Source organism: Nicotiana tomentosiformis, chromosome 3 (genome assembly GCF_000390325.3).
Source record: "Nicotiana tomentosiformis chromosome 3, ASM39032v3, whole genome shotgun sequence".
NCBI lineage: Eukaryota > Viridiplantae > Streptophyta > Magnoliopsida > Solanales > Solanaceae > Nicotiana > Nicotiana tomentosiformis.
In genome coordinates, this window is record NC_090814.1 from 96,246,200 (window position 1) to 96,304,372 (window position 58,173).

The 58,173-nt window shown below is 36.2% G+C and overlaps 6 protein-coding genes and 1 non-coding gene across 9 annotated transcripts; 3 read left to right on the forward strand and 4 right to left on the reverse strand.

Moving 5' to 3' along the window:
• The first annotated feature begins 8,084 nt into the window (after nucleotides 1-8,084).
• Nucleotides 8,085-12,021, forward strand: LOC104102942 (uncharacterized). The gene is made up of 6 exons (XM_009610794.4): nucleotides 8,085-8,261; nucleotides 9,112-9,682; nucleotides 9,777-9,986; nucleotides 10,246-10,371; nucleotides 10,479-11,665; nucleotides 11,773-12,021. Exons 1-6 carry the CDS (start codon nucleotides 8,148-8,150, stop codon nucleotides 11,818-11,820), a joined length of 2,256 nt encoding a protein of 751 aa, XP_009609089.1. The 5' UTR covers nucleotides 8,085-8,147; the 3' UTR covers nucleotides 11,821-12,021.
• Nucleotides 12,022-29,793: 17,772 nt separating this feature from the next.
• Nucleotides 29,794-30,515, forward strand: LOC138908201 (uncharacterized). The gene is made up of 2 exons (XM_070198849.1): nucleotides 29,794-30,200; nucleotides 30,290-30,515. Exons 1-2 carry the CDS (start codon nucleotides 29,794-29,796, stop codon nucleotides 30,513-30,515), a joined length of 633 nt encoding a protein of 210 aa, XP_070054950.1.
• Nucleotides 30,516-31,656: 1,141 nt separating this feature from the next.
• Nucleotides 31,657-33,002, reverse strand: LOC138908786 (uncharacterized). Its single transcript, XM_070199429.1, has 2 exons — nucleotides 32,260-33,002; nucleotides 31,657-32,175 (listed from the first exon to the last, which is right to left on the reverse strand). The coding sequence occupies exons 1-2, from the start codon at nucleotides 32,569-32,571 to the stop codon at nucleotides 31,717-31,719; spliced, it is 771 nt and encodes a 256-aa protein (XP_070055530.1). The 5' UTR covers nucleotides 32,572-33,002; the 3' UTR covers nucleotides 31,657-31,716.
• A 1,008-nt stretch (nucleotides 33,003-34,010) lies between these two features.
• On the reverse strand, nucleotides 34,011-38,125 carry LOC104119570 (uncharacterized). The gene is made up of 4 exons (XM_070197292.1): nucleotides 37,148-38,125; nucleotides 36,652-36,787; nucleotides 36,224-36,391; nucleotides 34,011-35,184 (listed from the first exon to the last, which is right to left on the reverse strand). The coding sequence occupies exon 4, from the start codon at nucleotides 35,181-35,183 to the stop codon at nucleotides 34,017-34,019; it is 1,167 nt and encodes a 388-aa protein (XP_070053393.1). The 5' UTR covers nucleotide 35,184; nucleotides 36,224-36,391; nucleotides 36,652-36,787; nucleotides 37,148-38,125; the 3' UTR covers nucleotides 34,011-34,016.
• LOC117273263 (CASP-like protein 4D1) lies at nucleotides 36,616-37,299 on the reverse strand. The gene is made up of 2 exons (XM_033652368.2): nucleotides 37,148-37,299; nucleotides 36,616-36,787 (listed from the first exon to the last, which is right to left on the reverse strand). Exons 1-2 carry the CDS (start codon nucleotides 37,297-37,299, stop codon nucleotides 36,616-36,618), a joined length of 324 nt encoding a protein of 107 aa, XP_033508259.2.
• Nucleotides 38,126-38,219: 94 nt separating the features above from the next.
• LOC104113997 (uncharacterized) lies at nucleotides 38,220-45,530 on the reverse strand. 3 transcript variants are annotated; one of them, XM_070197293.1, is made up of 12 exons: nucleotides 45,048-45,528; nucleotides 44,894-44,978; nucleotides 44,701-44,803; nucleotides 44,461-44,590; nucleotides 43,627-43,758; nucleotides 42,818-42,944; nucleotides 42,698-42,736; nucleotides 42,528-42,602; nucleotides 41,632-41,691; nucleotides 41,123-41,187; nucleotides 39,582-39,672; nucleotides 38,220-38,627 (listed from the first exon to the last, which is right to left on the reverse strand). In XM_070197293.1, exons 4-12 carry the CDS (start codon nucleotides 44,511-44,513, stop codon nucleotides 38,586-38,588), a joined length of 684 nt encoding a protein of 227 aa, XP_070053394.1. In that variant the 5' UTR covers nucleotides 44,514-44,590; nucleotides 44,701-44,803; nucleotides 44,894-44,978; nucleotides 45,048-45,528; the 3' UTR covers nucleotides 38,220-38,585. The 3 variants fall into 3 exon arrangements, with proteins under 3 accessions (XP_070053394.1, XP_070053395.1, XP_070053396.1); XM_070197294.1 differs by having other exon boundaries at nucleotides 44,687-44,803; XM_070197295.1 differs by lacking the exon at nucleotides 41,632-41,691 and having other exon boundaries at nucleotides 45,048-45,530.
• A 10,508-nt stretch (nucleotides 45,531-56,038) lies between these two features.
• On the forward strand, nucleotides 56,039-56,189 carry LOC117280962 (U4 spliceosomal RNA). Its single transcript, XR_004511551.1, has one exon. It is a non-coding gene; the product is annotated as a U4 spliceosomal RNA (small nuclear RNA).
• The last annotated feature ends 1,984 nt before the right edge of the window (nucleotides 56,190-58,173 follow it).

Here is a 58,173-nt window from a genome sequence, read left to right on the forward strand (position 1 = left end):
TAGAATATTTTTATTACAAGTCTTTTGTTTTAATATTTTATAATTCTTTATTTAGTTTCCTAATTTTCATTTAATTTTTAAATTTATTAAATAAGTCAAAAAACTAGATGTTGCAAACCTTAAAAACTTAGTCATTGTCAAAAGAATATCCGTTGCCAAACTCAATGCTTAAATAATTTTTTTTTAAAAACGGCACTTAAGGCCCGCGAACCCGCCCCGTCCCGTCCCATCCTGTTTGTTAGCGGGAAGGGATGGGCCTACCGTCCGTCCCGTCCTGTCCCATCCCGTTTATTAGCGGGACGGGATGGGCCTACCGTTTCATCCCATTTGTCCCGGCCTGTTTCGTCCCGTCCCGCCATCGTCCTGGCTAAATGTCGTCCCGTTAATTTTGTCCCGTCCCGTTGGACAGCCATAGACCGAACTGGGAAGGACCATATCAGGTTCTCGAAAACGTCGAAAAGGGATCATACAAGCTCGGCATTATAAACGGCAAACAATTATCAAGCAATTGGAATGCGTCGCATCTAAAACGATACTACTGCTAAGGTACGACCCTCCCATGTTCGTTTACATTTCAAAACTAACCCCTGCAGAAGTCCGATCAGGAGCTAAGATGGATCCTTCAATACGAAGCCTTAGGTCTGAAAGCATGCGTTGCACTCTTTTTTTCTTAGACCGGTTTTATCCCAAATGGGTTTTTCGGCAAGGTTTTTAATGAGGCAACCATTGATCATGCTAACTTAGAACAATTCAACAATATCCGAGGCCTCTTTACAATCGACCTCGAATACTGGGGGGGGGGGGGGGGGTTACCCCTCAAACATGTCGAGCTCGATGCAAGAAAGTTACTTCATAAAAATAGGGTTCCGATAGGAAAACTTATAAGAGCCAAATGGTCAAAACAAACCATGCTCATGTAGATGGCCCGAGCCCTAACACAAAACACGAACACATGTATAATGACTTACAAAGAAAACTTTCTTTACCCACATTTTATATCCAAGAAAGATTTCCTCAATTTCGAGATTTATTATGCAAATAGGCTTAAGGGCCAACCGCTACCCCTTAAATCGAGGGTTGCCAACCGAAAATCAACGAAGCCTACGGGCTACTTTTATTTAGAGTTTGAGAAAGCACTCACTCGACCATTACGCCTACAGACAACATTATTTCGAGTTCGAATCATTCACTCGACTACTAAACCTACAGGCTACTTTTATTTCGAGTTCGAGCAAGCATTCACTCGTCCATTACGCCTACGGGTTACATTATTTAGAGATCAAATCATTCACTCGACTACTAAGCCTACGGGCTACTCTTATTTCGAGTTCGAGCAAGCACTCACTCGACCATTACGCCTACAGGCTACATTATTTCGAGTTCGAAACATTCACTCGACTACTACGCCTACGGGCTACATTACTTCGAGTTCGAAACGTTTACTTGACTACTACGCCTACGGGCTACATTACTTCGAGTTCGAAACATTCACTCGACCACTACGCCTACGGGCTACATTGCTTCGAGTTCTAAACATTCACTCGACCACTACGCCTACGGACTACATTACTTTGAGTTCAAAACATTCACTCGACTACTATGCCTACGGGCTACATAACTTCGAGTTCAAAACATACACTCGAATACTAAGCCTACGAGCTACTTTTATTTCGAGTTCGAGAAAATACTCACTCTGTCATAAAGGCTACGAAGTCCGAATTCGATGAAATTGCCTAAATCCTTATGAAAGCATTCTCAAGACATGAACGAAATCTTCACAAGGCGAGAAAGCGGAAGCAAGTCAATAAAAGAAAAAAGAAATTTGTATATATATATACAAAAATTGTTTACATGACTAATTGCAACATAGAAACTAAAGGCTAAGCTTCTGGGTTATCACCGGGAGCGGTCTCTTCTCCACTAGGATCCCCCCTCCCCATTCTCAGACCTGCTCTTACGGCCATCATCATCGTCATCGTCATCGTCACCATCAGAAGCTAAGGCTTCAGCATCAACTTCAAGTTCTTTGGCCCTTTTTATCTCTTCAGTGAGGCCTTGAGCATGGATCTCCTCGAGGGTCTCCCTCCGAGATCGGCACTTAGCAAGTTCAGCGACCCAATGTGCTCGAGTATCGGCGGTCTCGGTTGCCTCTCTTGCTTGGACCTGGGCAGCTTCAGCATCGGCCCGATAGACGGCCACGAGTGTATCCGCATCGGCCTTTGCCTTTTCGGCGTCAGATTCGGCCTTGGCAAGAACAGAGGCCAACCAAGCCTCGAGCTCCTCTATTCCTCTTACTTGGACCGAGATTTTCTCCTTCATTTTTTGAAGTTGGTTTTTGGCCGATGACAATTGGGCTCGAGCAGTTTCTTTCTCTGCAGCAAAGCGGTCCATTCCTTCTTTCCACTTCAAAGACTCCGCTCTTATCACATCAACTTCTTCACGGAGTTTTCCAATCATCTCGATTTTCTGCTGTAGCTGTGAGACCGAAAGATTAGCCATCATTCTGGTATCAAGCCCATAGGCTTTTAAAAGCATTATTACCTGCTCGGATAGATCGATCTAATCTTGGTGAGCCCTGTCCAACTCAGCTTGGAGGTCTTTTATTTCCTCTCTCATTTGGCCCAAAAGGAGCTTTATGGAGTTCCTCTCCTCCGTAACCCGCTAAAGCTCGGCCTCGTATCGACGCAGCTTGGTTCGGGACCAAGAACATGATTCTCGATGAACTGCCATGGCCTGCAAAGAAAGAAGAAACGAAGTCAGAAAAAAAAAGGCAAACTTAAAGGTAATGCCATATGATTTAAGGCCTACCTGATTCAAAGCTTGCTGCACTCTGTAAAAAAGATCTAATGGATCACTTGAACGGACAGTATCTTCGATGCTGATAAACAGTTCACGAAAAGTATCCTCTCCATCATGAGGCCTATCTAGTTCGAGAGACCCCAAATCTTGGGATTCCCGAATCGCCCCTGCGGAAAAGGCAGGGAAGGTGGGCGAGCCTTCGATTGCTACTGCCCCAAATGAGTTATCTGGGGCATTCTCTTCGGTTCGAAAAGATTCTGGAAGAACCCCTTCAGATATATCCCCCATCCATCAGCTTCGATGGGAAACATCTCTGATCTCCAGCAACTCGGGGACTCTACCCGAATCTCTCTGATATATCCTCAGTTCGAGGCGGAGCCTTATGAACCACCATTGATCCAGCTGCCTGTGGAACGTCGGTGATCTTCTTTGTTCAGGCCACCAGAGCAGACCCATCGTTCTCTTCATCATCCCTCAGACGCAGAACTGATTCTACGGTCAAAGGAATGGCATTCTTGTTCGGCTTACGAGCCGTCCTCTTCATCGGTTTTGGATCTTCGGGAACATATGCCCTTTTCCTTTTATTTTCCTTCATCGTCTTTGGGACAGAGGCCAAATTTTCTTCCTCGATGGACAAGGGCCTCAAAATCGCATCTTTCCCCAAACCTGCATATGGAAAATTTTATTAATATTTGGAAGGCATCTCGTTCGAATTATCAAAGAGTACGAGAAAGGGGCTTACCGTGGTTTTTGGCCTCCCACCGACCCTTTGACAAATCACGCCATGAGCACTCGGCATATGTGGAGGTCGAAACAAGAGCTCGTACCCAGTTTTTAAGATCGGGAACTGCTCCGGGCATCTAGGGAACAACTGCATCACAAAAAGAAGAGTATCGATAAGAAAAGAGATGAAAGAACAAAATAGAAGGAAGTAACAGTAGGATCACACTTACGTTTCATATTCCACTCCTCGGGAAAGGGCATCTTTTCGGTCGGAATCATGTCTGAAGTCCTCACTCGAACGAACCTGCCCATCCAGCCCTGATCCATGTCCTCGTCAATGCTCGAGAACAGAGCCTTGGTAGCCCGACGCTGAAGTTTTATTAACCCTCCTCGAAAAAGTCGAGGATGGTACAATCGGATAAGATGGTCGAGGGTGAACGGCATCCCCTCGATTTTGTTCACAAAGTATCGAATCAAGATAACGTTCTGCCAAAAAGAAGGATGGACCTGGACTAGGGTTATTTGGTATTGATGATAGAAATCAATAATAATAGAATCGAGGGAATCTAACGTGAAAGGGTAAGTATACACATTCAAAAACCCTTTCACATAAGTGATGATATCTTCGTCAGAAGTAGGAATTATTACTTCTTTTTTTATCCCAATTGCCATCTTTCTTTAGTTGTTTGAGGTGCTTCTCGGTTATCGAACACATGTACCTCAATATTAGCTCACATCGGCCAGGGACTGATGAGACTTTATCGACCTTAAAATCATAAGTGAGAACACATGCCCCGGGAACGCACTCCTCAGGCCGTGGTTCTGCCGGTGTCTCATCGGCGGCACACTATGAAGATGAAGCCTTCTCTTTCTGAGGAATGGTTTGTGATGTTTTCTCCATTTTCGAATTCAAAGGTGAGGAATAGAAGAAAGTGACAAAGATTTGGTAAAATTGAAGAGGGGCTTTTTGCAAAGAGAAATCACAGATTTGCGGGTAAGCCAGAGAATACGAAAAGGGACTTGAGAAATTTGGAAGATTGAAGATGTAAAGGTGGTAAATGATAAAAGGAAGGGTTATTTATAGGTTTAAGCAATGGCGGTTCAGTATCAACGGTAGCCGACCACCGTCTAGCATGCATTAAATGCCTTGAAAGACTAAATCGACGGGACATCTATCACGTGCGTCATGATCGAGCCCGATGAAAACGTCAGTTTATAATCCGATCGAGCCGTTGAAAAATCATATCGTTTCTCACCACATTCTTCCTGAGAAACGAGGGGATTATCTGTATACGGTCGAAATAGATTTCGGCCTTCATGCGTCTGATCGAGTTCGAAAGATAATCGATCAAAGTAAGACCTCGAGATGGGTTCCGAAGATGGTACAAACAAGTTTCGAACCCGAAGGGCCGATCAATGTCGAGTTCGATATCATTATCAAGCTCGGATCCAAATCGAACTATAATGCAAAGTAAAGCTATCAAGCTTATGATCCAGAGACCGACCAATATTGACCCCGAATCAATTCGAGAGCTCGAGTCAGAATTAAGCTCAAGCCAAGATCGAGAGCTCGAGTCAAGATCGAAGCTCACAGACAAAAACCGTTACAATCCCACTAGAGGAGAGAATCTTGGCAGAAATTGTGGAAAAGCTGGTTTATCATGGGTCTTCCACTGAGTATTTTTAATTATATTTAAAGCAAGATACCTCTACTATAAAGGGCATGGTTATCATTTCTGTAAAGGCAAGTTTTTTCATGCTTACATTGTAATCAAAACACTATATTCTTCCATAGTAAAGAGTAGTTCTTTCAAGCTTGTTAAATTGATTCCACTTGTTTAGTCTTAAAATTCATCTTCTTTACAACCTAATCTATTTTGCATTTTTTGCAATCCATACTTATATTTCTATTTATCCTCACAATTTGTATTAAGTTGCGCCACATATCCTTATAACTACGTACAAATTCAACTTCATCCGTTTTTCGGGTGAACAATATGCTTTCTTATAAGATCTACTTAGTTTTCTTTTCTTCCGGTGCCAAAGTGGAAGTATGTCCTATCAATTGCAGCTTCAGCTTTTGTATTTGTTGGACCACCAACAGGAACACGATTAATCTAATTGTTTTGTTCTTTGTCATTGGAAGCATTCCTAAGAATGTAATTGTAGACTTTATTCCGCAAATGAATGTATATTGTACGATGTGTTTTATGCTAATATTTAGTCAGGTTGATGGTTTTTCTTTCCTTTTTTTTGGGTTATCCTAATAAATAATATAAACAATCATGAAATTATCTTCGGCAAATGGCCAAATATATCCCTGTACTTTCGAAAATGATCTAAGAATACCCTTCGTTATACTATTAAGTTATATATACCTTTCTCGTCATACTTTGGAACAAATATACCCTTATTTTGGATGGAGTGCCACGTGGCAGCACCAGATGAAAACGACCAATTTTTTTAACCGAACCATTTTAAAAAATCCACCACCCGACCCGTTTTAAAATTCAGTTTTTTTAATTTTTTTAAAGCATATATTTTGTAAAAACTGGAAAAAAAATTTGTAAAAATTGGAAAAAAAGGAATTTGCAAAATATATATTTTTAAGTCTTTTCAGTTTTTTAAAGTATTATTTTTGTAAAAACTGAAAAAAGAATATTTTTTTGTAAAAACTGGAAAAAAAAAAAAGACTCTCCTAAAGCAGTGGACAACATATGCATTAATTTAAAAAAAAAGAAAATATTTTGCAAAGTCTTTTTATTTTTTCAGTTTTTACAAAAAAAAAAAAAAAATTAAAAATGAAAAAACTGGAAAATATATATTTTGAAAATTCCTTTTTTTTCAGTTTTACAAAAAAAAAATTAAAATTCTTTAAAAACTGAAATATATATATATATTTTGTAAAAACTGAAAAAAAAAAATTTGCAAAATATATATTTTTCAGTTTTTTTAGTTATTTAAAGTATTTTTTTTGTAAAAACTGAGAAAAAAAAAATTGTCAACCATTAGACCTCTTTTCTAAAATGATATCAACCATATGCCCGTGCAAAGTACGGGCACGGACTACCTAGTACTCGCATAAGCAAAAGTTGCTAGAAATTGTGGTAGTTGTTTGGGGACTGGGAAAATAGTAGACTCGATCAGGCTCGACGACCGGGATAAGCAAAACGAAATCAGGATTTGGCCGAAAAAGAAGCAAGTCTATCGATACCATGATCGATCAATATGGATAAAGAAGAATCTTTCTAAATCATTTCATATCAATGGGGCCTTCAAGCATCCGAAATACGTCGGGATTGAAAATAACATAGTGTTTCTCCTTTAGAAAAACAAACTTTTCTTTTTCAAGTTCTTTTTCACAAAAAAGTCCCGCTCCGACCTTCTGACGAGTCATCTACTTAAAAGGATTATCCCCATTTAACAATTCTTAAAACAGATTTAGCATCCAAATACTACAAGCTCATAGGGTGTAAAAATAAAAAAGAAAGTATTGTATATTATGAAAGAGAAAAAGATGTCACGTCCAAAAAATGTTATGGACGAATTAACGGGTTTAAGAGCGAAATTCTCTTGTTCATTTTCTTAGACAAAGAAGTGTTCTTGTCGTACGTACGTGTACATAAACAAAAGCACTCCGATAAATAACTATAAATAACGTATCAACATGAAAGTAATGAATAAAGTTCCTTCAACAGATCGTCGAAATTCTCACAAAACCATGTAGCTGAATATGAGTAATCCCATCCAATGTGTAGGAAGTTAAACATTCTCAAATTCAGTTCAAAGAGATTGTGAAATAGAGAAGCGAATTTTAATCCAATTAACTATTGGTAGGACTAAATTAGGGCGCTTCGTTAGGTGAATGTTTAATTTCCAAACAAATACATCTTTATGAGTTTCATTTACTTTCCTTTAATTCTGAGTGTGATCTTAATTATCTAATTGTATTATTTGCCACTGAGACCAACTTTAGGTGGTTAAGTTCCAAATACATTTGTTTAGGATGTTATAACACATTTGTAAAAAAGTTTATACTATGTGTTATAAAATGCCAAAAATGCAAAACCTGACCAAATGGAAATCATTTCTTCTTCCTAATCCAAACATTATGTTTCTTTTTAAGGATGATCTCAATCACTACTTTTATTATTATCATTATCATCTCAACTTGTAATCTAAATTAAAATAGAAAGGACAATAACGGGCAAATTGCACATTTGACCGGTCGGTCAAAAATAATTATATTTGTTAGTTAAATACATAAAAAAAAAAAATATATATATATATATATATATATTACCAACTATATTGTGTAGTTTTCCCTAATAACAAAGCTAAGTCAATGAAAACTTTAGCACGGCCTCTTTTCTTCAGTAGACGGGCTTATTGGACACAAAAACATCTGGGCCCATTTATTCGGTGGTTTGGGCTCCGAAATCTCTAAGTAAGGCCCATATGGTATGGAATTAACTAAAAAGAAAAAGTTCAAAATTTGAATCTCCGCTCCAACGGTCACCTTTTCAAGTATATATATGCCCCTCACCTTTCTCATCCCTCTCATTCAGAAAACGCCCAAAAGTAGTACCTAGGCCAATCTTCAATCATTTCCAGTGACAATTCCAATGGATTTCCTCAGCCTCACAAGGAGAGAGCTTCAAGTTCTTTGTAAGAAGAACAAAATCCCAGCTAACATCACGAATGTCGCCATGGCTGATGCGCTCGCTTCTCTCGACACTGTAAGTATTTTAATCGAACATCGAAAATTAACATCACATCTGCGCTTGTGCTTAGTGGATTTTGATGAGTTCGTCTAAAATTAGTGAAAATGAAGATAATTAGGGTTGCAAATTGCTTTTCGCATTGACAGCGAAAATAATGTTGTTTATTTTCAATTTAATTATTGAGCTTTAATATTTAAGATGTATTGAGCAGAACCGACGCAGACGATTCATATAGCTGACAAATAAAATTAGGATTGAGGACCTTAGTTAGATCCATTGATATTTGACCTATATAAATTAAACCTGTTGCCAGCGGGTATTTCGTGTGCATTGATCTTTGATATTTTTGTTGGAAACTCTGTATATAGATTCTGCTTTTTACGATTAATCATGCATGAAGGTTAAAAGTTCTTTTTTCCATTCCATTTATTGACTTGTCATCTCTGATTTAATGTAGAAACTGTTTTCTATAGCTGTTATTGCAGAGATTAAGTACACCTGCAGTGTTTTTTTTACACTATCAATGATTTTTAAACGTGTAATAGCCAATTTTACGAGACTACCAATTGGAGTAGTACTTATCAAGAGATTTAACTATAATTACCTTATAAATAACCTGGTTATGTAAATATTTTTTTACACTGTCTGTTCATAAAAATTAAACTCATATTGCATATATGTCATTTTGATATAGTCTGTTAAGGATTATTTGCCAACTGCATTAGCGTCAAAACTACTTTTACTAAAATTTGCAAGATTTTCTTCTTCAAACATCAGTTATCCTACATCTGCTTATAACTATTTGCACAATTTTATATTAATGTTTTGCTTCCGGAGGAGAATTGAGCTTCATGCTTATGTGCAGGTCGATGGTATTGAGGAGTTCCTGAGTCCATGTGAATCCGAAACTGCAAACTCTTCATCCATGGCGTCTCCTGAAAAGTCGGAAAAAGTATCAGCGAGTGTACCTCGTACCTTGACTATGACACGCGGGAGAGCAAGAGGAACGACGGCCAAAGCCGTCAATGAAGCAAAGATTGAGATGGTTGAGACTCCTGCCTTGCCAACTACCAGAAGAAGAAGGGCTGCAGCAACTTCAGTTCGTTCAAAATTGGAAAGCTCGATGAAAGAATGTGAATCAGATGAGCACATTGGTGATCAGATTATGATGGAAAAGAAAGAGGTTTCGAAGACACCAGCAGCTGTGCATTCTAGCCGAAGAAGGGAAGTGAAGGCAAAGAGTTCAGTCAGCCAAGTGTATAGCACCCGTCGATCAACTAGGTTAGCTGGGAAAACTAGCTCTGAATCAATCACACAAGAGAACGAAAAATCGGGAACCATTACATATGATGCGTATTCGGAAGACGATGATGAAAATTCGGAGGTGGACTCTAAGCAGCATTCTAGTCATGAGAACGAAGATTTAGACAGAAATGGTAATATCTGAAACAATAAATTTCTTTTTCCCTTTTGTGATATACTTTGTTAAGATGCTGTTTTCTCTGAGTTCTGACTGCAGCCTTTCCACAGGTATTGATTTGAAAGAGGCAGAAGAGAGTTTGGATGTCAATAAAGATTCGGAGATTTTATCAGTTCAAGATTCAAATGTCTTGGTAGAAAATGTAATGGAAGTGGAAGTTGGTGTTCAAGAAGTAAGTGCCGGTAGCCTTGCAGTTGATGTCTTGAACGAAGAAGCAGAAAAGGACTTGGAGGTAGAAGTATCTTATCACAGCAACAACGGTATGTGTTATTCTCAGGGTATTACCATGACTTTCCATGCTTAAAATAGTTTTGGTTCTCTGGGGATATTGATATGTGATAAGTTCAGTTGCCTTCTTAGTACAAAAGAATGATGAGAATCAGTTTATCTGTTCATCCATGTATTCCTTTATAACAATTACTCGATTCACTTCACTGTTGTATATACTTCTCATACTTCCGTTAGTCCCAACCAAGTACTCCTTGCTTTGCTGCCATTAAGGGAAATTAATTGTTGTAGGGCTTGAAGAAGTATATGCAAAAGAAGATAATGTACTTGAAAACGGGATACAAATGGTTTCTGTCGAAGAGGAATCTGGGGGTCTGCATTCTAAAATGACGGACGTTGAGCTCCTTGAAGATAGCGGTAGGGCTAAAGTAGTTATTTGTACTTCTCTTGTGACCTATTACATTTTTGTTAGACAGTTATCATCTTCATTTAGCACTTTATGACCCGATATCTCAATTTTGCAGTTGTTGATGCATTCAACTCTGAGAATGAGAATCAAATTGAGGCCATGAACGAAGTGAACGGAAACAAACAAATAGAAGGATCTGCTGCAAAGGAAGTGAATGATGGAGAGGCAGAAACAAAAGATGAAGATATTCAGAACAAAATCCAGGACTTGGGTCATGATGCAAAGACTAGGCTAGATTTCCCTGACGTGGCCTTGTCCAAGCAGTTGACCCAAGAAAATCAGCCCCACTGGGACGAAATCTTTGATTTTGAGGAGGATAATGTTGCAGAGGAAAACCATGATGATGAGATATATGAATGTGAAGTGGATAACGGAACAGAATCTAATTCTGATGATTCAGGAGAAGGAGAATTGATGGGACAGAAGAAAGAGAAGGGGGAGACAAATGTTAGTGGAAGTCTTCAGTGTTCGAAAGATGTTTCAGAAGCTAATGTAGAACTTCCTGGAGACGAACTGATGGACAAATCTGAAGTTGACGATGATGAGGCTAATGTGGATAATACTGCTGTTGCTCCTCTTTTCCCCTTGGTTTCTCTTGTTCTCAATGCCAAATCAACGGGAGAAGTTGAAAGTTTTAATGCAGAAACTAACTTGAATTCTCTTGATATTGATTTGTCCGGGCAGTTAAACCGTGAGATGGAGGCTAAGGCGAGTGAAGGTCTTCATCTTCTGCAAGATGTTTCAGAAGCTAACATAGAATTTGCTGGAGAAGAACCCATAAAAGAATTTGAAGTTGATGATGCACAGACTGATGTGGATCCTGCTGCTCATCCCCCAGTGGCTTCACCTATACCTAATACTGCCTCAAAATCTGTCTCCACTTTGATACTGGAACCAGTGTATAATCTGTCTGCCTCGTCAACAATGAACGCGGTTCTCATCACTGAGACAAGCTGTTTGACACCAGTTAAGATATCTTCAAGTAAGACACCTATGAAGAAATCCATGAGCAAAGCATCAGCAGCGGCAAAAGTGGCTCAGATCCATGATGACAAGGAGAATATAGATAACAGTGGCAGAAAAGTCGTTCAGACAAAAGAGAAGTCGAAGAAAAACAAAAGCAATGCTGGCAATAACAGTAAGCAATCTTTGCAAGATTTAAGCTTGAGGCAGCTTACAAAAATGTTGAAGGAGATGCATATTTCAAAAGATCCTAAAATAATGGATAGCACTAACACTAAGGTGAGAGAAATCCCTGCTTCATTCTTTTATTTTCTTGAATCAGTCATACTTTTTCAGGTAGCCATTAAATGTTAAGAGAGTTATTCTAAAGTGTTTTTCATTCGCAGGTAGCAAGTTCAAGACCAGCTTTGCAGACACTTCCAGAAAACCGCTGAAACTGAGAAATGAGGCTTACAAGGCAAACCATTTTGCCATAGATTACATGAACTTGAGAGTGGAATGATATAATAGCCTTGCAAAACCTTCTTGGTTTGCCCATCAGAGATGTATCAAAATTGTGATCGCTCTTATTTATGCTTCCTTTTAGTTTATGAAAACTTATGAAGTTTCTTCTATAATGATCCACTTGATAGTAATTCTCTCTAGTTTGTCAATTAAGCTAGGTCTATTTCTGGAATAGTTGTGATCAACTTGCCTCACCAACAGCTTCTTGTTGGACATAGTAAATTGATGAAACTGAATAACCTAAATGTACTAACTGAACAGAAACATCAAACATGATCCCCACGAGAGGGATCTTTCATCTAGCATATTCCATATATTGGTAAAGGTGCTACAATTTTCTCAACTTGCCTCACCAACAGCTTCTTGTTGGACATAGTAAATTGGTGAAACTGAATAACCTAAATGTACCAACTGAACAGAAACATCAAACATGATCCCCACGAGAGGGATCTTTTGGGAAGAAAGGAAGAGGAAAAGCCAAAGGTTGTTTGGATCAATTTTTATGGTTTTATAGTCTTCGTTCGTGGGAGATCACTATTCATTCATTCTTCTAAGTATTGCAATGACATCTTAAGATTCTTCTTTTGTTGGTTTAGATTTTGTTGCACTTGATTGTTTGATGTGCTCCAGAGTGTCAAATAAACAATATGAAATTTGGAAAATTAGTCATTCCATCGGCAAAATTCGTGGTGAGTACAAGTTCTTTTTTTCCATGAAATTTAGGAGTTTCAATCTCTCTATATTTTAGAGGGCTTATCAAATCATATCTTGGCCGTGTTAGTTGTTTCAACTTATCTATCTTCATTGTGTAATTCCCTGAAATCATTCTCATCATCTTCAAAATATTACTCCTAAAGGGGATAGAATGGGTAGAGGTTATGTTTGGGAAGAAAGGAAGAGGAAAAACCAAAGGTTGTTTGGATCAATTTTCATGGTTTTGTAGTCTTCATTCGTGGGAGATCACTATTCATTCCTCTTAGTATTTGTCACGACCTAAAATCACATCCGTCGTGATGGCGCCTATCTCAATACTAGGCAAGCCGACAATCTCAATAAACTCCCATATCTTTTATGTTTAAAAACAAAATAATTAAATTCAGCGGAAGAAAATTCTCAAATACATATATAAACACTCCCAAAACCCGGTGTCACTAAGTACATGAACATCTATTATGAATACAAGTCTGGAAAAATACGGTCTATAATGGTCGGAGACCCATTACAGTAAACAAAGAGATAGGGAAGGAGAGACAAGATCTGCGAAACACGGCAGCTACCTCAGAATCTCCGGAAAACCAACTGCGTGCAAGAATCAACACCTGTTATGTCCGGGAACACCTGGATATGCACATGAAGTGCAGGGTGTAGTATGAGTACAACCAACTCAGCAAGTAACAATAATAAATGAGGAACTGAAGATAGTGATGAGGTACACAGTTATAGTTCACTTTCAGTAATTCCAGCAAAGAATAGACATGCTTTCAATTCCAGCAGTTTAAGTCAAATCAATTCTATACAGTTCAAGTTCATGTATTCCGGATATAAAATCTTTTAGAAAATTTCACAACAATGACAAATAGCAACTAAGTGCAACAACAAATGAAAAACAAGTACAGTCTCTCTAGACAACCATCACTCACTGGGCTCCCAACCCTCAGCACTCACACGCAATGGGTACCCACGCTCACTGGGGGTGTACAAACTCCGGAGGGGCTCCTACAGCCCAAGCGTTGTAATCCGCACGGACAACTCACGTGCTATAATATCCTGCACGGACAGCTCACGTGCTATAATATCCATACCTCACCGACAGGCCCTTGGCCTCACTCAGTCATCAACCTCTCTAGTCTCTCGGGCTCTCGGAAATCACAAAGATTAGCCCAAACAAAGATAACATAGTGTACCAACAAAAATCAAGAAAGACTGAGGTATGATACGCAAGTAAAATCATGACTGAGTACAAGACAATAATTAGCAAATAATTCAACAAGTACGCGACCTCTGCGGGTCCCAACAGTACTATCACATAGCCTAAGCAAGATTTCTAACATGATCTACAGTCAAATTTCTTCAACACATAGAGAGCATATAGCTAACAACAAGTTAATCAACTTTCCAGTTTCACGGGACGGACCAAGTCACAATCCCCTCGGTGCACGCCCACACGCCTGTCACCTAGCATGTGCGTCACCTCCAAAACAATCACATGATACAAAATCTGGGGTTTCATACCCTCAGGACCAGATTTATAACTGTTACTTACCTCAAACCGTGAAATTCTTATTCCGCTAAGCCTTTGCCTCGTGAAATGGCCTCCAAACACCTCGAATCTAGCCACAAATAATTCGATTCAGTCAATAAAATTTATTGAAATTAATTCCATAAGAAAATGCTAATTTTTCATAAAAATCCGAAATTTAGCTAAAAAATTGCCCTTGGTGCCCACGTCTCAGAACCCGACAAAAGTTATAAAATCAGGAAGCCCATTCAACCACGAGTCTAACCATACTAATTTTACCGAAATCCGACCTCAACTCGACCTCCAAATCTTCAAATCTTATTTTCAAATCCCTAAGTTCAAATCCCCGATTTATACCTCAAAAACATGTAATCTAGTCGAATTATTCGATGATAATTCAATATTATGAAGTAGAAATGATCACAAGTGACTTACCTCAAGATTTCCCGTGAAAACCTCGCTCAAAATCGCCCAACCCGAGCTTGAAATGCCCAAAAATGGCAAAAGCTCGGAACCCCTATGTGTTTTGTACTGCCCAGGGGTTTCCGCTTCTGCGGGATTTTGTGCGCATTTGCGGACACGCTTCTACGAGGAGTTGTCCGCTTCTGCGAAGCTGCCTCACCAAGCGCCCTTGCGTTTCTGCGATCAAACGCCCGCAGGTGCGGGGACGCTTCTGCGGCTACCTGCCGCTTCTGCGATTGAAGCCCCAGTCACGCCTGGACGCATCTGCGATAGAAGGCTCGCTTCTGCGAGCTCGCACCTGCGATGGAAGTTCCGCAGGTGCGATTACATCAGATGGCAGAAACCTTCAGATTTTCTTCCAAGTCCAAATTCTATCTTTTAACCCTACGAAACTCACCCAAGTTCCCCTAGGACCTCAACCAAACATATCATTAAGTCCCAAAATATCATACGAACTTAGTCGAACCTTCAAATTACCTCAAACAACGCTAAAACCATGAATCATACCCCAATTCAAGTCTAATGAACTTTGAAATTTCAAGTTTCCACAAACGACGCCGAAACTTATCAAATCACGTCCGATTGACCTCAAATTTTGCACACAAGTCATAAATTATATAACGGACTTATTAAAATTTTCAGAATCGGATTTCGACCCCGATATCAAAAAGTCAATCCCCCCCCCGGGTAAAACTTTCCAAAAATTCGACTTTCGCCATTTTAAGTCTAATTCCACTATGGACCTCCAAATAATTTTTCGGATACGCTCCTAAGTCCAAAATCACCATACGAAGCTATTAAAATTATCAGAATTCGAATCCGATGTCGTTTATATATAAGTCCACATCCGGTCAACTTTTCTAACTTAAGTTTTAAATTATAAGATTAAGTGTCTCATTTCACTCCGAATTCCTTCCGGACCCGAACCAACTAATCCGGTAAGTCATAAAACAACTGTAAAGTATAAATTGAGGAGTAAATGGGAGAACGGGATTATAATACTCAAAACGACCGGCTGGGTCGTTACAGTATTGCAATGACATCTTGAGATTCTTCTTTTGTTGGTTTAGATTTTGTTGCACTTGATTGTTTGATGTGCTCCAGAGTGTCAAATAAACAATATGGAATTTGAAAAATTTGTCATTCCATCGGCAAAATTCGTGGTGAGTACAAGTTCTTTTTTTCCATGAAATTTAGGAGTTTCAATCTCTCTATATTTTAGTGGGCTTATCAAATCATATCTTGGCCATGTTAGTTGTTTCGACTTATCTATCTTCATCGTGTAATTCCCTGAAATCATTCTTATCATTTTCAAAATATTACTCCTAAAGGGGATAGAATGGATAGAGGTTACGTTTGGGAAGAAAGGAAGAGGAAAAGCCAAAGGTTGTTTGGATCAATTTTCATAGTTTTGTAGTCTTCGTTCGTGGGATATCACTATTCATTCCTCTTAGTATTGCAATGACATCTTGAGATTCTTCTTTTGTTGGTTTAGATTTTGTTGCACTTGATTGATTGATGTGCTCCAGAGTGTCGAATAAACAATATGAAAATTGAAAAATTAGTCATTCCATCGGCAAAATTCGTGGTGAGTACAAGTTCTTTTTTCCATGAAATTTAGGAGTTTCAATCTCTCTATATTTTATAGGGCTTATCAAATCATATCTTGGCTGTATTAGTTGTTTCAACTTATCTATCTTCATCGTGTAATTTTTTGAAATCATTCTCATCATCTTCAAAATATTACTCCTAAAGAGGATAGAATGGGTAGAGGTTACGTTTGGGAAGAAAGGAAGAGGAAAAAACAAAAGTTGTTTGGATCAATTTTCATGGTTTTGTAGTCTTCGTTCGTGAGAGATCACTATTCATTCCTCTTAGTATTGCAATGACATCTTGAGATTCTTCTTTTGTTGGTTTAGATTTTGTTGCACTTGATTGTTTAATGTGCTCCAGAGTGTCAAATAAACAATATGGAATTTGGAAAATTAGTCATTCCATCGGCAAAATTCGTGGTGAGTACAAGTTCTTTTTTTCCATGAAATTTAGGAGTTTCAATCTCTCTATATTTTAGAGGGCTTATCAAATCATATCTTGGCCGTGTTAGTTGTTTCAACTTATCTATCTTCATTGTGTAATTTCCTAAAATCATTCTCATCATCTTCAAAATATTACTCCTAAAGGGGATAGAATGGGTAGAGGTTACGTTTGGGAAGAAAGGAAGAGGAAAAACCAAAGGTTGTTTGGATCAATTTTTATGGTTTTGTAGTCTTCGTTCGTGAGATATCACTATTCATTCTTCTTAGTATTGCAATGACATCTTGAGATTCTTCTTTTGTTGGTTTAGATTTTGTTGCACTTAATTGTTTGATGTGCTCCAGAGTGTCAAATAAACAATATGGAATTTGGAAAATTAGTCATTCCATCGGCAAAATTCGTGGTGTGTACAAGTTCTTTTTTTCCATGAAATTTAGCAGTTTCAATCTCTCTATATTTTAGAGGGCTTATAAAATCATATCTTGGCCGTGTTAGTTGTTTTAACTTATTTATCTTCATCGTGTAATTCCCTGAAATCATTCTCATCATCTTCAAAATATTACTCCTAAAGGGGATAGAATGGGTAGAGGTTACGTTTGGGAAGAAAGGAAGAGGAAAAGCCAAAGGTTGTTTGGATCAATTTTCGTGGTTTTGTAGTCTTCGTTCGTGGGAGCTCACTATTCATTCCTCTTAGTATTGCAATGACATCTTGAGATTCTTCTTTTGTTGGTTTAGATTTTATTGCACTTGATTGTTTGATGTGCTCGAGAGTGTCAAATAAACAATACGGAATTTGAAAAATTAGTCATTTCATCGGCAAAATTTGTGGTGAGTACAAGTTCTTTTTTTCCATGAAATTTAGGAGTTTCAATAGCTCTATATTTTAGAAGGCTTATCAAATCATATCTTGGCCGTGTTAGTTATTTCAACTCATCTATCTTCATTGTGTAATTCCCTGAAATCATTCTCATCATCTTCAATTAATCTAAACTTTTGAGGTAATGACTTAGACCGTTAAATCTTCTTGCCGGTTAACAAGTCTTCTCAGGGGATACTTTCAAATTCGAAGCTCTTAAGCCTTTCTTTCTCAATATCGTCGAAGTAACTATCAAAGTTAAGGTTATTTTAACAGGTTCTTAGAATCTAGCTGGGTTCATCAATGAATTTATCTTCTACGTGCAATAGAGCATTAATTTGTTGTGCTGAAGAAGATGTTCATAGCATATTTTCTATTCTTCCTGTTAGAACTCAAGTCCCATTAGTTTTCAACGCAAAGAATCTTTGTATATCACTACTAATATTGTTTAACATTAACGTGATCATTCAAGCTAGGGGTGTCGATAGATATTTAAAAACCGACTAAACCGACCGAACCGTACCGTACCGTACCAAACCGATTTTTAGGTTTTTTTAATAAAATTGTAGGTTTTTACATAAATCTACAACGGTACCGATAATTAGGGTAGTTTTTTTATTTTACAAAAATAAACCGAAAACTTACCGAACCTACCATATCGAATAAATTTACATGTGAAAAATATATCTATACATTAAATTTTAAAATAATAAATTATTAAATTTTTCCTTGGGTGTTGGAATTATGAAAACAGTTACAAGCCACAAATAATTAAACTCAAAATTCTAATTCCCAAACCTATTATGCTACTCCTAATTTCCAACATATTCACTAGTAAGATACAAGATATTCTAGCGATTATGAGTAGCAAACTATAATATGTTGAGTAAGTTCCTTTCATATGATTTAGATTAATCTTTTTGAATATTAATCTTCTATAAACTTTATTCTTGAGTCCCAACTTGGTTAATATATATATATATATATATATATAGAGAGAGAGAGAGAGAGAGAGAGTATTTGCTTAATTTCTTTTACGTTGTTGTAGAATAGTTGATGGATCTGGATTTATAATCTGGTCACCTTTCATGTTTTCTTAATTTATCACTCTTTAAACAGTAAAAATGTTTAGAGAGTTTGGCTAAGTCATATACAAGTACGTATTTTATTGTATTCTACTTCTAATAGTCAGTGGTGTATGCAGGATTTTTCATAAGTGGTGTCCTAATTGAAGAAATGAACAAATAAATAACTTATTTTAGTTGTAAGCGGTGTCATTTTCTATATTTATCCCTAATATTTTTATTTTTATTATACATAACTAGTAAAAAATTTCGACGAAGCGTGTCCCGTGACACCGCATAGGACAAGGTGTATATGCTCATCCTAATAGTGACTTTTATATGGCATTAAAAAAATACCGAAAATTAACTGAACCGTACCGATCCCGAAGAGTAACCGACATGATTGGGACGGTTTCGAAAAGTCTAAGTTTGGTTATACATAATAAAATAACCGAAGAATTGATATGGTACAAAATTTATAAAATAACCGATCGAACCGAACCATTAACACCCCTAATTGAAGCACATAATATTTCAGTTCTCTTTCAAATAAATAATGGATTGTTCTTCAATCAATTGTTTCTCTTTATTTAAGAAAACATTGACATACTGTTCATTTCTATTCGTGGGGAAGGTATTTGTTATTTCTCAAATATCTAATTCCGTAGTTTTCTGTAATTGGTACTTTCTATCACCCAAAAAAAAAAAAAAATAGCAAACATGAAATGGTTAATTTCATAAGCAGTTTTCCATCAAGATTTTTGAGAAGATAAACAATCTTCCTATCAATAATTTATTGGATAAAAGATTTTAAAAATAATTCAGATTTTAACATAGTTAATTACAAAAGTGCAAGATTTTGAAAATAAAAGTTTAATTAAAAGGTGCAGCGTACCCTTTTCTTTAAGATCTATTTGCAGTCCTCTTTCACTAAAATGACAAATTAGTAAACAAACTCAATTTTCCAAGAATGCCAACAAAACATTTCTCCAAATTTTGATAAATAAAGTATGACTTCATAGTTTCAATTTGATTTTTATTAAGGTTGACATCTTTGGTTTCATGTACTTTTATGATGAGTATTGTTTGTTATGAAAAATTAAAATATTAATATATATTTTTACGAGTATGTGATGACTATGCAAGTGAAAGATAAACCAATATCAGCAAAATAAATTGCTTAAAAGGGGAATTAAATCATTACGGATTTGCTAATAACACAATAAAAAAATAAAAAAAAGAGATTAAGAAAGAGGAGAACTGACAATTACAAAGTTAATAGGTTAATTAACTTTTTGAAACTCGAAAAATATTTTACGTAATAGTTGAATTGCTCCTAAATATTAATAAAAATTTAAAGCGAAAAGCTTACATAAGTAGGAAAAACTGATGGATAACATCACACACTAGCTGATGGGGGGATTTGATTCCTTTTTCCTTTTTTTTTTTCTTCACACAAATGACAAATACAATGTACAAATACGGATACTTTCGATCATGTGCATTCATAGTGTTGGCTTGTACTTATATAACATGTTCTCTCACATAGATAACTGTATATTATATTTTCAAAAGCAATATCAATAGTCACAATAAGAATTTCATTCATGACTTGTATTTGTATAATGTATTTTTTCGTGCCGATAATTATATGTTATATTTTCAAAAGCGATATAAATGTCCACAACAAGACAGTTGATCATGACAAATTAATTGAAACGTTGTGATAGAACATACACTAAGAACATTCTTTATAATCATACCAACTACAAAGTCAAAGTTAATTTTATTTACATTATACCTACCAAAGTGAATGTGCTGAACAACTAATCATTATATATTCAATTATCAAAAAAGTTTTTCTCGAATTTTTTACACGCTTGATCCTTTTTTAACTATTATTTAAAAAAATAATATTATTTATTGTTTATTCCATAAAGAGCACTTTTTTTTTCACTATTAGCATATTATAAAAATTAAGCTCGATATTTAATAAGTTAACTAACTCACTAATTACATGAAATACTTTTTTTGTCCATCTCTATTCTCCCTTTCCAACATTCATCTTCTTCACTCCATTTTGGACAATCTGATGCATATGTGAATGCCACCTAAATTCAAGATATATTGATTTATACGTCTTTTATACTTTATATATCAAGTATCACTTTAATTCAAAATGTATTTTTATGTATATAATTTTTGTATATTTATTTGTAAAGTGTCATCTTATTTTAAGATGTATTTTTAATGTATATTTTAAATATATTTTATTTGTCAAGTGCCATTTTAATTCAGGATGTATTTTTTTATATATATTTTTTTTGTATATTTATATGCCATCTTAATTAAATTTAAGATATATATGTGTATGTATATTTCACATGTCTAAGTGTCATCTTAATTGAAGATATATTTTTATGTATATTTTTTATATATTTTATATGGGTTAATTCAATATATTTTTTTTATATATACGTTTTGTATATATTAACATATATTATTATCGAAGTAAAATTTTTATATTAAGAAAGGAAGAAAGAAGGAAGAGAAAAACTTAAGAAAGATAATTAAAAAGAAACGAATTGAACAAATTTAGAAAATATATTGGTTTCGGCAGAAAACAAAAGTAAGAAGATGAAGAAAAAGAAGGAAAGCTAATAGATAAAGAGAAAAAAATGCATGATTTTTTTACAAAGAATTATTGACTTTCCATTCAAATTAATTATGTTTACAGATTAATAATTAGTATTCCTATTTTAATGGAACTGTGTGCTACAAATATAAATATTTTTCTGCCACAATTGTAATATTAAGTTTTATACTAAGAATTTGTTATATTTCTTTTAAACTATAACAGTTATGTAAAGTTTCCTTTTTCTAAGTCTAATTTTACGAGCATTAATTATTATTTAAGCATTTATCCGGTTCATATTCTTGAAGTCAGCAGGTCTCAGTCTTTAATAGTAAAAATTATTGTACTATATTAACTTTTTGGAAGTACGTAGCGGTCTAATTTCTTTAGCAATAATTATGGAGATAATTTTGTAATTGGTGTTGTAAAGACCGATTGGTCTGAATTGGCCCACGTACATGCATTTGCACCTGACAATACCAGCAAAAATTTAACAAAATGAATAGTAGATTTTCATCATATCGTAGTTCTAGAATCAAAGTAGAGAGTATTAGTGTATTACATTTACACCTCAAAATGAAATGACTACAGAAAAAGATGGCAATTGAATTTTTATTTTTTATTTTCCATCTAGTCAGAGCTAGAAGCCTCTTCCATTGCGATTGGCAGAAGTAAAAATGGTGAGTATAGCCATGGGAGTAAATCCTACGCCAACTCCACTTGCCAAGAAGAACGCTATCACATGCCAATTTCGTTCGAAAATACATGTAACTAAAATATGGAGAATGAATGCAATGGGAATGTGTGTATGATCTCTGATTTTTATGCAATTTTTAAAAACAGATTGCAAGTTCTGCTTTTGCCCTATGATGTTTACACGTTTTACAAAATAAGGGAGACTATTTAGTGAAATAGATTGGTCCAACATTTGCTATTTTTTTCTAGGATTATTGGATCTTATTATCCTAGTTCTAAGCAATTAAAGTGACCCACTAATAGTATACTGTATTTTATAAGTAAAACAGAGATTTTTTACCCAGCAGTCAAACTTAATGTTTCTTATATCTTTAGCTTTACAACCAACTATATTATTCGAAAGCTGATCAGATTTATTCTCTTAGGGTCGTATGGTACGCAGGATAAGATGGAATTGAGTATATTATATTTGGTTGGCGGTATAAATTTATTCCGGAATAAATTTATACCGTCAATCAAACATAATATAAACTTTATCCCAAAATTTATCCCACCTTATCCCGCATAGCAAATGATTCCTAAGACTGTAACTTCCGTAAAATGAAAGCATAGTAGAAATAGGCGTCTGTGTGTATAAAGTTAATGTGAAAGTCTTTAAATCGTTTTATACATTTTGGTGTTTACATAATTACTACACTAGTAAAATTTGTAATTAATATTTGGGCAAGTTATATTTGGCCGGTCGGTCAAAAGTAACTATATTTGCTGGTCAAATATACAAAAAATATATATTTTTCCGACTATTATTTTGGGAGCGGATATTTTTTTTATATCTTACAAGTGAAGGAAAACTTTGGAGCAACGGTAAAGTTGTTTTCGTGTGACTATAGATTACGAGTTCGAGCCTTAGAAGCACATCACACCCCTTGAGGTGTGGCCCTTCCACAGACGTTGCGTGAATACTGGTAAAAACGGCGTGTGGTAGCCACTAAATAAGGTGGTGTTTATTTTTTATCCACCAATTCTAATGTTGAGCAAAAATAGCTACTACTCTATTAAAATTAATATGAAAAGATATTTTTACCCTTTCTTCTATTTCTTTTATTCCCAAACCCTTCCTTTATACGCTTCTCTCATTTAAGTTCAGAGCCAAAATTCATAGGCAAAATTTTGCTCCCTCAATATCGTTCATGCATGCAACTCTCTTCTCTCAATTGAAGTTCAGAGCCAAAATTTCGTTCCCTCAATATCGTTCCTGCCCAGCCCACAACAATTCTCTGCGTATACTTTGTCCAACTTAATCTCTTCTCCTTTGTCATCTTCTCTGCAGCGAACCAGCGTACTGGTACATTTTCGATTTTGCTTTTATGCATTTTTCTTTTTGTATATCTCTAATCGTGATCAATGCTGTATTTGTCATCAAGTATGTGTGACATGTCCAAAATAATGATTATAACTTGATTCGCTGAGGAATAAGGTGCAGATTTTTGTGAGAAAGTTATTGAGAACCTTTTGGTATTGAAATATGTTTGTGGTTCAATCAATATACTGATTATGTAAGGACATTTCAGAAAAATAGTCCTAAGAATTTGTAAACTAACTGTGTTTAGAAATTTTAGTTAACTGTGCTTCTATTAAAGATGCATCTAATTAGATCCTGGATTTTAGCTTTTTAGTTTAAATATTAAGGACATTTCAGAAAAATAGTCCTACGAATTTGTAAGCTAATTTTAGTTAATTGTGCTTCTATTAAAGATGCATCTAATTAAGTCCTGGATTTTAGTTTTTTAGTTTAAATATTAAGGACATTTTAGAAAAATAGTCCTAAGAATTTGTAAGCTAATTTTAGTTAATTGTGCTTCTATTAAAGATGCATCTAATTAGGTCCTGGATTTTAGTTTTTTAGTTTAAATATTAAGGACATTTCAGAAAAATAGTCCTAAGAATTTGTAAGCTAAGTTTAATTAATTGTGCTTCTATTAAAGATGCATCTAATTAGGTCCTGGATTTTAGTTTTTTAGTTTAAATATTAAGGACATTTCAAAAAAATAGTCCTAAGAATTTGTAAGCTAATTTTAGTTAATTGTTCTTCTATTAAAGATGCATCTAATTAGGTCCTGGATTTTAGTTTTTTAGTTTAAATATTAAGGACATTTTAGAAAAATAGTCCTAATGTTTACGTTCTATTTCCTTCTTTGTAGTGTACTAATGGAAGGAGATCGTATTTTCGAGTTTGATGATTGGCGTAATTCGATAAGCTATTGGAAAGGAGATTTTCAGTATAAGGAAACAATAAAAAGTTTCTTGTCGAACATGCAATGGAAGAAGTTGAGGGATAGTGTTTTCGAAAACTTTTTTCGATTACAAGATGTAAAGTTCTGTGGTAGACTTATTCATTGTGTGTTGCTTTCAGAAATTATAAACAATGACTCGCATTCAATGACATTCAAGGTTTTTGATCATGAAGTGAAGTTTACACGTGAAGCGTTCCAGATAATTACTGGGTTGAAATGTTCTTCTTCAGTGGACTTCAAAGTTTTACGTGAAAGAGAGAATAGGCTTTCGAAAGTCTACTTCCTTGGAAAGGATAGAATCGAGTTAGGTGATTTGTGGCATTTTATTACTAGTCACCCATATGGTACAACTGCATCATTTGTAGGCAGCCATGACGATGCGGTGAAGTTGGCAACAATCTATTTTATTGAATCTGTGTTGATGGGGAAGCACAAGAATCGGAATGTATCTGAGCGGGTAATGAAAATCGTAGGTGACGATGAACTCTGCTCTTCTTTCAATTAGGGCTTTCTTTATTATGAAAAGTTACTAAAATAATTGAAGAGCTGCTTGAAACCCAAACAAAATACTTCAGACAATGAGAATGAGAATGAGAAAGAGAAAGAGAAAGATAAAGAGAAGGACAGTTATACTATATTTGGCTTCCCTTTCGCCTTCTGTGTTTGGATTATGGAAGTATTCTCAATTTTTCAGGAAAAACAATTTGTGAACTTTAGAGAATGTGGGTTCCCCCGAATGCTATGTTATTCAGATATGAAATCTCCACATTATGACACCCTATGTAAAAAGTACTTCCATAATGAAAAGGTAAGTTAACAGGATTACTAGCTATTTTTTTGTTTATGTGTTTTAGTTATGAATATTTACGTTTTTTTATCTTATATAATAGTTGGATCAGTTGCTCGAGATGGTACCATTTCTTTCTTCTGAAGTAGATGCGGAGCCCATTAGTGTGCATGTGCCATTGTCTCAAGATCAAAGTTCAATGCCTTCAACACAATTTGATGAAGTCTTGCTTAAGGAAATTGTTAACGTAGGTTTTCTGTCTTTGAATACCATTAGTTTTTTTTTGCTTATTTTTTCTTAAGAGACTTTTTTGTTTTTATGGTTTTTGATTCAGAGATTATCGGAGAAGTTCAAAAAGGATATGGAGGTAGAATGTACTAGAATACATCAAAAAATAGCTTTATTAGAAAAAAAGGATTCAAAATGACATCAAAGTAATATCCTTAATTTCTGTGCTTGTAACTCTAAGTTAAGGACACCATGTCCTTAATTTTTGAGCTTGTAACTCTCAGTTTAGGACTTCCTATTCTTAACTTTTGAACTTGTAACTCTAAGTTCAGGACTACATGTCCTTAACTTTTTAACTTGTAACTCTAAGTTCAGGACTACATGTCCTTATTTTTTGATCTTGAAACTCTAAGTTAAGGACTACATGTCCTTAATTTCTGTGCTTGTAACTCTAAGTTAAGGACCAAGTGTCCTTAATTTATGAGCTTGTAACTTGAAGTTTAGGACTACCTGTCCTTAACTTTTTAACTTATAACTCTAAGTTCAGGACTACATGTCCTTAACTTTTTAACTTGTAACTCTAAGTTCAGGACTACATGTCCTTAATTTCTGTGCTTGTAACTTTAAGTTAAAGACCAAGTGTCCTTAATTTGTGAGCTTGTAACTTGAAGTTTAGGACTACCTGTCCTTAACTTCTTAACTTGTAACTCTAAGTTCAGGACTACATATCCTTAACTTTTTAACTTGTAGCTCTAAGTTCAGGATTACATGTCCTTAACTTTTTAGCTTGTAACTCTAAGTTCAGGACTACCTGTCCTTAACTTTTTAACTTGTAACTCTAAGTTCAGGACTACATGTCCTTAACTTTATAACTTGTAACTCTAAGTTCAGGACTACGTGTCCTTATTTTTTTAAGTTGGAACTCTAAGTTCAGGACTACCTATCCTTAATTTCTGTGCTTGTAACTTGAAGTTTAGGACTATTTGTCCTAACTTTTTAACTTGTAACTCTAAGTTCAGGACTACATGTCCTTAATTTCTGTGCTTGTAACTCTAAGTTAAGGACCAAGTGTCCTTAATTTGTGAGCTTGTAACTTGAAGTTTAGGACTACTTGTCCTTAACTTTTTAACTTGTAACTCTAAGTTCATGACTACATGTCCTTAACTTTTTAACTTGTAGCTCTAAGTTCAGGACTACATGTCCTTAACTTTTTAACTTGTAACTCTAAGTTCAGGAATACATGTCCTTAACTTTTTAACTTGTAACTCTAAGTTCAGGACTACACGTCCTTAACTTTATAACTTGTAACTCTAAGTTCAGGACTACATGTCCTTATTTTTTTAAGTTGAAACTCTAAGTTCAGGACTACCTGTCCTTAATTTCTGTGCTTGTAACTTGAAGTTTAGGACTATTTGTCCTTAACTTATTAACTTGTAACTCTAAGTTCAGGACTATATGTCCTTAATTTATGTTCTTGTAACTCTAAGTTAAGGAACACTTGTCCTTAATTTGTGAGCTTGTACCTCTATTCTAAGGACCAATGTTCGTAAATTATAAGCCGCTAACATTCTGATTCTTATTTTAAATACTATCTCACAGGCTTTAAAGAAAAACCTAGGATCAAAGATTGATACTTTATTGAAGCTTCTTGACAAACCTCATGAAAGGACCTTAGAGAGAGAACCTAGTGTTCCAATTAGCAAAGATGCAGTTGATGATCAATGTGATAATATATATGTGCATGTAGAAGATCATTATGAAAGCGATTATAGAGATGCGCATCTAGAAGATGAAACTGATAGTGGCATCGATATTGGGAAAGGTTAGATACAGTTTTTGAATTTGGTATCATTGAAATTTATATTCAATAGCATAATACATATAAACTTTTTTGTGATTACAAATGTGTATAGAATCTTTTGATAGAGTGCAAGTTCAAGATGGAATGGAATGTCAAGACCAGAAAAATCCAAAAGAGACAAGTGTAACAGACATAATTTGTAAATCTAGAGTGCAATCTCAGGATTTAGAAAATTCATTGGGAACAAGTATAAGTGAGATTGTATGCAAATGTGTTAAAAAAATATATGATCTATCTACACCTCTCTCACTTAAAGAGAAATTTGGAAATCAAAATGATGTCAATCAAGGTTAGATGGAATTTTCATGACATGTTGAATGTTAGTTTTAGTAAACTATTAGTAACAAGTATTAATTGTAAATGTTACAGAATCTTTTAAAACTGCAAGGAAAGAAGATGGAGTGGACTATCAAGATGATGAAATTTCAAAAGAGGGAAGTGGAGGACAATCTCAAGATATAGAAAATACCCAAGGAACAAGCATAAGTGAGATTGTTTGCAAATGTATAGAAGGAACATATGATATCTCTACACCTCTCTCTCTTACAGATAATATTGGAAGCCAAACAAATGCTAGTCAAGATAATGATTTAACTGGCATGACCTTGACAGTTGCAAAAAGTTACACGGAGTTTTTTTCATCTTATACATGTTTGTTTTAATCAAAGATTAGTAACAAGTACTAATTATGTAAGCTTTTGTAAATATTTTGCAGAATCTTGTGAACTTGCAATCGAAGAACATGGAGAACAGTTGCAAGATAAAGAAAATGCAATCAATATGTCAGCTCCATTGTCTGTTAAAGAAACACAAGAAGGCAACGTGGCCAACACAGGTATTGATTGTGTCCTTAATGTTGTATTCATAATTCAAATTGTCAGGACATTTCAAAAATTATGTCCTTAGTTTTTGTCTCTTCATTTGACAATTTGTTATAGAATTGACGAGTTGCAGCAAACTAATGTATATGTAGTGTTGCTTGCAGAGCAAAACAAATATGAAGCTGTTAACCAATATACTAGAAAAAGGAAGAGAGATAGTATTGGTTTTGATGGTCCATCATTTGCTATTCTTACTCCTACTCCTCCGACTACACAAATGAGCATTGATGAGGGCTTGTCTATGGAGGTTGAAGGAAATGTTGAAGAAGAGCTTGGTCGAGGGAAAAGGAATAAGAATCTTAGTTGGCAATTGAAATCTCCTTTTGAACAGAAAAGAAAAAGAAGAAGATCGATGGCGTACAATGAAAATACTCCTAAGTATACAGGCTGGATAAAATCAAAATATACTCATACATGTATTTTTCATTATGCCAAAGATGATGAAAACTTATTGAAGAAATTCATTGGGTGGTTGGGCAAGGAGAAAAGGAAAGGTCGCAAAAAAGTGTAAGCCCTTAAATGTATTCATTATTTCTTAATTGCTTACATTTATGTCTTGAACTTGTAATTTTAAATTCAAGACTAAGTGTATTGAGCTTCTAACTCTAACTTCATGACTAAATATCCTAAATTTTTGAGCTTGTAACTCTAAGTTAAGGATTAAGTATCCTTAACTTTTGAGATTGTATGTCTAAGTTCATGACTAAGTGTCCTTAACTTTTTAACTTGTAACTGTAAGTAAAGGACTACCTATCCTTAATTTTTGAATTTGCAACTCTAACTTCAGGTACAATTGTCCTTAATTTTTGAACTTTCACTCTAAGTTCAAGACCAATTATCCTTAACTTATGAGCTTGTTACTCTAAGTTTAGGACTTTAATTTATGAGCTTGTAAGTCTAAGTTCAGGACCAAGTGTCCTTAACTTTTGAACTTGTAACTGTAAGTTAAGGACTACATGTCCTTAATTTTTGAATTTGCAACTCTAACTTCAGGATCAATTGTCCTTAATTTTTGAACTTTCACTCTAAGTTCAGGACCAATTGTCCTTAACTTATGAGCTTGTTACTCTAAGTTCATGACTAATTGTCCTTTAATTTATGAGCTAGTAAGTCTAAGTTCAGGACCAAGTGTCCTTAACTTTTGAACTTGTAACTGTAAGTTAAGGACATCCTGTCCTTAATTTTTGAATTTGCAACTCTAACTTCAGGACCAAGTGTCCTTAATTTTTGCACTTCTACTCTAAGTTCAGGATCAAATGTCCTTAACTTATGAGTTTGTTACTCTAAGTTCAGAACTTTAATTTATGAGCTTGTAAGTCCAAGTTCAGGACCAAGTGTCTTTAACTTTTGAACTTGTAACTGTAAGTTTAGGACTACCTGTCCTTAAATTTTGAATTTGCAACTCTAACTTCAGGACCAAGTGTCCTAAACTTATGACCTTGTTACTATAAGTTCAGGACCAAGTATCCTTAATTAGGAATTGAGGACTAACTTATAAACTTTCTAACTTTGATATTTTCAAAATTTTCAGGAGACAAACTGATATATATGCTGAGGATAATGGTGTGAGAAAGAATCCATATAAATTGTACCATCAAAAAATCAGTAGAAAAATGTTCTTCCTTGAGCTTGCAGATAGTAGCTTTGTACTTGATGATAAGGTTTGATAATTCACAAGGCATTTATTTTCTTTCTTCTTAATTTATTATTTTTTAATTATTTATGACTGATGGATATTTTTTCTTTTTTTGCCTTTTTATGAAGCACATTGACATTGCCCTGTATTATTTGAGAAAGAAGGAATGCTACCACCCTTGCGCCCATCCTTTTCGTTGCATAACTACAGATATACTTTTTGATAACTATATGCTAATTGTGTATAAGGATTTCAATGAAGATGCTTCAGATTTATTTTGGTGTGATGATAATCAGTTGGTTCTCACACCATATGTGTGGGGTGACAATCGTAGATGTGGAATTGCTTGGACAGCGGTTGACAAAATCTTTTTTCCATGTCGGCTTCCTTCAGAAGATAATGATGTTGTGACACATTTTCTTTTGGGGGTATTAGACTTGAATAAGAGAAAGATTGATATGTACGATTCCATATATAGTGAGCCATATGAGCAAGGAATGAAACACATTGAAATGTATGCACGCATGATCCTCCACTTGCTAAAGTTCTCACAGTTTGAGAAAAATCATAAGTCTTTTGGAAATGCATTCAACAAATTTGATATTCAGTGGCAAAGATCACCATACCAAACTGGATCGTACGTGTTGTCATTTGCTATATAATTTATATGTACTTTAGATTTATTTTATTAAAGATATTATTTAATTGACTTCATATTTTTCTTAGGACTGATTGTGGTGCATTCCTAATCAAGTATGTGGAGTTGTTGATGATGAAAAAGGATGTGGAGAAATTCCAACCTGAGGACATATCAAACTTCAGAAAAGAACTTGCAGCAAATCTTTGGGCACATGGAGAGTGGAAAAGAAATTATGGTTATGATACACCACCAGAAAATGTCAGTGATAACTATGATAGTGAAAATAAAACTTCTTGCCCAAAGGAGCTGTAGTGTAGTTGTAAAGAAAGTCAGCTGTAGTGAAATTGGTATAAAATTATTGTAAAGAATCCATATGAATTCTGAAATATCTTGTAAATTGTCATAAGGCACTTTATTTTGTTTGCATAGCATAATGTTTTGGTCACAGCTAAGCTAAATTATAGTTTCAGTAGTAATATGAAGGCATCGTGTTATTAATTTCTTTCTTTCTGTTAACTATTGATTTGTCCATTTTTTCACAGTTTTAAAGGGCCAATCTTTGATTAAATTGTCTTGAAGTTTTTAGAAATTCAAAGCAACACATATTGATTGTTGTAGAACTTCAGAATCTGTTAACTACATCCTTATTTGTTGAAGGATGAAAATAATATTCAAGACATATTTTTTTAAATGTGCTAAACTTCTGGAATATAGACAATAAACTGAGATTTTCATAAGTTAAGGACATTTTAGAAATTTATGTCCTATATATTAGATTCATACTTCAAATGTTCAGGACGTTTCAAAAAATTATGTCCTGAACTTTACTTGTACCAATCTCATTTTAAAAATAAGATGTAGCAAGCTGTGTTTAGCAAGCTGCAGATGTCAAGTTTTATAACTACTGATTTGTCCATTTTAAATTGCCAGTTTTTTATTAAATCTGTAGAGATATAGCAAAAGATACATTGATTATTGTAGAACTTCAGGACATTATGTTCATAAACGTCCTGATTTGTTGAAGGATGAAAATAATATTCAGGACATATTTTTCTGAAATGTCCTGAACTTCTGGAAATCTAGATAATAATCTGAGATTTCCAGAAGTTAAGGACATTTTAGAAATTTATGTCCTTAATATTAGATTCATACTTGAAATTTTCAGGACTTATAAAAGATTATGTCATTAAGTTTTACTTGTACCAATCTCATTTTAAAAATAAAGATGTAGCAAGTTGCAGGCGTCAAATTATATTAAAAAAAACGACTTTCTTGTTTACTTACGGCAAGAATAAAATCTCATAAACAATAATTTGTTCGACAAAGGTAAATTGAACTCCCAGAAAAAGAAAAAGAAACAAAGAGCACGTAATTGCAAAGAAACTTTGAAAATTCAGGACATCTTTTATATAACTATCTGCTAATGTTTACTTGCTCAAATAAAAACAATCTAAATGAATCCAATTTATAGCAAAAACTTAAAAGAGTAGATAAACATAAATGGATATATCTATTATTCTCTATGCTTCCTTGAAAATGGATGGACTGCCGGAGAATATATACAAGATGTTCTATTATGACCAATTCTTCTGCAACGACCACATTTGAATGTTATTTTTGATGATTCGGTAGCTGGAATATGCCTTTTCTTCTGCCTTCTACCTGGCGAGACTTTGAAATCTGGAGGTTTAATAACTTGTGACTTAACACTCTCTGGTACAATCCAAGAATCTGTATGTCCTTCAGGATGTATTTGTCTTTCATATGTTTTCAGCCAAGATTCCTTTAAGTACCAGTCCGAGCAGATATTGGACTTCTTGATGTTTCTCTTCTCGATAGCTGCAATTGCATGTATACATGGTAATTCATCAAATTGAAACTGAAAACAATCACATGCTCTTTTGTTTAAGTCCACCAAGAAAGTAATTCCTTCTTCCTCAACTCTAGAACGCCATGAATCAACAGGGAAGACCTTTAAAGTTGAAAAACTATAAGTTAGTACATTATGTTAAATTATCATTAAAATAATAAGCTAAAGTAAGAACATAATACTTACATTTAAAGTAAAAGCTAAATCTATCTTTTTCTTCAATTCCTCTTCTACCCAACAAGAAACGTCATAAAAAGTTCCTTCTGCTTCATTTCTTCTTTCATAAAACCAACGTTGTAGCTTCACTTGGATGAAATCCATCATTCTTAATATAGGCAACCTCATTGCTTCTAATAGCACAGAATTCATTGACTCAACTATGTTTGTTGTGAGCATGTCATATCTTTGTCGTGGACTACAAGAACGTGCCCACCTTTCCGGTGGTTCTTCCATCAAGTAGTCAAAAGTCTTCTTATCAACTTTTGCTATATCTGACATGTATAGATCAAATTCTTTGCGCCTATATACTCTTGCAGCACTTTGAAAAAGTTTTATGACCTCACTTTTCACTTTCCTTCGCTTTAGGTTCTGCTCCAAATGATAGATACAAATCCCATGGTGGCTTTCAAGATATACCTTTGCAATGCCATGTGCAATAGATTGATGCCTGTCCGATAAAAAAAATTAAATTATCACGGCTCCCAATTGCATTGCGAAGCACACTAAAGTACCACTCATAGGAATTGTTATTTTCAGATTCTGCAATTCCAAAGGCTAGTGGGAATATTTGGTTATTTGCATCCTTTGAAACTGAAATCATTAAATCACCACGATATTTTGACTTCAAAAATGTTGCATCAACAGCAATCACTGGTCTACAATGATTCCAACCAACTATTGATGATCCATATGCATAAAACATATAAAGAAACCTGAAAATACAGTTTGACAAAAGGTTAAAAATACAGGACACCAAATCGTTAACATTTACACTGCACACATCAAAGTTAAGGACATCTTGTCCTTAATATTTTGACCGCACATATCAAAGTTAAGGACACAATGTCCTTAACATTTTCAGTGCACACATCAAAGTTAAGGAGAACTTGTCCTTAACTTTTAGAATGCACACATCAAAGTTAAGGACACCATGTCCTTAACTTTTACAATGCATACATCAAAGTTAAGGACACCATGTCCTTAATATTTTCACTGCACACATCAAAGTTAAGGACACCATGTCTTAACATTTTCACTGCACACATCAAAGTTAAGGACACCACGTCCTTAACATTTTCACTGCACACATCAAAGTTAAGGACACCATCTCGTTAACTTTTTCACTGCACACATTAAAGTTAAGGACACCATGTCCTTAATATTTTTACTGCACACAGCAAAGTTAAGGACACAATGTCCTTAACTTTTTCACTGCACACATCAAAGTTAAGGACACCGTGTCCTTAACTTTTACAATGCACACATCAAAGTTAAGGACACCATGTCCTTAAGTTTTTCAATGCACACATCCAAGTTAAGGACACCATGTCCTTAACATTTTCACTGCACACATCAAAGTTAAGGACACCATGTCCTTCACTTTTATAATGCACACATCAAAGTTAAGGACACCATGTCCTTAACTTTTTCACTGCACACATCCAAGTTAACGACACCATGTCCTTAACATTTTCATTGCACACATCAAAGTTAAGGACACCATGTCCTTAACATTTTCACTACACACATCAAAGTTAAGGACACCATGTCCTTAACTTTTTCATTGCACACATCCAAGTTAAGGACACCATGTCCTTAGCTTTTTCACTGCACACATCAAAGTTAAGGACACTATGTCCTTAACATTTTCATTGCACACATCCAAGTTAAGGACACCATGTCCTAAAGTTTATAAAACAGACTAATAAACTCTTTTTCATTGTTTACCTGTTGTTGTCATCTATCTTTATATTAGTGTATGTTCCCAGATTTTTACTTTTCATCATATACAAGTATGAAGACAATAATTCATAATTCTCTTCAGGAGTTCCTCGTATTAAAGCTGAAGCATGTTGAATAGCACGCCACGCCTTGTGATAACCAATGTCTAGTCCATGCAATTTTTGCATTTCTGCCATGACAAAGGCTGGTGTAACTTCAAACCTTGGGTCTCGAAGATTGTCGATAATGTAACCACTAATTAACTTTGAAATTGTATGCCTTTGATCAGCTTTCATAGTGTTAACTGAGCAGTCATGATTTTTCTCAATCTTTACTATCTTGAATAGTGTTGAATCTTTAATTCTGAAACCACGCACACACCACCCACACCTATCATCATTGCATTTCAACGAATATCTTATTGAGCTTGATCTAACAACCTTGAAATCAAAATGTCCTTCAATTGCTATATTGGAAAAACAGTTAATTATACTCTTCTTTTTGTCAAATATTGATCCCACTTTTATTTCATCCAACGAAGCATTTTCTCTTAATATCGTAGTTGGGGATTCTTTTTGTTTCGAATTTGAGCTTTGTCTAGTTAGTTGAGTAAAGGTTTTTTCAGCAACTCCTTCTATTACCGGTGCACTCTCTAAGACTTGAATACCCAAAGCTTGTTCGTTGTCAATCTCTATAATGCTTTGTCCTTCTACTTGAATAGAATCAAATGTTTGAAGCATCTCTTCAGTTATTGGTTGAGTTTCAACCACATCTATTTCCATTATCTGTTGGCATTTGTCTTGATTGTCTTGTTGAGTTTCTGTATTGACATGTTCAAAGGTGCTTGTAGAATCAAAAACTCTTTTCAAAATATCAACAATGAAACGACAGCCCTTGAAGAGTGAATGATTTTTTAGTAACTCTATACATGTGTGAAGATCTAAATCTTTGGATACAAGCATTCCCTTGCTTGTTCCCAGATTGATATCAAACCATATCATTGCTTCAAACTTGTCTCTATCCAATTCAATAATTTCAAAGACCTGGTTAATGAAATCTTCAAATCGAATTGCCTCAGGTACTAGAACAAGCTTTGTTTGATGATCAAGATACTTATAGTCTGCAGTCCATCTACCATTAAAAGCAACTATAATACATATTGTATCCATCCTGCAAGTCAAGAAAATGGAAAATTCAGGACATATTTATACAACAATCGTGAAGTTAAGGACAAGATGTCCTAAACTTTATCAATACAAGTTGCAAAACACAGGACACTATGTCCTTAATATTTAGAACAACAGTCATGAAGTTAAGGATATCATGTCCTAAACTTTATCAATACAAGTTGCAAAAACAGGACACTATATCCTTAATATTTACACAGTAGTCATGAAGTTAAGGACATCATGTCCTAAACTTTATTAGTATAGGTTGCAAAAACAGGACACTATGTCCTTAATTTTTACACAGTAGTCATCAAACTAAGGACATCATGTCCTAAACTTTATCAGTACAAGTTGCAAAAACAGGACACTATGTCCTTAACTTTGATGTGTGCAGTCAAAATGTTAAGGACATGGTGTCCTTAACTTGGATGTGTGCATTGTAAAAGTTAAGGACATGATATCCTTAACTTTAATGTGTGCATTGTAAAAGTTAAGGACAGGTTGTCCTTAACTTTGATGTGTGCAGTGAAAATTTTAAGGACAAGTTGTCCTTAACTTTGATGTGTGCAGTGTAAATGTTAAGGACAAGCTATCCTTAACTTTGATGTGTGCAGTGAAAATGTTAAGGACATAATGTCCTTAATATTTAGAACAACAGTCATGAAGTTAAGGACATCATGTCTTTAACTTTATTAATACAATTTGCAAATACAGGACACTATGTCCTTAATATTTAGAACAATAGTCATGAAGTTAAGGACATCGTGTCCTTAACTTTATTAATACAAGTTGCAAAACACAAGACACTTTATCCTTAAATTTTTTTAGAACAACAGTCATGTTAAGGATACCAAATTCTTAACATTATGTTCTCAATATTTACAGAACAATCACAGAGTTAAGGACGCGATGTCCTTAACGTTATCAATACAGAAAAGAAAAAAAAATAAAACTCCTAGCATTTTATTCTTCAGTAACGAAATAAAAATCCACACAAACACACAAAAGCATATAGAGATATCTGAAACTTTAGAACTTACTGTAATTTTATGGTGAATTTTGGACGAGAAAGTTGAATTCTGAACTTAGACAAAAAGTTTGAAATCGGAAGAGAAGCTTCTGCAATTTTGGACGATCACAACAATTCTCTGCACGTAAGTTTGAGCTGCTGCTGATCGTGAATAAGGAGCGTATGTATCAGCAAAATCCTATATAGCAAAAGGGTATTTTCGTCCGGATGGGTAAAAGTTTATTAAAGCAGTGGCTAAAGACTAAATACATTTAAAACAGTGACTTAAAAGTAAATATATGTATTGTTACTGGCTATCTGTGCACATCGCCCTGAATACTAGATACTTTGTCACGGGGCTTACAAGTGCATTAAATAGCAGAGAGCCGTTTGTATACTACGATAGTAAACAGAAGCATATTATTATATATAGCTGCTTAAGAGTTCACAGAAGAAAACCTTATCTCCGTAAAACTCAAACATCGGCAGAAAGTCGCCCTTAATCAACCTCTTCTCTTTGACGGCATGATACAGTGCGAAAGGCAGCTGAATCAATGAATAGAGAACTCCTCCTGCAGCAGCTGCTAAGACATACCTGCAAATTGTAATCATGAGATTGAATCATAAATATTTGCTATTTTATAAATTTACCACAATAACAAAGAAGATAATTAAATTAATTTTTTTTACTCATTGCCAGGCACTTGTAACCTAGTCTACGTGTTATTCTTTCTGATTTTATTCAAAATATGGCAGATATTATTTAACCAGGAAAAACAAACGAACAAAGACAGGTAATTGTTACCAAAAGGTGTAATTATGTCGTTGATATGCAAAATTTTAACTGAACATAATTCCTGGAATTAAATTTATCATACAAAACCCCCACCATCTAATAAAATACTTAAACATTTTTCCTTTGCCACTTGAATCTGGAAAGAAAGAAATTCATCACCTGAAGCCTTTGATGTCACTGAATTTGGTTTTGTCGCCATCTAATTTGAAGTTGTTTGTAACAATAAGCGCAAGGGCAGCTGCGCACGATGCGAGAGTAAGTATCCTCAGTACAGCAATTGAGTTGATAATTGTACGCTTAGAAGTTGCCATTCTTCATTTAGTTCAATTTCTTCTTTTCTTGACACACTTGAATATTTTCAATAGAACAGATACAACCTTTTTTTTATATACTAATAACCAGCACCTAAACATCGCTGAATTGGTCGAAATGGCCACACCAAAAAATAATTCTCTGAATAATGTTATTTTAGCTGGACGTGAATGTCACAGCAGGAAACAAACAATCCTTTCCCAATTTAAACAAACGTTTGAACGAGCAAACACGTAATTTCTTCGAAGGGGAATAAAGAATCTATGATGATTTTGTAATTTACTTATAAGATTAATAGCGTTGAACAAGCAACGAATCCAAATACATACATAATACTAAGTGTTAGTCAAGAAAGAAAACAAGATAATGAGACACCTTGTTGTCATTTATAAACAAGCATTCCTTCTGTATTTGCTGTACATACTTTCGGCTCAATTGAAGTTTAAATATTTGGACGCCATTTGGTTTGGTAATCTTAACATTTTTGGACAGAGAAGTAGAGGTTCCATTATCTAATGCCAAATGATTCCTTTCTATCCTGAATAGTAGACCGATTCTAAGGTAAATATTACAAGAGGCCATGTTTTGAATTCTTATGTTACATGAAAATCCGAACTGCAATACAAAAAGAGTATTATATGTCCTTGTGGAGCAGCCAAAAATGCCTTCGCGTAAAAACATTTATTGCTTAATCATGGTCAATTGAAACATATTTCCACCTCAATATGTCTCTTGACTACATATATTAATGTGGTTCTAGTGTGAACACGTGTGAATAACTTTTTCCTGTATTTGATTGCGACAACGAAGAAATTCTTTAAACTCAGAATATACCGCAAAGAAAATTAGGCGCGATATGAAAATGTGATAAAGCTCTCATATTTCAAACTACGTAGGCCAGAACAACCAAATAGCAAAATTTAGTAACATCAACCCTCACAAAACCCTGGCAATACACAACAGAATCTTACAGCAACCAGTTTCGGTGTCCTTTTTTCATATTTTTACCAGTAAGAACAGCATTTTCTTTAGTCAGTAATCTAAATATTTACGAAAATACAAGTTCAAGGAGGCTTTATGCCTATCTCAAACTAGTGAAGAGACTTATCTTCCACCCTAAACGTATGTACAATGAAGGACAAGCCCTTCTGAGCACTGCAGGGAACATTCTCTCCAGTAACAAAATATGCACAAGTAGAGAACCACCTTGAAACCAAACAGCCTATTAATATCCCAGTGTGCCATGTGCCGTAAGCTTTAGAGTTCAATCTCTAAGTAAACTTTTTTACTGAGCATCAGATGTTTTGTATGTGCGGGTGATTCGGATCTGAAGTAAATGAAAAACGAGGATGCTTAAGAAGCTTACCTACTCATAGTTATGCAGGAAAAATATTACAGGACCATCGCAAATTTCATTCTTAAACAGTACATGTCCAAAGCCCTATATCCTATACTGCAGCAGTAACCACCAAAATTATCTCTTCAGCTATTCAAGGCAGATAACATAAACTTACAGGGCAACTTGTATAAGAACTTAAAAAGAAAAGAAACAAACAAACAAACAAAGGTGAAAGATCATGGGGTTTTGAACAGAGCAGTGGAACCTTTATGCTTGCGAGTCCATGAATCCCTTCGTTAAAAGTTTTTCTTTTTCTTTGAAATGTCCCAAGCCAGAAAGGCTATGAAACAATGATATCTATTGAAGATGATTAAATTAACTTTAATAGATTACTTACTATTCAAACTAGTTCACCCCATGTGACTTTAGCACACCTGAGAAGATGAAAGAGATGCGTTTTCTCTACCTTAAACAGACTTAATATTAAAACTAAAAAATGTAAAAATAAATAAACCTTAAAGTTTACCTTAACCAAAATACAGAGAACGGTAAAGTTCTTTAATTCCTCATTGGATTTATACAGCGTTAAGCTTTGTAAACTTGCTGATTTGATAGTAGTATATACTACCATCTTATACTGCACTTAATTATTTTAAAAATGCTTCCATCAATCAATTTAACACACCTCAATCTCAAACTAGTTGGAGGCTATATAAATCCTCTGTATCAATTCTGCTCTATTCAGCCCATCTTATTCCTATACTAATTTAAGGTAAATTAGGGCCTATAAAACTAGAGGTAAATCTCACATTTATCTTTAAACAAACACACAAATCTCTAACTGGAATAATCAAAATAGACCAATCTTACGACTTATTCTCCCATTTTGTTAGAGCTGGCTCCATCCCTGTAATTGAAGATTCAAGCATGATAGCACATTACCTGTGCGAACGCATAAATTGCTCGGACAATTCTAGCATAATCAGTTCCAAGCATTTGAATGACAACATCTGCTAGAAGTGTTCCCCACAGACTGCATAAGATGCCAGATACAATGAGGTCACAGACTGTAAGAACAATACGAGGAGAAGTATATAAAACCATAAAAACTGAGAACTTAATTCACTGCTTCACCTTCACTAATAGAGACAGCAATTGGGCAACAAAGTCATGGAAAGAAATCAAATAAAAGAGTGAACCATATTAAAAAGGAGTTTCCTAACAGTGCAAACCTAGAGAGTAGAGAGAGAGCTCGAAAAAGAAACATCTTTTCCAAGTGAGAACAGTCATAAGGTCCAAATAGCAAGAAAATATGCAGAGTTATCTTATAAGTTAAAGCCTTCAAGAGAGAATGATCTCATAAGGTCCATAATTCATCATTCAAACATTTACTATATTTTTTTATCGCCATTCAATCATTTACTGTTGAACTGACGAGTATACTCTATTGCCTTTGAATACAACTTCAGCTGAAGCATTTGCAACTTGCATCAACCAGTTCGACCCAAACAACAACGAAATCCAATATGACGGTAAGACAGAAAGCAGGAAAATTTGATAACCACAAAATCCAACATAACCCTATGACTTCTCTCCATATATTTCGCCCCACAACTCCGTTAACTATTTCGTTATAGAAAGCTTCAGTTTCGATTTTGCAATCTTGCCAAAGAATATAAGCATTCATTTATCCTTAATCCTGAGACCAAACAAGCTCTTATTAGTCTAAGCACTTGCATACAATGGAATAAGTCACAAAATACAACTCAATTTCGAACCAGGTGAGCAAACTTTATGAATCCTCAATATTCATTCCACTCCATTTGGATTCGTTTCATTCCAACGTGGAATAATTTGTCTATTAAGACAAATTAGGTGTTCTCTATGGTGTCAAGTTTAGCTCTAATAAGTGAAAACGGCCCAACCCATACATGTTTGGGCCACTTGTGTTGGACATAAATTCATTGATAGGTAAATTTGGACACAACCCGAACTAACACATCTAAAAGTATGGAGTCAATTTGACTATTAAGGTAACCTAATTTACCCATTAAAACTCTATAAAACTTATGGGTTGAGTCATAACCAATTCATTGACTCAACCCATTTTAACCCGTCCCAATTTGATTCAACCCATTTATTTGACACCCCTAAGGTTTTCTAAAAGAGTCACCTGGTCCAGCTAAACACGCAGAGCATAGTGGATTGACATGAATGGGAGCAAGATGTCTGCTATGGATCCTACAATTGAAGGAAGAGGATTGTTGTTCCAGTAGCTCTTTTTATTGAAGAAGAGATGAGTGCTATGATGATAGAGCAATGTCTACTAATGACGCTAATGCAGCAGCAACTTTAATTGAAAGACGGCAAGGAGAAGAACTAAGTGATCTTTATTGCAGATATAAACAAGTGAAGCAAATTGTTCTTCTGAGAAAGTAAAAAAGTGAAAGACATGGCACTGTTTCCAGCACAAATGACATTACATTGGACCAAGAAATGTCATCATGCTCCTTAGACCAAAGTAACGGGAGGCAGCACCTGCTAAGCCCTGTCAAAACCAATAACAATGAAATGTTAGCATGTACTTAGAACTCTATAGAAATTGTAGTTATTGAAGCAGAGCCAGAAAGAGAATTACTAACTTCATCATAAAAGGTTTCAGTTATTTATTATTGATACGGTCTTTCTAAGTGACATTTTTCCTTTTCATTTATCTTGTGTTGTTAGGTCATTTAACATAATAATTCAGCAGTTATGGCCTTTCAGGATGATTAACTTTCTTCAACTAAAATGCATAGAAAGTATGGAGAATCTTAAGGAAATTAAGGAGTATGAGGCTGCATCATTCATGAATAAGATAAACTGATGGCACTCTTCCTATAGAGGTCTCTGCTGGACTTTATGCCAGTAAAACAACTATAGGCAGTAATCTTCTGTAGTGAAGCAGAATGGGCAACCCTCAAACCAATGTGTATTCATAGGATTCTTAGACCTTTTTTGCAGCCAGCATGGCCAATCTGGACTCCACGTTAAGAGCCGCCACTTCTCCACCCTAAAACCAACAAGAGCCATGTGAAGTGAGGAAAACCATGTGAGAGAATCACAAATCAACTGTTATAACCCATCTAGTAAGACACTGCAATGCAGGACAAACGTTATTAATATTTGTCTTTGGTATGACAAAGAATCACTATTTCTGAAGAACCATCTCTTTTCGTATGTTTCCATCCATCCAAGAGATTTCGTTAGAACACCATTAGGTTGCTACATATGAAAAGGAACTTTCTTGAACCTTAAACTTTTTCACGCATTTCATAACCGGGAAATTTTGGGAAATATGGTCATGAAAATCATTGCAAAGGATCCTCCAAATTAAGTCGTGCAAAATTTGCAGGACTCGTTTAGGAAATTGATTTATTCTTAATTTTAAATTTCTTTTTCTTTTCAAGCAAATGCATCCAACCAAATGATAGTCCATTTATTTTACTTTTACTTGCTACAGCTTTCTCAAAAAGCACATTCCTAGCAACTTTCTTAACATTCAACAAAGCCTAACTTTAGCAGATGAATCCAAAACAGCTCTTGATGTATCAACACAATGCCAAGACTACATAACTTTTGCAAGTGTTCACACTCGAATGAAATCCTTAAACAAGAAAAGTGGATTAAAAAGACGCTAGAACCCAGACCACATAACTTCCTCTAAAATAAATGGTTAATCAACCTTCTTTTTTATAATTATAAATGGTTAGCCAATTTTAAGACCATAATTCACGTGAAAGCAATAGAGATCCAGATGTCAGAGCACATTTCACGAACAATAAAGAGACTCATTTAAAGTGTCTAACATATGCTACAGTTTCCAACAAACTCAGGACCTTTAAGCACCTTTTTAAGGACTTCCCTACTTATCTGATAATTGGCAGCCTCCAATAGCATCTTTCCAGAAAATCTCCTGGCTAACTAGAAAAGCAGCAAACACGGTCTGTGGTTACAACTAGGATCAAAGCACAGGATAAGGAAAGCAAATTGCAGAAATCACAAGGTATCAATTTTACCCCGCTGTATATCCTCCCCAATGTTAGCACCCCGCCACCCTAGAACATAAAGATCATGTTAATTAAAGCATGACCAAAAGGCTCAAAAGATTCACAAGTTTCCACAATATAAGAATAAACCTTTAATATTATTGAACGGGCTCCTTCCGCCCCAGCTTTTATTGCGGCAACAGCTTGTACCTTCCACTTAGTAAGTCCAAACTCTAGACTACCATGTCCATCAGAATCATCCAAGCTCCTTTTTGAGCTGTGGAAGATATATATTCTTCTTGTAAGGTCCATATAAGAGTCAATGTTTCCAAACAAACAGAAGTAATCAATATCTCTATGTGTGATTCGGTGAGACCTAGCAAAAGAAGAAAGGTAGAGAAAACCTCCTATACAGAAGCTGGAGAACTAAGAGATATTAGGAAAATTATTTTGTCAATAAAGCTGACAATGAAGCGCGCCGAAATCCAATGGAACTGATCGGAAAGGAAAAGTAAATCGAGGGGGAGAAAAACAATAAATACTATCTATATGTCCTATTTTATAGGACATTTTCTATTTTCTGACAACCTAAACTGTTCGAAAGTTACAACATTCTATTAGTAACATCATCTTTTTAAGATGAAATCCACTAGTAATATCATTCTATACAACTTTCACAAGTTTCACGAACTTAAACTCATTTTACTAATCAAATAGTGTAGTATTTCTCTATCAAACTAATTCTTCAATCACTATCTTAAAATTTTCTCTCTACTATTTGTATAATACAAGTGAAATAAACATAGTAAACTTCATATATCATATAAGACGGAGGGAGTATGTGAAATAACTAGCAAAAAAATTCTTAAAGCATCCACAATAACAAAACAACAAAAATAAGTCCCTCTCCTCAACCACACCATTTGTTCTTATACAAAATCAAAAGGAAAGGGACTTACCTTGAGTACTCCTGCAGCAGATAAAGAAAAATCTCTGCTTCCAGGTCCTCTGTAGACAATTTGGCTGAACACCTTATACTTAATTTTTCCCTGACACCAAGCAATACCTCTCTATATGATGGTCTCCTACCCCTAGATTGAATTTTAAACATCAATCACTGCCACGTTAAAACAAAAACATAACCAAAATAAAAGAATCACGTAGAAGGTCAGGAAATGCCAAAACACTGTGTATAACAAACTAGAGCTGAATCTGGTGACAATCACCAGTTATAGCAGTTTCATTTTAAAAAGTCTAATTTCATCAAACTAGAGATGATCGGGTGACAACTGCCAGTTATTTTTGTTTCATTATCACAAGTCTAACTTTACAAGCAACCAATAAGCATCACTACCATTTGAACTCCACATACTCAACCACTGAATCTTTTAATAATGAGCTAGCAATCAAAAGCTAGAGTTGTGATAATTCATACTTCCCAGAGGCATCCATGTAATTTGCATGTAGAACATAAATGTTGATCACAGCGAATCAAGTTTGAATAATGAAGATAACATGCATCTGAGTTTTTAGAACAGAACTCAATTATCTATCCACTCGTCATAGCAACAAAGAACCCTCCGCCAACCCCCTGAGAGAGATTAATGCATGATTTCCCCCAACTTTACAACCAAATATTATATTGATTGGGCAATAATGTACAGCTGGGTGATTTATATTTGAGTTAATCATATTTGCATTGGTTCAAACTCCTTTCAGTAATTGGACCGAAGAAAATTTTAAAGTTCTGACTAAAACACAACTATTCTAAACAAGTACTATAATAGAGGAACCTCAATGTGGAGCGAGCATCAGCTGCAAGGTATAAAAATCTCGATTCAAGCATGGACAAAAACTCTTCCCTCTCTTCCAGGTCTTCTCCAATCTTCTCCAATTACTGACTTCAACAATGGGCTGAAGTAACTGAAACATAACCACACAAGAAGGCAAATTTGTTTAGAAATGTCAAAGCACCTTATTTTTTAATAAAACGCTAAAAGTTTAGGACGATACTGTTACATGTATATTACTACCTAGGACCAAATAATATTCTTTGAAGTTCATAGAGTTCAGAATCAGTCGCGAGTTCAAGCACGGACCGAAGATCCGGATCAACTTCACTGCTGCCGCTTCCTCCTATAGTGCATTTCACAATTCATAAGAAATTCACAGTAAAATTACCAGTAATAAAGCGAAAGTTGTAATGTGCTTTAAAGATAGGAGTACCTTGATGTTGACTTGAAAGTAAGGCACGGGGAGGATTTAAGAGGAGCCTTGAGCCGGAGCTTCGACGGAAATATAATTTGATAATCTAAGAAAAAATAACAGAGTTCACAAAGAGTAATTCAACTAAATGGAGAATAAGGAATGTAAAGCTTACTTTGTGCCGAGAGGAAGTGATGAGTAGTCAAGTGATAGGGAGGAGAAAGGGAGTTTGATGTAAATGGCCAAAAAGAAGTGGCTGCCGGTGGAATTGGTGGTTCAACGGAACGGAGTAGAAAGCTCCTGCGGTACCCATTGTTGCGGACACAGGCTCTGCTCACAACCTCAGTCCAGTGACTCCAGTCCACGCAAGCATATGGCCAAAATGGGGATTGGCTTCAATTGACGGAAAATACCCCTTATAGTTTTCCAAATTCAAGAGAAAATTCACAGAGAATGACAAAAAAGATCTCTTTATCTTTGGGAGTATGCACCTACTCGTGTTTGTAAGCATTGGATCTGCGGCATTTTGCGACTTAATGTTCAATTTGACCAACTTATGGATCTAGTCAGGTTGATGATAAGGACAAAATAGGCTCTTCTTTGGGTATGAGAATGAGAGGGATATATCTAATTATCTATTGTTCGAAGTTGGAGCAGCAGTCAGATTTTTACTGTTATGAAATGTGGTGGCACAAGTAATATCTCTCTATTCTTAATAAAAAATAACGAGATCGAGCCTGATAATAAATCATTATAAGAAACGTTTTCCCGTCTAATGGGTTCTTATGCTCGGCGAATTCAAATTAATTGGCCCGAACTTTTAAGGCTACGGCCATCCCCATTCGGGGTCGATTATCTCGGTTAAGACCAAACGACTCGGGGTAACAAGCCCACTAAGCAACACCCGAACTAGAAAGGCTACAGCCGCCCTAGAATGGCTCGGAGGCATTCGAGACCTGTAACCAAAACATAAGGCTTTCAAATTTTTTAAACCGGTTCAAAAGGCTACCCTTGGCAAATTGTAATTTAAAATATTCAAAGTACTTTGGGAAAAGCTTCCGGTCATACCAAGCCCCCCATGAGTCTTAAGCAAAAACATATCGAGAGCAAGGCCTGTTCGAACCTCCGAACAAGACCTAATTATTACGTGCTAAGGCATTCGATATTTTTACGATCATAAAGAAAAGAGCGAAAGGAAACAAGCTTTAAAACTGTCGCAGGGAAAAAGAGCCTTATATATATATATATATATATATAGATCTTTACAAAGGCCAAACAGTCTCGACAAAAAAGTACAAAGGTACAAAAACAAGGAAAAATCCACAAGGCACTTAAACGACTTGGTCTCCACCGGAGCCCGCCTCATCACCGGGACCATCGATCTCTACCCCCGGATCCTCCTGAATTCTCGGAGTCTTCTTCGTCCTCGGGATACGCCAACTTCTTGGCCTAGGCCTCGAACCCCTTAGAACTTTTGACCTAGGCCGACAAATCAAAACCTCGAGCATGAACATCCTCGAGGGCCTCCCTTCGGGACTGCCACTTCACATATTCGACAATATCTTTCAAGCGGTCCTGGGCTGCCTCGGCATCGGCTTTATACTGGGCCGTCATCTCGTCGGCATCGACTTTGGTTACTTCAACCACCGACTTGGTCGCTTTAAGCTCCTTGGCAAGGGCCTCTCGATCGGCAATAGTCGAGCTTAGCTGAGACTAGAGCTCCTCAAATTTTTGGGACCGTGCCTCAGCCTTCTCCCTCGTCGCTCGAAGTTGGGCCTAAGCCGAGGTCAACTGTGCCCGGGCAGTCTCCTTTTCCGAGGCCAGGCGGTCCATCCTGCCTCTCCACTCTTTGGCCTCGACCTTGATTGTATCCATCTCGGCTCGGAGTTGGTCGATCCGATCAATATTCTGTTGGACCTGCGGGTTCCGACCATTAGTCACCTTGTCTATCTCATCGTCACAAACTTTAAAGATTTTTACCTGTTTAACCAGGTTGGTGTGTTCTTTCCAAGCCGCTTCTAACTCAGTTCGAAGGCTCTTAACCTCTCCTTCGCGTTTCTCGCTGAGAAGTTTGTACGTATCTCTCTTCTCAGCAAGCTCTTTGACTTCGGCTTCGAGTTGGTTCAGCTCATCCCGATACCGGAGGAAAGTTTTATGGTAAAGCACCGAGGCCTACAAATATGAAGAAAAATGTTAAGATTATCAATGAATTAGTTTAAGTATTGGAGGATAAATTGAAATCATCAAGAATTATCTAGAATTACCAGTTCAGTGCTTGTTATGCTTCATTGAAAAGGCAGGGCGCGTCTACCTCGTTCATTTTGGCTTGGTCTTCTCTAGGCACCGGAGGTAACTGGCCACCCCTAGAGCGGAAAGAACCCGATCATCCTCCGGAACGGAGATGATAATGGATCGCTTCCGATCAGGATCCACACTCGGGGTAGGGAACCGGTTGATCAGTTTCGAGCTCGAGTTAGGCCCACCTGCCCCCGAGGACGGACTTTTCCTCGGTACCTTTAAGTCACCTAATCCGGTGACGTCCTCTGTGGCGATGGAATCCATGCCATCAAAAAAGCAGCGAAGGGGTCGTCCACTCCATGGTCCCCCTTGTTGGGGTGCTCTTTCACCGTTTGGGCCTCATTGTACATGGACTCGGTAAACGAGGGTGACTCGGTGATGTCTATCACGCCGAGTTCCTCCTTCGGAGCACTACCCGCATCCCGAGAAGCCTCGGCCCCGGTCTCCTCATCGACCTCCCTGGCTTGAGGCAAATTGGCCTCACATATCTCTGGTTCAGAGGCCCCCTGCTTTTCGAGTTGCGACGGCTCGCGGGCCACCTATCACGACCCAAACTGGAGGGCCATTTTTTATTATCTTTAAGGGCCGACGAGATCAACGTAAATGGTATATATGAATCATAAACAACCAACAATGACAGATACATACGTAACATGGGCCGACAAGGCTGTCATGAAGCTATATATAAGGTACGAGTTGCCATATTGCCATGAGAGACTATACAACAAAAATCAGTCGACAAGGTAATCTAAACTATACATGAGTCGACACCTATCTATGAGCCTCCAAAGGAACATAAGTGTTGTAACATTGCCGGAACAGGGCCCCTATATACCCATAATGTCTATAACAAAAGTGCATACCAAGACCACGGCAAGTCCGGGGAAGGGATCTCGCTAATAACCGTTGAACTAGGCAGCCTACTATGGCGGGGGAGCTTCGCCTACCTGTCTATCAGGACCTGCAACACAACATGTAGCATCCACAAATTAAAGGGACGTCAGTACGAATAAAGTACTAAGTATGTAAGGTAGGAAAGCATAAATAAGAACAGTAATATAGACAGGGATAGAGAATATACAACATGTAACATCTGAGTACCTCTGAGGGCTACTGACATGAAATGCATAATATATATATATATATATATATATATATATATATATATATATATATATACACACACATAAACTTTTAAAAACGTATGCCTTTGTGGGCATCATCATCACCATATCGTACCAAGCCATAATAAGCTCGATAAAAACATACTCGACCATCAGAAGGCTCGTTAGAATCGTACTCGGCCACGTGGAGCTCGGTAAAATCCAACTGATCAGTGGTTGCACAATAGGTGTCGTACCCGGCCAACTATAGTGCGGCTCGGTAGAGTAAAATAGATACATATATATGATGTCTGTTGGACTCATTGGAATCACATTTTGAACCTTTCGGAGTGACGTAAGGTAGGTATCCTCCGCACACGTTATTAGGACTAACTCTTCATCAAGAATCTTATAAGTATCAGGAAGTACCAACAATATTGATAACATAAGAATAAAAGAAGTAACATCAACATCAATTGTTCCATAAGAAGGGAACTGCTAGCTTCTAAGTGTGAAATATCTTTGGAAGCTCATTCATTACACTATGTACAATCGGAGTCGTGCAAAAGAAGGAAAGGGATAGCCTCACATACCTTGTATATACTGCCCAACCTCAAGTTATGCAAATGCCATAACTCTTTAGTTTACAATAAGAGAAATGATATTATCATTGTCCTTTAAGCGTCGTAACTATTATATATCGACCGCAACCTATTCTACGATGAAACGGACAGTACCTCCCCTATTTATATGAATTCCCACAAGTTAAAATAATTACGAAACAGCCCAAACAACATCAATAATAATCATATTAAGCCTCCCAAAATAGTCCATCAACCAACAACATTACTAAAAAGCCTTTCGATAGATAACTCACAAGTTTTAGCTTCAACGACTTAGCCGCTACTTGAATAATCTTAAATATATGTAGAGTAAGAGGTTCCTTACCTTTAAACAGATAGAAAAAATCCAATTTGACCTTAATTCACGACGAAATATCCTTCCAATGCTGCCACAAGAACAAGGAAGCGAAACTAGCAATCAATTAGAGTTTTTAGGCACAAGAATTACTTTAGAAGACTTAAAATCACCTAGGGTTGCTATTAAAAACTTGAGAGAGTATTTCACAGAATATAAACCACTTAAAACAACCTCCCACACGATCTAAAACAACACAAAAGTCAACAACAACAAGAAGAACAAGAAACTTACTACCGCCACGGGATTCCCGACACTTGATTTGTGTTGTTTGCCCTTTGTTTGGGTCTTGGATCATGAGAGAACCTTGAGAGAGTGGTTTTAGGTGTCTAGGATCTGAATAGAATGAAAAATAATAAGCTAAAATGGGTTTAAGGGGTCTAATATACATCAATATATCTCAACCGCCTATGTGGGCCCCATAAAGAGCTGCTTGGCACAGTCTCGCGAAACGCGAATATCTCTCTACTCTGATGTCGTATCGATGAAAGGTTTAATGAGTTGGAAACTAAACTCATATATATTCAATTTTGTGGGTATATCACCTCGTAATTTCAAGTAAATTGGGAGAAAACTTAGTAACATTTGACCTAAAGTTTAAGTAAAATTATGAACGTAAGTTGCAACAACTTTTGTCAACTTTTGTTTCATAACTCGTTTGACTTCAATACTTATGATACGGATGCTATATGATTCAAATACCTTAAAACAAGACCTCTTGAGAATATTAAGCACCTCTAGTTTTACCCGAAAATACGGGTTACAACATCCTTGATTCGTTTAACTTCTAATACTTGTTGACTTCTCTTATACACCCCTGTATCATTTAAGACCAATAGGATTAACTTCTTATCATCTCAAAGATAATCTCTTCTTGGATTTACGTCAACTAACTTACGGTGTAATCTAACGTACGCGAATATGGGTTGTAACACCACCAGAACAAAAGGTTCTTCTTCCTCGGACTCGTCCCTCAGCCGATATAGCGAATCTGAAGCCTTCTCCTTGTTTTCTTTTTCTCTGAGCTCGGGGAACTCGGATCCCTCTTACTTTTCCTTTCTTAGACTTGTCTCGAAGCAGGGGACTCGGCAGTTAAGTTCTCACCACCGACTGGAGGCCTAAGCTTGACATTCTTAGATAAGCCTGCAAAAAGAACTAAAGGGAGTAAGGGCTTAATGTTAAAAGGAGAATCCTAATACAACCTACTCGGGAAAGAAGTCTCACCATGGGAACGGGCCTCCCAACGGCCCTTCGAGAGTTTGCTCCACGAGTACTCAGAGTAGGGCATCTGTGAAACAATACCCTCGACTCACTCCTTGAGTCGAGGCACAATATTTGGGACCCGAGCGACGGTTGTACCACCACAAAGCACCGATAAGGAAAAGAGAAGTAAGAAAAAAATCGACATTCGAAAGTAAGTTATACTTACGTGACGTATTCCACTTCTCGAGGAATGGCCTACACTCATCTAGGATCAAGTTCAAAGTCCTCACTCGGACAAAATGGCCTTGCCAGCCCCGATCCCGATCCTCATCAATACTTAAGAACAGGGCTTTACTGGCCCGATGCACAAGTTTTATCAGTCCCCCCGGGAGATTCGGGAACTGTATAAGCGAAGTAGATGGTCAATGGTGAACAAGCACCCATCGATTTTGTTCATAAAAAACCGGAGGAGGATCACGATCCTCCAGAGTGATGGATGAATCTAGCCTAGGCACACGTTGTACCTCCTGCAGAAATATAAAGTGACCGGGTCCACCGGGCCCAATGTAAAGGGATAAGTGTAAACACTTAGGTATCCCTCAACATAGGTAGTAATAACTTCATCGAGGTCAGGGACCACTATGTCTTTTCGACCCAATTGCAGTCTTTTCGGCCCGTAGGGAGGACCTCTACGGCAATCATGCATATGTATCTCGAGACCTCCTCACACCGACCTTGTACGGAGGAAGGCTTTTCAACCTTGAAATTGACGTTGACCGAGCATCCCCCGGGGATGAACATTTTCAAAGGGGGTTCAGGTACTGGTTCATTGACAGCCGTGCACGGAACGGTCTCCTCGGCCTCAGTAGCCGGCTGCGAGGTAGAAGGAGTTTCTTTCTCGGGAACGTTTTTAGAAGTATTTGCCATTTCTTTAGAAAATGAAGATGGAGGAAAATCTTAGAAAGGTGAAGAAAGAAAGAAAGTTGAAGGATTAGACTTGTTGGCTTGATATGAAGATGGGTAAAAATTCTTGAAAAGGACCTCGAATAACCGGGGTAAAAGTGCTAAAGAGTATTGAAATCCTAAAGGTACGAGGGTAGAAGGTTTGGATGTAAAGTAAAAATGAACAAAGGAGGGGGTATTTATAGTAGTTCTGCGGCGTTTCACATCCAGGTACGACCGACTGGCGGCTGACAATTTAATGCCATTATGACTTGACGGACGAGACGTTTCAGTTGTTTTGTCGTTTCTGTCATGATGTGTCGAAGTAGGAATCAGAAGCTCATGTCGTTTCCCGTCGTTTACTCTCCAAAAAATGAGGGGATTATCTGTATACGGGTGAAATCGAGCTCATGGTATATCCCAGCCTCCGACAAAATAAGCCAAGCTCGAGACATGGCACAAGGGACCGAAATCGAGCCAAAGTCCCACCAGGCCAGAACCCGGGGCATGACGCCTATCTTCGAGAATATCGAGGTCATAGTCCCAGAATCGGTCCTAGCTTCGAACGACTTCGAAGAACATTGTCAGATAATCCGGCATAGCCAACAGAAAGCCAAAAAATCTGTGACTGGCCCAATATTATGGCGGGAATCTCGGAACGTATCGATAAGGAACCGGCAATCAGTGAATCAGAAGATTTTTTATCTTTTATAGAGTTGTACCTAAAATAGGACTCCCCTACTATATAAAAGGAGCCTGATAATTCATGAAGCACATTATAACACGCACTCAAAAAGCAATATATTATTATTTTCTTTGTCTTCAGCTCTTGTTCTTTTCATACACCGGTTTTGGTGAGCCCGGTTCGAGAGTGGCTATTTCATTAAGGCTGAAACTATCCAACTCGTGTGGTTTGAATTTATTTATCTTTGTTTATTCAATAGCAATTTAATTTATTAATTTGTATCAAGTTTATCCGCATATCCTTAAAACCACTTATATTTTTAATTGTTATCCAATTTTGAGGTAAACAAGACTGATCACTAGAAGCCCCTGATGGCAGTGAAATTGGTTTTCTGGCCATCTTCAAGTGTGAAATTATTGGTGACTATAAGCGCAATAGTAGCTGCGCATGTCAAGAGAGTGAGTATTCTCAGAACAACAATTGAGATTACTATAAGCTTAGACTTTGCCATTCTTTCGCTTTTATTTTTCTTGACACTCTTTTGTGTACAATTCTAAGTAGAGAACATCTTTTTATACATTATGACCAGCACTTGATAAACGTCGCATAATTTAAGATCATTGTAGCCGGACGAGAATGTCAGAGCAGGAAACAGACAATCCTTTTCCCATTTAATCAAACCCGCAAATGAAGAGGGAAATAAAAATTCCTTTCATAATTTGATAATAGGGTGAAAATCATTTACATCCCCCAAGTTTACTCTAAAAATCAAACACATTCTCCAATTTTGAACAATTATCATTTTTATCCTTTCGTCCTACACAATGTCTTTTTTACCCTTGACATTTTCAACTCTCCATATATGTAATACTTTTTTTATATTATTTAGATATTTTTTAATGCAGGTATTTATTCATAAGTTAAAAATACTATATCTTATTTATATAATTTAATCTAAGTTCACTAACATTATAAATAAAATAATTATATTATGAATTTATTACAAATTTATTGCTAGTTTATTATTATTATTATTTTAATATTATGTATATTAAAATGCATATAATGTATGTTGGTGTGTGCATGTGATTTTAAGTTCCACTATTTATTATTATCTATGATGTATATAACTTTTTGAGTTTTGGTTGTTATTACTAGATTTTTTTTAAAATTATAAATAAAGTTCATGTAAAATTTAAATTGATAATTTTTGCAAATTTTATTATAAAATTTACCTCTATTTTATGCCCATTATTTTTTTATTACCTGCATTGTATAATTTATAGAATTTTTACTCTCTTTTATTCTCAATTTTGTAAATAAATTTTTAATTGCTATTAATAAAATTACTTATACAAATAAATTATTTTTTGTAATTTTTTATTTTTCTCATTTATTTCACTATTGAACATCATTAACTTATATGCTTGACTACTACTTCTCTCTTTTTGGTTACAAAAAAGTTTTTAAAATTTTTCTATAGGTAAGTTGACAATATAAATTAAAATAAAAAATATAATTATATTAAAGAATAAAAATAAGAGATAAAAATTATAGAGGGTAGAATAGGCATTTTAAGAAGTCATCTTTAATATGAGGAGTAGAAAGATAATTGTTCAAAGTTGGAGGATGAATTTGATTTTTAAAGCAAACTTGGGGGATGTAAATGATTTTCACCCTTTGAACAATTCAAAACCCAAAATGATTTTAAGAAGGTTAAATTCAACTTTTTGGTGCAATCGCCGTGGAATTGAGAGAATTTTAGCTAACCAACTTTTAGGAGAGACATAACTGAGGGCACTTGTCTCGATAGCTACACCACCCATGGAATTTAAAGAACCTAAAGAAGCATGAGTCATATATTTGCGGAACGTCGTTCCTGCTTTGGGTCGCTTATCAATGTTAGTAATTGATGATACACAATTCGAACAATTTCGAATTTACCTCAAATGACCCGGTCTGGCCCATTCCTCGAACAAATTTTTTACGTGATCTGTATCTACCAAAATTTTAACTTTTGGTTCCGGAGAGAGCTCATATCGAGGTGAAGGTTTGGCACGTCAATGTCGACTCTTTACCACCTGGGACTGTAGTATGTTCCAAGGGTTGGGTTGTTTGCCCATTAAAGCGGCATATGAATTGTGTTCACAATGTCGTGAGATAATTCGGTTCGCATGGATAAGCCCACACTAACTTGTCAAATTGGGATCCAAATACGAGATTTTCCTTTGGGAGGTATCAGGAAGGATTTGGAATGTGTGTAGAACAAATAGTATATTGATAAAGAAAGTTTTTTCCGAAGTCCAATTAGCGATTAGGTTAAAAATAAATAATTTCTAACCATCTTATTATCCTATAAACCATAACATAGACCAATTAAATAAAATATTAGTCGAATACGCTCATATATAATTCATCATTTCGAGCTTGACATTGGATTTTGAACTCATTGACATGGGATAAGAATTTTATACTGATCGATTAAGATACACGTGCAACGCACGTGTCCATAAATTAATATATATATAAGTGGGCAATAGAAAAGTGAGGTGTCAACTCTCTTTGGCCAAAAAACCTATTTATCTTTTTTCTTTCATTTTTTGGGTTTTCCCTTCATTCTTTGCATTTAGCTTATGTTAAAAAGCCTAAAAATCTCTATTAACACTAATTGTTACAGTTTTTTCCACCTTCCCTATAATAAATGTTGTTTAATGTATGTTTTACCATATCAAATGTAGGAGATTTCCAAGTGACCATGTCCATAGTAACGAAGTTGAGGAAGAGTAGTCCAAAATTTCATATTGATGGCTTGATCTCCTCGAGAAACAAGAGCAGATAGAAGATGATTTAGAAGGCTATGACACAGATCTTCCGGGGGATTTTAATTTTTAAGACACTTCAAAATTTATATCAATTTTTAAGACAAAAGTGTTAAGAATGGGGTAGAATGGACACTTTAAAGATTAGGGTTAATGACATAATTTTAAAAGTTTCAATGTTTTCTTATTTACAAAAGTCCCCCTCCTCCTCCACCCTTATTCCTCCTCCCACTCCTCCCCTCCTCCTCCACCCCCTCCCGCCACTCCTCCTCCTCCACTTGTTCCTCCATCTCGCAACGGTCCTCTCTATCCTCCCCTTGCTCCTCCATCTCACAACGCTCCTCTCTATCCCCGCCACTCCTAATCCTTAAACATTTAGGAAGATATTTTAAATATCTAAAAAAATATTTCAAACATCTACTGAGATATTTCAAAATATCTGCACAGATGTTTGAAATGACTGTGGAGATGTTTGAAATATCTGTGGAAAAAATATCAAACATCAAAAAGAAAGAAGCAGAAGAAATATCCCGAGGGATGTTTCAAACATTTCGAGAGATGTTTGAAACATTCAGGGAGATGTTTGATCCCGGGGATGTTTGAACATCACGAAAAAGTTTTGCATAATACTCATTTATGGGAGTGTCTCAAAATATCTCGAGGGTATTTTGCAGAATACTCACTTTGTAAAATCTCATATTTTTCTCTTTCTCTCATATATTTTAAACCACTAGAAGAAAAGAAAAAATGATAAAAAGAAAAATATGAAAATGAGATGAAGAGGGAAAGAAGAAAAAGACAAGGAAGAAAATGAAGAAGAAGAAGATGACATAGATGAACCAGCAGCAGCAACGAAAGTTGAAGAGAAAGAATAAAGTAAGGAAGAAGAATGAGAGAATAAGGAAGAGAAAGAAGAATAGGGGTAAGGTCTGCGTACACACTACCCTCTCCAAATCCCACGTGTGAAAATATACTGGGTATGTTGTTGTTGTTGCCTAAGCATATTTAATTTTCAGGTAGATCTCAAAAATGTCACAGTTATACTCAGAGGGTTGCGAATGTCCCATATCGGTAATCCATGAGAAAGCAGATCGAATGGGTCTCTACATAATGCAAAGCCGCTCGCCAACCAAAAACTATCTTTGCCCTTGGGGCAATGACGCAGCTAGTGAGGTTCTAACCGAGGCGCGTCTATTGCTGGTTGAAAATTATTTCCAAACCCCCTCTTCGGCCTGAGTTCGCCCCTGGCCGTTGAGAATTTTTGGAAGGGCTCCCTTCGGATTTAAGCCCTATAATTCTCAGTTCAATATTTTGATGTGGTATTTTGAAGTTATTTTAATATTTTAAGAAAAAGTGAATTCTATTATAGATGAGGTATTTTGATATACCAAGAATGGTTCTCTAGCATTTGTCAAATTTATATTGTGAAAGCTGTTGAGATAATTATGAAAGAAATGGAGAAAAGAACATAATTATAAACCAAAAGGTTGAACCAGAATTAAGAGAACAATCATTTTGAAGAATATTTAGTGCGTGAAATACCAAGTTTAAGTGCTAATTCGTGAGAGTATTACATGCATAGCCAGCCTAGCATAAGAGTTTTTAAGTTCTAGACAATGAAACAGAGATTTTACACATGTTATGTTACGCGACGCCTTCCTGAAATTCCTTGGAAGGGCAACATAAGGCTAAGCAACCGATGTCAGTACAGTTGCTGTCCGTCAACTGAGGTCCCCTCCGTACGCTAGACTAGATTGTCAGTGCCGTACGGAAAAACCAATGTCATGAGCAATTGAAAGAGAGCAGAAAAGAGAATTGAGAATGAAAGAAAGCTTGATTGCATTGAATGAAAACTATTACAGAAAATAAGACGGTGTCGGGGGGGAGAGACACCAGTACAGAGAATTGTTTGCTTGCTTGAAAGTTTTGATTGCTTGGTCCCCCTTAATAATGCTTAAAAAAAATAAACCAAAGTTACATGACTAGATCTATGAAAGCTGGAAAATCACACTTAAAGAAAATGCAGCAAAACTACTCTATATTTACAATGAAAAGGACTTAGTCTTTTACAAAGCAGCAACAAGTCCGTTGGCAGCAACTTTGTCTTTAGCATCAGGGTCCGCACGCGCGGCATTGTCCACGTGCGCGGCGCTGTTGGCATCTGCCTGTGGCTGGGCGCTGGCGATGGCTATCAGTGGGGCGACAGAGGCACATGCGCGCTTGTCACTTGGAGCTGCCGAGACCACGGGGTCGACCATGGCGACGGGCGTTGGGAGGCTGGCCAGGACGCCACGGGGCGCGTCCAAGGGATCATGGGGCATGGCTGGAAAGCCGCCCATGACATTCTCCCCCACCTGAGTTGGCGACGTCCTCGGCGCCTTCCTTGCAAGGTAATCATCAATCAGGCTCTTGTAGGCTTTGAGGTTTGTTCCCCTCTCCCAAGTATTCTCCTCTGCATCACATCCCTGCCATTTCACCAAGAACTCCTGGTGATCTTTTCTTGAGGCGTGAATCACTCGATCATCAAGAATAGCTTCAGCACGCCTTTTCCCGGTTGAATTGGGGCCTCGAATACTTGGTATTGTGAGTTGGCTTCGTGAAGGATCCTCTATATCTTCCCGAAAAGGTTTCAGGAGACTGACATGGAAAACAGGATGGATTTTCCACCAAGCTGGGGTATCCACCCGGTATGCAACTTTCCCAATGCGCCTTTCAATGGACAAGGGTCCAATATATTTTTGCAATAGGCGAGGGTCATGGACCCCTGCAAACAAGTACCGCTTTGGGATTTTGACCATCACTTTGTCTCCCACCTGGTATTCCACAAAGCGGCGATTCTGATCAGCATGCCTCTTCATCCGCTTTTGGGCTTTGACAAGATAGCTCCGCACTATCTCCAAATTTTGCTTCCATTCTTTTGAGAAGCTGGCAGCCCGAGGAGATTTTGACATGTTTGGTGCGTTCACTGTGTGTGGGAGTAGCGGTTGCTGTCCGGTAACAATTTCAAAAGCGCTTTTGTTGGTACTTGAGCTCTTTTGTGAATTGAAACACAGTTGAGCAGCATCCAGAAGCTTCACCCAATTCTTCTGCGATCCGGTCACAAAGTGCCGGAGATATTCCTCTAGCATGCCATTGAATCGCTCCGTCTGGCCATCAGATTGCGGATGAAAACTTGAGCTATGATTCAATTTTGACCCGAGGCACTTAAAGAGTTGGGTCCAAAAATTGCTAGTGAAGCGTAAGTCGTGATCACTAACAATGTCTTTAGGTAAG

Coding starts and splice junctions, on each gene's coding strand:
- LOC104102942 (XM_009610794.4), top strand. CDS start 8,148: ATGGATTTCCTCAGCCTCACAAGGAGAGAGCTTCAAGTTCTTTGTAAG. Junction 9,683..9,776: donor CGAAGATTTAGACAGAAATG/GTAATATCTGAA, acceptor GCCTTTCCACAG/GTATTGATTTGAAAGAGGCA. Junction 9,987..10,245: donor ATCTTATCACAGCAACAACG/GTATGTGTTATT, acceptor TAATTGTTGTAG/GGCTTGAAGAAGTATATGCA.
- LOC138908201 (XM_070198849.1), top strand. CDS start 29,794: ATGCTAATTGTGTATAAGGATTTCAATGAAGATGCTTCAGATTTATTT. Junction 30,201..30,289: donor TCACCATACCAAACTGGATC/GTACGTGTTGTC, acceptor TATTTTTCTTAG/GACTGATTGTGGTGCATTCC.
- LOC138908786 (XM_070199429.1), bottom strand. CDS start 32,571: ATGTCAGATATAGCAAAAGTTGATAAGAAGACTTTTGACTACTTGATG. Junction 32,176..32,259: donor ATTTAGCTTTTACTTTAAAT/GTAAGTATTATG, acceptor TCAACTTTAAAG/GTCTTCCCTGTTGATTCATG.
- LOC104119570 (XM_070197292.1), bottom strand. CDS start 35,183: ATGGATACAATATGTATTATAGTTGCTTTTAATGGTAGATGGACTGCA.
- LOC117273263 (XM_033652368.2), bottom strand. CDS start 37,299: ATGGCAACTTCTAAGCGTACAATTATCAACTCAATTGCTGTACTGAGG. Junction 36,788..37,147: donor AGTGACATCAAAGGCTTCAG/GTGATGAATTTC, acceptor TACAATTTGCAG/GTATGTCTTAGCAGCTGCTG.
- LOC104113997 (XM_070197293.1), bottom strand. CDS start 44,513: ATGCTTGAATCGAGATTTTTATACCTTGCAGCTGATGCTCGCTCCACA. Junction 43,759..44,460: donor GATGCTCGCTCCACATTGAG/GTTCCTCTATTA, acceptor AATTCAATCTAG/GGGTAGGAGACCATCATATA. Junction 41,188..41,631: donor CCATGCTGGCTGCAAAAAAG/GTCTAAGAATCC, acceptor TGGTTTTGACAG/GGCTTAGCAGGTGCTGCCTC.